Genomic DNA, 63,130 nt, shown 5'->3' with positions numbered 1-63,130 from the left:
TTTTGGTTAATTCCAGCATTTTCAATATTTTGAATATTTTTGTTGATATCAATTTTTTTTGCCCCATAGAGATCTTAACTTCCATATTTTTGTCACTATTTGTTCTTTTGTGTCAGCAAGCGTATTACTTTAACTAAAAGACAAACTAAAATACATGTTTTTCCCAATTAATACCCGGGATTTGTGTTCCCAAAAAAAAGTCTGATAGGGATATGTGTAGAACCGAAACTTGGTAACTTTCTTCCTAAATTTCAGTTACTAGAGTTTACCAAAAAAAAAGGTTCAGTTACTAGACTACATACATTTGTGACCAATAGAAGCATGGACTTTTGATGTTCAAAGAAAAAAAAAGAAGCATGGACTTTCTTTAGTCTTTAGCTTAACCCAAAAACCGGCTTTCCTTGACTGCTTGTACCCATTTCGCACGTTATTTGAACTGTTTGCGCGGAAATAGGTAGAAGCCTCTCCTCCACTACTTTTAGACTTGAAGGACTTGAGTCAAAATAAAAAATAATAATAATATGCAAGGTCGCACAACAAATGTCAACAAGAAACTTCAAAATGTAGCCCAAAATGAGAAAAGGTCTATATCCATACCATATTTGTGTCCTCCAGTTTTGTAAGTATGATCCTTCTCAACAACACCATTTAGTCTTACCATCTTTTCACTACCAAATATTTATGTCAATATAAATTATCTCATTTGAAAGGAAAATAGTATTGTTAAAGAAGAACTCACTTTTACCCATAGATAATTTGGTATATATAGAAGGTTTAGAATGATAAACTATTTAAAAGGATAAATATGGACCTTTAAAATTAATCTTATATGCGAAAAATGAGTGTCTGATCTCTTTTAATGCAAATGAGATGGCACCTCCCATTTCACAAGAGCATAGTGGTGAGGAATTCTAAGTCATAGATTTGGAGAATATTTATATGGTGGATGATTCATAAGCTTCTACAGCGCAGTTCAGTGGTTGTGGTTGGGTTTGAAAGGATAACATGGGAAAAACTTATTTATAGGGACATGGAATTTAAGAAGGCGAGAGACTGCTTTATATTTGGAAGCGAAAGCATTGCGATGGGAAATGAAGAGTATGCTACAACATTCGTCGTGTCAGAGTTTTGAGACAGATTGCAAAAATATGATTGTGATGATAAAGGAGTCTCAAGCTTGGTCAAGTTTTGCAATAGAAATAGAGATAATCAAGACACTGCATATATGTTTTCGGACTTCAAGATATCTCACATCCCGAGAGCACAAAATGGAATTTCGGTCTTTTTAACTTAGATTGTGATATTTTCTTTATAAGAATTGTTGTCACATTAGTTGTTCTACTCCGATCTAATTATCTAGAGTACTTTAAATTTGAATAATAGAATAGTTGTTCAATATAAAAAGAACTTCAAAATGGAATGCTACTCTGAATCGACAGAGAGAATATCTCCTGTAATGAATTAATTAAGATGAATAAAAATACAACTTTGCAATCTTATCAATTTGAGTAAATGGGAAATATATTCCTTTAGGCCAAATGCAGTGTGGTTTAAATATCGCATAGGTAACTATAACTATGTAAACATTTAAAACTTAATTTATTTTGACAAACATCTTCTGTTTAATTCTCTTAAACAATCTCTAGAACACTTTCTAAAACATCTCTAAAACATTTTACATTTACATTTTAGAATGGAGGAAGTATACTTTCCTTTTATTAATTTAGTAGTTGAAAACCTGGTATCATCAATATTTTTGCTAAAATTATATCATCTTAACTTTGGATGGCCCCCAACAAAGAAAAAGAACGAAAATAAATGAGAGAGACGTAAAGCTCTAAAATCCTACATCCAATGATCCCATGCTTAAAATATTATCCATTCAACCCCTAAATACATTATTTTCTAATAAATTTAATAAATATAAAATTTAATAATGTATGGTCAACTAAAATTTATTTATGAAATTTAATATTGAAAAATATTTAAATAGAACTAAATCAATTCTGTATTCAAAAAATATTATATAAAAAAATATTTAAAATAACATTCACTATAATATAAAAATATATTTCTATATTTGAATTTATGCTTCAGTGATTAGACTTTTAGTATTAATGAAGTGGATTCTGGTTAGAGTTTTGGATGTAAGATAATTTAATATTTTATTGATTAATAAATTTTATTTTGAAGATTTTTCTTTTTAAGTGCTATTTGGTAACAAAATTAAAAATGTTATTAATGAGTTTTTCCCTTGAATATTTTAGTTATTTATTTAGTTTTAAAATTATCATTTCAAGTTCTAATTTGGAACTTTGTATATTTTTTCTTTTTTTTTACGTCCTTTTGTATATTTATTCTGGTCTAGTTTGAACAACTTTTTAGTTTTTTTTTGGGAATTATACAGAGGTATTCTGGCTCCACAGAAGTGCTCTAGACTAGTCACGTATTGCCACATATCGGTCTTCTATCCCTAGCGATGCCGAAATGTTAATTCTCTAGTGGCCGGGATTCGAACCCAGGTGGCGGAAGATACAAGATCCGTTTGTAATTTTATAGATTGAATCAAATTTGAATTGTTTTATATATGAGTTCAATCAAAAACGTCTATACCTAAGTTCCATGCTGAATTATTCATGATAAATAAATAATATCTGAAAAAACTTTCTCAATAATATCTGCCAATTACGACCCACAAATAAGCAATATTCATCCTATAAATATAGCCTATTTCTTGGCAATGACAATAAGAAATTAAAGAAGAAAAACTACAACCAGAATGAGAAAATTGTGTGCTATTATTCTCTTCTCTTGCTTTCTTCTCCTTCTAACTTTTATAGACGTTGAAGCAGATTGTGAAGGCAGCTTTTTCGCCGATAACAGCACTTACAGCAAAAACCTTAACTCTCTTTTCTTTTCTCTTGCAAGTAACGTCATCTCTAATGACGGCTTCTACAACACTTCAACCGGAGAAGGCATCAACAAAGTTTACGGTCTTGCCCTTTGTGGGAGAGGCTACGAAAAGCAAGCTTGTGTGAACTGCGTGGAGAGAGGGATTCAAGATTTACAAGAGATATGTCCAAATCGAATTAAATCCTTTAAGTGGACCACAAGAGGCGGGGACAATGCTTCTTGCCTTGTAAGGTATGCTAATCACTCTGTTTCCAAGAAACTCGAGCTTTCCCCACCTGATTTGTCAAAAAGTCGTATAGACATAGAGGAAACTAAAAACCTTAAGCTTTTTCGACGAGAATGGGAAGCTCTGGTTAACCTAACGGTGCTGTCTGCTACTTCACCTCCTGAAAATGCCTCAGTTGTGCTCAAGTTTTATAGCGTCATAAGAGCAGAGTTCACAGAGTTTGCAGATGTTTACATGATGATGCAATGCACTCCTGACATTTTATCTAGTGAGTGCAACCAATGTCTTCGCCAGTGTGTCTTGAACTTTCTAAACATTTACTGGGGAAGCCAGGGAGGTCGGTGTCAGCTTCCTAGCTGCTTTTTCCGGTGGGATCTTTTTTCTATTCCTGGATCTTCAGAGAATATGACAAAAGTGTCTATGATTAGTCGTGCTTCGACTCTTCCTCAAGGAGATACTGAGTTAAAACTTGGATATGACAAGAAAGGTATATTATATGTTAGGTGATCTTGTTAGTCACATAGTCTTCTTTTGTTGGTTGCACATTGATGAATTTTTGTTTTTTTCTGCTTAATTTCAGGAAAAAGGATTCGGAATGGAACTATCGTGATTATTGTTGTTCCTACGGTTATTAACCTCTTCGTGTTTGTTGGTCTTTTCATCATCTTCGATCAGAGGAGAAAGGCCTATAATAAAAACATCAACGGTGGTAAGTTGTTTGTTTGCTGCAGTGAAACTTAGTTATTTTGTAGAATAAAGGTTTGATATTTTGTGTTGGTATGTTTCAGAATGCCCTGATTCTGATGGACAATCTAAGTTACGGTTTGGTCTTGCCATGATACTCTCTGCGACCGATGACTTTTCGCCTGAAAATATGGTTGGTCAAGGTGGATCTGGAACTGTCTACAAGGTTAAAGCACACATAAACTAATAAGTCTTGTCAAATCTTGATATGGGTCAATAATTTTTTTGAGAGATGTCCGGTTTCAGGGGATTTTACCTAACGGGCAAGAGATAGCAGTGAAGAGATTAATAAAAGGTTCAGGGCAAGGAGATATGGAGTTCAAGAATGAGGTCTCGTTCTTGGCTAGACTCCAGCATAAGAATTTGGTTAAGCTTCTTGGGTTCTGTCATGAAGGAGACGAAGAGATTCTTGTCTACGAGCTTTTGCCGAATTCTAGTCTTGATCATTTTATCTTTGGTGAGTCTTTTTGAGTCGCTGCATTTCGGTTACAATACATCTGGAATATTTTTGTTTAGCAAGAGTTTTTTCTTTGAAATCTGCAGATGAAGAGAGGCGTTTGCTTCTTACATGGGAGGTGAGGTTCAAAATTATAGAAGGTGTTGCTCGAGGTCTTCTTTATCTCCATGAAGATTCGCAGCTGAAGGTTATTCACCGAGATTTGAAGGCAAGCAACATCCTTTTAGGTGCCGAGATGAACCCTAAAGTTGCAGACTTTGGGACAGCTAGATTGTTCAATACAGACGAGACTCGAGCTGAAACAAGACGGATAGCTGGAACCTGGTAAGAACTTATCAATCAAACCCGAAGAATAATATAAGAACATCAATATTGGTTAAGAAAATCATTGAGTTTCTCAATTTAAATTTTAAGATTTAAATAAAATTAATTATAGAAAACTTGAAAAATGTGAAAAAAATCTCTAAAACATAGTATAGTCTCTCATATTTCACTTTCTCTTCTTTATTATTTATCTTTATGTGTGAGAAATTCACTAAAAGATTGACCAATCTTGATGTTCGAAATGCTTTGTGATTAGTTTAACATAACGTTTCCAACATTAATTGGTTCAAACATTCACCAATTAATGTATGCAGTGGATATATGGCTCCAGAATACGTGAATCATGGGCAAATCTCAGCTAAATCTGACGTTTTCAGCTATGGTGTTATGCTTCTAGAGATGATTAGTGGTCAAAGAAACAATAGCTTCGAAGAAGGACTTGCAGCTTTTGTAAGCTTCAGTTCACATATCTCTCTTGGTTCATTTCTTTTACTTATAGATACTAGAAAGTAAGAACATATATTTACTGGTTCAGGCATGGAAGAGTTGGGTTAAAGGAAAGCCTGAGACTGTAATTGATCCTTTACTGATGGAGAATCCAAGAAACGAAATCATAAAGTTGATCCAGATTGGTTTATTGTGCGTTCAGGAGAATGCAGCAAAGAGACCCACCATGAGCTCTGTAATAGTTTGGCTTGGTAGTGAAACTATCACTATTCCTTTTCCTATGTCTCCTGCTTTCACTAGGGAACAATCCCAATCTGAAAATAGTAAAATCTCAATGAGCAAAGACATCTTCACGGAGTTGAACTATCGTTGAGTTATAAATAAGTTGATGATCAATATGTGTCTTAAACTGTATTACTACTAGGGAAAATTGTTGTTTAAGCCAAAAAAAGATAATTATGTCCTATTTTGTACTATTTTTGTCTTTAATACTTTTTTGTATTTTTTCCAGTTCTAAAAATATTTAAATCATAAGTTTATATTTTGTTCTACAGAAAATAGAACTCTAATGAGAAAGTATTCCGGATTCCGCTGTGAATCAATTTTTATTAACTAAGTCTGATATCTCAGATGTCGCTTGCTGATATGGATCGAACGTCGATTGATGTTAAAGTATGAGCGTCGATCGATGTTCTCTTAGGTAAGTTTTAAGAGTTGATCGATATGTTAACTAGTCTTAACTAAATCAGCTGCCACTTATTTTTGGGAATTAATTTCAGGTAACAAACCATGCTAGCGGGTGCGTTAATTATCCTAAGTTCATGGTTTAGTTAGCTAACTCTAGAACACTAAGCACTAAGAACAATTTCTTGAAGGATATATATCACCTTAGCAATTATATAGTTTTGGCTAATCCTTCATATTCCTAATAAACCTTAAATCTAACAAGAGAATTATTCAGACATAGAAAAAGCAAATCATATCAATAATCTAAATAAACTGCATAAATATAATAAGTTAGAAAAACTGGAGTTCCAATACAAAACTCTAAATGAGTTTTGGATCTTTTCTTCAAACTATTAAAAACCTAGGAATGTTTACTGTGAACATATGAAAGTATGAAAAAAGCATGTTTTGCCTAATACAATGATAGAGCACTTGACTATTAGGGCTATAAGTCGGCTGAAAACCAAGTCGGTCTTTGCACCCTTTGTCGTCGATCAACGACAGATGATGTCCATTGATCAACAACAGACATAGTCCATCGATCGATGGTTTACTCTGAATGTCGACTCTGGACTGGTTTGATGGTCACCTACGAGTCTCTTCTAACTTTATCTTCGAAATGCTCCAAAATCACCACTTTCCTCCAAAACATACCCGAATCTGTAAATATTGTAAAAAGACTCCAAAACAAGATAAATAGATCCTAAAACAATTGTATACCATGGCTAAAAATGGGTAAAATCCATGGTATATCAACTCCCCAGACTTACCATTTTTCTAGTCCTTAAGCAAAACAAGAGTAGTCTTTTAATTTAAAACCACTACCCTCGCTTCTGCAAATATGATAGTTGGAAGTGAATCATTACTAACCTTAGAATGTTTCAATGTACTACACACTAACTTAGTCACAATACCATACATCACACAACTCCATTGATAGCGCCTGACATACCTCTCTACTGACCTCATTTCTGCATAAAATAGATGTGTATACTACATCTAGGGAGTATCAATCACTGAACATATGGAATCAACTCAAGCAAGTACATGGACCAACATGTAGTCTTTTCTGACTATTTTCCTCTCTCTTCTCTCTTCTCTTCTCTCTTCTCTCTTCTCTCTTCTTTAAATCCTGTCTATCTCAATGCCAATGAACAGTGATGCTAATGTGGACATCTTGGTCATCTTATTGAATTTGTAACTTTCTCTCCTTTTTGACAAAGTGTAGGCGAATAATCAGGTCACAGGAAATTTACCTATCCCTTGCTTCCAACGATGTGTGATCATTCCCTTCTGAATTAGAATAATGGGGTCAAAGGTAATTTACTTATCCCTCTGCATCTTCCAGGAAATCCTCTCAATCTTTTATACTTATGGATGCTGAAGAGAGGTGAAAAGAGGAATCAGAAACACATAGACTCTAATAACTTCTTGACTCGCAGAAGGACTCCGATCCAAGGTATACCAAGCCCGAAAACAATTGAGTTAATTTGATTAAGGTGAGAAGTCAGCTTTTATTTCTCTAGACATTCTCAGCATGTGTGGATGTGAATATTACGCGATACACCGCGGTGTTTCCATCTAATACATCATGCAATCAATAAATCTAGATGGTGCTAGAGAGTGATTAGAGTAGCAATCAAATTATATTTGATCATAATCCTTTTCTGACTCAATAACCTTTTTTAGTAATAACAATTTATAAGACTCAAAAATAAACTCAATATATGTAAACCTCCCTCCAGACTTAAACAACACTATCCCCAGCGTTTATTTAGGCAAAGTTTGGTGAGAACATAAATAATAAAGACACAAATTAACAAGGAAGAATGATATACATGCTCGCTGACATCATCTACAACTTAAGCCGCGGCTGTAGTGGTATCAGGATCTATATCAGGGATTGCAGTTTCCTGATCATATATTCTCTGACCTGCTGCTTTACGCATATGACTATCCTGGTCATGCAGGTTTCTATTCTCGTCCTGAATAAGAACTAGAGTTGCAACCATGTCTCGCGGTTGAGCATCGATCGATGTTCGGTGAGAAGTGTCCGATCGATGTCGGTTGAGCAGTGTCGGTCGATGGATGAGTAGTATCGGTCGATAGTTTTTGGCGAGTATCAGTCGACGAACTGAGGTTATTATCGATCGATGGGTGCATTTCTCTTTGCTGATTGAGCGTTCCAAACGTGCTGGATCTGAGAAGAGTAGTGGTTGTTCCTTGTTGCTTCTGGTACGCTGGACATGCACCTGAAAAGAAAAGAAAAAAAATTATGAGAAAATTGAAGTAGAAAAATAACCTAGACTAAATTGAACTAGATAAAATCTAATGGCGATCAAAGCTCTCCGGCAACGGCGCCAAATTTGATATCACTCAAATTACCCTATGGAATGACTTTACTCTCTCAAATGTTTCGGGATGACTCGCAAGCTGTCTCAGACTAGCTTTGATTTCTTTCTGCATCCTCTCCATGCATGAGTATAATCCACTGATGATGTTGTTGAAAGGGAAATAGGTCTCATCATATCTCTTGTAGGATCTATCCTCTACCTTCTGCTTGAAAATCAAGTTGCCTCTAAATGGTATCAACTTCCTGCTGTAATGCATCCAAACGTGAAGTAAAACCATCCATGTTATCATTGAGCGGATAGTAAACTCCATCAAGTTTGTAATCGAATTACTTCAACGAATCTTTTAGTACTGTGAGTTTCACGTCGATCGATGGTGATGAGTACCTATCGATCGATGTTGATTCCTTCTGTCGAGACTCATTCTTTTTGTGAAGCATATCCAATGCTACTTGCATCATTGATTTACCAGTTGTTGTTGAGTGGATGGTATAGATGTCATCAAGCTTCTTCTTGAGGGCTTCTTCTTCCCACTGTTGAGATCCTTTGATGTCTGAGATCATCTCACCGATTTCATCCTTATTGTACAGCTCTGGTTCTGCTTGGCGATGAGTGAGTAGCTCAGCATGTTCTGGAAGACAGATATATGTGTACTCTTCAAGTGTAGCTCTTTCCAGAATGTCTCTGATGTTTTCTCTGGATGCAGAAATGATTTTTCAATCAGTAGCTCGTGCATATCCATGCTCATCTCTATAGATACCATACTCATCTCTTGCTTCCCATCGGAATTGTATGTTTCCATACATGTCATAAGCTCTGGTTCCAAATTCGATGTGTGTGTCGAACGATGGTTGAACCTTCTTATCGATCGATGTCTTGATGGTATTGGTGATCGATGGCTGGTTGCTAATATAGATGGCCTTGTGTTGCTGTCGATCGATGGCTGTGTTCTTGGTTTCTTCGGACGATATAATCGTGTACCAACTCCATAAGCCTCTGCGAATAGTTGTGTTGTTTCTGCTATGTAATCTTCGTCTTGTGTGGCATTGAAGGGACCATAACGTCGCTTAGAGATAGCAATATTAATTGTATCTTTCAGATCATAGTAGTCATTCTTCCAGCTGTCTATCAACTCAATTGAATCACTTTCGATCGATGTGGCTTGGTGTATGTCGATCGATTGTCGAGAACGTTCTTGATGATGTTGTCTGGACTTAGTGCCATCTATCATCTCTTTGTTTCCTGAAAGTACACAATTTATCTGGAATTAGATAACCATACTCTGATTCATATTGTGTTTCACCTTGGATATTGATGCTTGAAGAACGTTGATCGATGCTTTGTTGCTTGTGATCGATCCCGTATTGTTTGTGTCGATCGGTTTCATGTTACTGACGTCGTCCGCTTTGCTTCCTTGTGATGTGTGGGAATGATGGTTGATTCTAGCTTACTTCATGCGAAGACATTGATGCACAATGGCTTCCTCTCTTCTGTAATCTTCATCATACTCATCACATCTGGTTTCTACGGCAAAGCATTCTCTGTAGTGATCATCTGCCCAACTACCAATTGAGTAATTACCACTCAACCTTCACCAACAGTCTCATCATTCTGATAATTGACTGTTGGTGAAGGTTGAGTGTTGAGGGCGAAACTCGGATAGCAGTAGCTCGGTAGGACGAAGTTGCGACCAGTGTGGGTACTATCAATCGGTACTATTAGAGTTGGATCGATCGATGGCTTGACTGATGTATCGATCAGTGGAGGATATGGTTATTATCGATTGATGCCGTGTTGCCAGTGTCGATCGATTGTTGATAATTGAGTAGATCCTCGTATTCAATCTCCTCTCCAAAATAGCATGCTGCTATCAATCTTGGATTGTCTTTCCCTTCATAGACCGGGGTACTGTCGATCGATGTTGAATGCATGCTATCGATCGTGCCTGGTAGGTTGAGATCGATAGATTCCCGGGATGGGGTATCGATCGATGAGAGGTCGTGATCGTTGATAGATTCTTCTGAATCGTCGTCCACTCCGCAGGCTGCTACCAATCATGGGTGACTTTCGATCTCCATATGGGGTATCTTTGGCTTGACAACTTTGACTTGATCATAGTAGATGTTAGGATCGATGAGTGTCAGGCATAGCTTGTTGGTCTTCATATCACAGAAAACTTTTACGGTAGCTAAGAATGCTCTCCTAAGTAGTACAGAAGATTACATGGAAGTTTTCTGACGAAAGACTTCCATATAAATCGTCTAGAAAAAGTCAAATTTCTGACACAATACAGTCAATTGCAAAACTAACATGTTTATCCTAAACGACTTACCAGGAAGTCATCTATGTTATTTTTGAGATTTTTTTGTTAACAAAGAAAAGTTGGAAGACTTCTAGAGAAGTTGTCTCTGAAAAACAAATATAAAGTCAAATTGCAAAAGTAACATCTGCATTGATCAAAAGACTTCCGTATAAGTATTTTATGACCATGGAAATCTTCTGACAAATAGATCTAGAAAAAAATCAAAAAATTATTGTTAGATTCATGTTTAGCTTCTCCAATCACACATCACTTCTTAATGAATGTTACTAACTCGTTCTTGACCAAGAATCATGACTATAACCGTATTTATAATCGATCACCTCCATAATCACTGTAAGTGCAAAGACGACACAAACAATAGTAATGCAGAAGGTAAATCAGAGAGACAAAATACACAAGCACACACCAACAGCTTTATTAGAATCGCCTTGTAAACCCTATTACAAGTTCTGCTTAATCAGCTTTACACGTCTAGTGTTATACCCTAACACACGCCACTGAACAATTCCTAAGCTACCCGCTTATGTCTCTCCACCGTCAAGTACTTCAGCCCCTGCTTCAGCACGACCCAGAACACTTCCAAGCGCTTTTCTCTCTCTATAAGATCAGCCTCTGTGTCTCTGTCTCAATATAGACGACCACATAGCTATTTTATACTAGTCTCCACGTTCCCGAAACCCTAGTCTCTAAGGAACCACAATATGGACATCTTCCATATCAATAAGTGCAACTTTCCTTTTCTTGGAATGCACTTATTCATCTTCCTTTAAGTCATAAACTTGCTCCCCAAGTTTATTCCTCTTTGCCTTTTCTCCAAGATACTCCCTTGCTCTCCAAGTCTACACGACTCCAGCTCAGCACCTTGACTCCACATGGTCTTCACCACTCACCACGACGTCTGCTTCAGCAACTACGTCAGCGACTACTTCAGGGCGGACATCTTTACATCAACAATCTCCCCCTTTTAGCTTTGTGTGCCGATCAAGCACAACCTTCTTCTGATTCAACAACCACGTTCCCCACCTGGAAACTTCCACACTTAATGTGCTCTTCTCCCCCACGAGATGTGCACCACACCATGCTTTTCTCCCCCATGAGACAAGCATCATCTACTTCAAGACGTCCATCACTATGCTCTTCTCCCCATGAGATATGCACTCTTTGGACCAGAACGTCACCATTCTCCCCCTGCTTGATTGCATACTAACCTAAAACATATGCTTAGAATGTCAAGCTTTACAGACACACCTGTCTGCTACTGCATCACGATCTGATGCACTTGTCGAGCTACCTCTCGACCCACTTCTGTTGAGGACCAGGCTTCCTTCATGCGTCGTCTCCTTGACCATGAACCCTTCCTCAACCACCCTGAGTGCCCTCTGCACTCGTTGCTACTGTCTTAGAGTGATTTTGCTATCACCCTCTGAAGATCCTCTCGCATCACTTCCTGACGCACTTCGATCTCCTTCCTCTTTGTGCCACGAACAACTCCTTGTTCTGACTCCACACTTGATGCATCTTGATCTTCCTCAAGATCACTCCTACCAGAGCTGCATTCATCTTCTGATGTCTCATCCTTGATCTCATCAAGTAAGCCACTCTTGGCTAGAGACACCTCTTCAACCTTCTTGGCTTTAGTGAACATCTTGTTCACCCTCTTGGTCATGTTTCTGCTCTTCTCACGAGCAAAACACTCCACCTTCTTATGTCCAACCTTCCCACAGAACCAACAGCACATCCGATGTTGCTTCTTGCTTGGCCTGACACAGTTGCTGATGCACCTATAAGCCTCCTTCCTCGTACCAGCTGCACACCCATGCTTCAGACCCTCCTGTCTGGACTTCATGTTGCTGCACTGATGTACCACTTTCGGCTTGTTACTCACAGCCACGCGCTGTAGAACTTCCTGCCGTACTTCTTGTCGTACGTCCCGACGCACTTCCTGACAAGTCTCTTTGGCTCCACCTTTTGATGTGCTTCCACACACAAAGTGACAGCCCCTTCTGTACTTCCTTAGTACCCTCAGCTCCTCGATATCCCAGACCCCAGTTCACCTTGGCTGGTTGTCCCATCGAGAGTATCTTATCCAACTTCTTGGATCCACTGTTGAGCATCCTGATTTATTTGTGATTGTCAGCCAAATCACGTTCCAGCATCCTTGCTCTCTCTCGTTCCCCAGTAACAACTTCCTTCAACTCGCTCATCTTCTGCTCAAGAGACTCATTCTTCTCATTCACAGCCGCAAGTTCTTCACGAAGTTCTTCAAGCAGCTCGTTCTGCTTCTGAGCCATATCCTCCAATCTCAGATTCTGATCCTTGACCCTCAACCACTTGTTAAGCAGCACGTGATACTCCTCATCATCTGTGCTGAGATCTGAACCAGAGGATTCACTAGATCCCTCCTTGTGTGCACTAAATGCAACAAGATTCACCTTTCCATCTTCTTCAGACTCTGAATCATCAGACGACTGCAATGGACTACCTTTACCCTTCCTTGAGTTTGGACATTCACGCCGTGTGTGTCCAACACCTCTACACTCAGAGCACTTAAGCTCTCTTCGTTGTACCAACAGACAGTTAGCCCTTATATGACCAACTCCTTCACACTCGTAGCACTTGAGACCTTCTCTTTTTCTGCTACTGTCACGATCACCTCCCTGGCGACCAACCTGATTTCTCCCACCTGAAAAATTCATCCTCTTGCCAAAATTCCTAGCCAACATGCCCACGGCATCTTCAAACTCCTGAATTTTCTCTGCTTCCTTGTCAACTACAAGGGTTATACTCCCTGGCGTACCTCCTGATGTAGACACCGAGCCACTGCCTGTCTCCATCTCTTCCGCCTTCAGCATACCCACAACCTTGTCAAACTTGAGCTCATCCGTGTTTGCAGTCATATTTAGGACCGCCTTCTGAGCTTCAAACCTTGCTGGAAGACAGCGTAGCAACTTCTTCACCAGCTTCTTCTCCTTGTACTTCTTTCCAAGTACACATGCTTCATGCGCCATAGCACTGAGTTTGGCACTGAAGCTCGCCACCGTATCCGCATCTGACCACTTCAGATTCTCAAACTGCGACCCAAGATGATCCAGACGTGTCCTCTTGACACTGTCATCTCCTTCAAACGAATTCAGCAGGATCTCCCACGCCTCTTTAGCTGAAGAACTCCCCTGAATCAGCTGGAACTGCTCTACTTCAACAGCTCCGAAAATCGTCGAAAGCGCATTTGCATTAAATTTTGATGCATTGCGCTCTGCCTCTGACCAATCCTCCTTTGGTTTAGGCTTCTTCCCATCTGTTGTGACTATGGTGGGCTCCTCCCAACCAGTCTCCACAGCTGTCCACGCATCTTCATTGATTTCTCGAATCAACTGCTTCATGCGAGCCTTCCAATGACCATACTGGTCCGCTTTCAACACGATTGCCTTCTGCACAGAAATAACCGTGTCAATCTTCACCTCTAGGATCACACCAGTAACTTAGGTGACCCGCTCTGATACCACTTGTAAGTGCAAAGACGACACAAACAATAGTAATGCAGAAGGTAAATCAGAGAGACAAAATACACAAGCACACACCAATAGCTTTATTAGAATCGTCTTATCAACCCTATTACAAGTTCTGCTTAATCAGCTTTACACGTCTAGTGTTACACCCTAACACACGCCACTCAACAATTCCTAAGCTACCCGCTTATGTCTCTCCACCGTCAAGTACTTCAGCCCCTGCTTCAGCACGACCAGAACACTTCCAAGCGCTTCTCTCTCTCTATAAGATCAGCCTCTGTGTCTCTGTCTCAATATAGACGACCACATAGCTATCTTATACTAGTCTCCACGTTCCCGAAACCCTAGTCTCCAAGGAACCACAATATAGACATCTTCCATATCAATAAGTGCAACTTTTCTTTTCTTGGAATGCACTTATTCCTCTTCCTTTAAATCAAGTTTTTGCTCCCCAAGTTTATTCATCTTTGCATTTTTCCAAGATACTCCCTTACTCTCCAAGTCTACACGACTCCAGCTCAGCACCTTGACTCCACATGGTCTTCACCACTCACCACGACGTCTACTTCAGCAACTACGTCAGCGACTACTTCAGGACGGACATCTTTACATCAACAATCACCACTAAATAAATCGATGACTAGAAACTATATCAGTTTCTGAAATTCAACCACCTCCAATTTTCTCACCAGTTCCTTTGCTTCCATTTTCTCACAGGTTCCTTTGCTTCCACTTTCCTTGCCATAAACTAACCCCTTTTACCCGAGCTTTTTTTCATCATTCTTTACATTTAACCTGTTAAAGAAATAAAACTTCCAGTTATGTCCAGTACCAATGGTTAAGAAATAAATCATATTCCAAATAGTGCTCGGTCTTATTTCTCTATCTCTTACCAACTAATTATGATAACATATAAAAACTCCACCAATACATTAGCACCACGAAATTTTAAACTCTCCAACAAAGACAATGCGTATGCTAAAAGATGCCAGCGTACGTAATCATACTATCACTCAACCTTAAACTACTGCAATGCTTAGCCATATAAAGTACAAAAGGTGCAAAACCTTCGTCATTCCTCAAATCTCAGGTTTAACTAATCTCAGATGAACCGAGCTAGATATGTATATATCTAGATTTACAATATGTTTTAACTATATAAGAGTTGATAATATAGTTCTATGTGTATATAGTTAAACAAACTCCTATCCAAAATAATATATCAACCTACATCAAATTTTGTTATCCTTTTCCAAACCAACAGAAATTCACGTTATAATTATCCCATTTAGTCTAATAACATTGGTTTTTTTTTTTTTAAATCTCCGAAATTTGGATATTCTCACTATATCCCAATATAGTTATAAGTATTGATCATTTATTTATAACACTAAACTAGACCTTGACCCGCCCGACCGGGCGGGTATTTATTTTTTGTTTTTAAATTTTGTGTTTATATTAAATGATGAATTTGTAATATTTGCACATAAATTCCGATTGAAAATTAATTTTTGCAGTTATAATAAAACTTAAGATTAAAAGCTTAATAAAATATTTTGATACATAATTTAAATTTCTTAATAAAAATAATATAGAGGTGGGTCATATTTTTTTCCAATTTCAAAATCTTAGCATCCCAATAAAATAAATTTATAAATACATAAAATATATAAACCATATTTGGAACAATATTTCTATCAAAATAAATTTGTTAAAGAAAAATAATTTAGCGATGTTGTTGTTTAATTCTAGAGTTTGACCCGTGACCGTATAAATATTTGCTTTCATTTTAAATTTTTATTTGTACTAATGGTATAATATATATATATATATATTTAAATTAAAATGTATTACATAATTATTAATAAAACATTTTAAAACATAACAATTTTATTTATTATTATATTTTGTGATTTTGATCGTCTGTTATATCACAGTGTATCATATAAACAAATCCAACATTTATAACTTATTATATTTATATTATGAAACCATTATACTAATAATATATGAATAAATTATTTTATATTTTATTTATATATTATATAAATTGATTATGATGTGTGATTTTTATTTTATTATTTATACCAATAAATATTAAAAATATTTAACATGTTAAAACGAAGTATATTGGGAAATCTATTTTCGTAAATATTTGATTAAGAAAATCTATTATTTTAATTAAGAAAATACATTAAATGCTTAAATCTATTATTTAAATTAGGAAAAGATAAGCATACTTAAATATAGGTTCAATAAAGACAAGTATACTTAAATATAAGAAAAGACAAGCATACTTAAATATAGGTTCAATAAAGACAACTATAATTAAGGAAAATGCATTTACAAATCAGAAAAGACAACTATAATTAAGGAAAATTAATTTATTACTTCAGTGGCATTCTAATGTAAATAACTTCAAAAACTTAGGGGCATTTTCAAAGTGTACTTCTATTTTAATAATATAGATAAAAACTCTGGCCCGCGTTATCCGACGATAAGATATCAATTATATTCTACCATTTCAAAATAAGAACATAGTTAGCGTATCTATAAGATCTCATTCTTTCCATTAAATGATAACAATAATATTAGATTAAGGTAGAAGATACATTCTGGTTATGAAATTAAGAGTGGGAGGATCCATGGATTCTAATGACACCGGCGAGGCCAGCTATACCTATAGCACCAGTTATGAATACAAATATGAGGATTAGTGATCTGATCAATCAAGATTCAAAGACACGGGATGTTGGCTTGCTAAATTACTATGTCAATCAGGATGATATACCTCTCATAAGGAGTCTAACCATAAGCACGACTCATAGGAGTGACACATTATGTTGGAATTACACAAAGAATGGGCAATATATGGTCAAGTCCGGATATTGGGTAGCCCAGAACTTTCTAAAAGAGAAGAACGAAACAGAAGTGTTAGAGCCAAGTGTCACTAAGCTTCAAGCCTTTACTTGAAAGTTAAAAGCGCCAAAGAAAATTTGTCATCTTATATGGCAATTGTTAACTGGACATGTGGCAGTGACGAGGAATCTAGTCAGGCGTAATATGAGATGTGATAACTACTGTCCAAGGTGTGGTGAACCAGAAGAATCAGTAACACATGCAATATTTGAATGTCCACCTGCTCTACAGGTTTGCGCTCTATCATCAACTCCAACGAATTCAGATATATTTCCAGTGCAAAGCATCTATACGAATATGGACTATCTTTTCTGGAGAAAGAGCAGTATAATGATACCTGAACAAGATAGAGACCCTTATCCTTGGATAATCTGGTATATTTGGAAGGTTAGGAATGACAAATTCTTTAGAGGGATAGATAGGGATCCACTGGAACTAGTACGATATGCTAAGAGTGAATGTCAGGCTTGGTTTGATGCAAATGAGGTGGCACCATCAGTGACACAGGAGAACAATGTTGAAGAACCACAAGTCATAAACTTGGGTAACATTTGCTTGTTAGATGGATCTTGGACAGCCAATGATCAATTTAGTGGATGTGGATGGGTCTGGATGGATAGTGGCGGGAATACTCAACTCATGGGAACAAGAAATTTACCTAGACAAGAATCACCTTTGCACTTGGAACTCGAAGCACTGCGATAGGCGATGAAGAATATGTTACAACACTCGACATGCCAGAACTTTGGAACAGACTGTAAGGATCTGATTGCTATGATCAAGGAGCCTCATGCTTGGCCAAGCTTTGCCACGGAATTGGAGAGGATAGAAACACTACTAATATACTTCCCAGACTTCAAAATCTCTTAAGTTCCTCAAGCCCGCATCAGTTTTCAGACTTTTTAGCTAAGACAATTAGATACTTCCATAGGGAGTTACTTTTTATTGGTTGTTCTATTCCGGTCTGGTTACCTAGACCACCTCAAGTTTGAGTAATAGAATAGCCGTTTTCCGTCAAAAAAAAAGATAACAATAATATTAGACAATCTAGTGATTTCCTTAAACTAAAACTTAGCCAACAAGGTCGATTTCTTAAACTAAAACTTGGCCAACAAGGTCGACTTCGTAATATATAACTCATCCACGTTTATTGTCTAATATTAACCTAAAACGTCTCACTAGGGATGGTAATCAAGGACCTGGACCGCGGGCCTGACCCGTAAAGGTTTGCTGTGGGGCGGGATTGGGCCTCCATTTGATAAGCCCGCAAAATTGCGGGCCTCGCGGGACGGGCTCAAAGCGGGACGGGCTCAAAGCGGGACATGTTCAAAGCGGGATGGGTTAAACCGCGGGATTTTGAAGACCCGCAATCCTAAGTCTCCATTTCTGTTTTCACGAGAGAGAGAGAGAGAGAGAGAGAGAGAGAGAGAGAGAGAGAGAGAGAGAGAGAGAGAGAGAGAGAGAGAGAGATATTAGACATTGTGGAACTCCGTTGATGGTGGTTTCAGGGTCGATGATGCTTCCGGTCTTCCAAGCGCCCTTGGTTTGCACCAGTGGAGCTTCTTCAAGCCATCATAAATGATTATAAAAATATTTGTTTTGTAAAAGCTTAATGTACTGATCTTATAAGAGTATGCTTGATCATGTTCAAGCTGAAACTAAATTCTTGTCTATGTTTGTTTGTGCATGTAGAAACAAGCAATGTAATATTCGATGTCCCGCAGAACGGCCCGCGAAGGCCTGAATATTTGGCGGTACGGGATTAGGCAACTAGTTTGAAGACCGCATCCCGTGCGGGACAGACCCGCCGTATACCACCAAAAACCGAATCCACAGCGGTTCAGGACAGGACGGGACGGGAAAGCCCAACTGCCATCCCTACATCTCACCTATATCAAATCCAAAATGGCACCTCCTAAGAAACTGAGTACACTAAGTGGGATCAAACCTTTCAAAATAGGCTGGTGGATTCAAGCAAAAATCATCCGTACATGGAAACAGTTTATTGCTCAGTATGGAGAAACTTTAGAGACTTTTTAAAGATTAGAATGTAAGACATGTTTTAGTATAGTTTATAAGTGTAATTCAAAGTTGTGGTCTTTATTATATTGTATTCGTTTATGCAGGGTGTCAAGATACTCGCAACATGTAGAAAGAGCAATCTTGAACGTTTAGGAGGAGTTTGTGGAGTGGGAAAGTGGAAACATAGAGAATTTCTCTTTGAGTCCAGTTTTTGGACTCTACGGGTCAACAAATCACTAAGCCAGAGTCGTAGGAAAATTAAAAACTGTTCTTTGTCTTGGCAAAGAGAGGGCACAAATCTGAGTTTTCTCTTAGAGAATCAAGTAAGTTTTGTCAACAAAACCGATTTTAATACACTTACTCGTGAACATTTAGAATTAAATATGTATATACTAACAAGTAATTTTGTTGATTTTAGCCATGAACGTCTATCATGTCGTTTGTGGACTGAAGAAGAACAGTTCATATCATTGAACATTCCGGAGCACCTATCCAGATTATGGCAACAACAAGGCTACACCCATCTCCACTTCGGTGTAGTAAGAATTGGTTTAACCTTACACGCCAAATTATTTTGAATAGCTCATCATTATTTTAGATGTGGTGCAAGTCAAATTATTTTGATGCATCTGAAATATGCATTAACCCAAAAATAAAAGAAGCAAATGAGTGTCGTCGCTGTTTCTGTAAAACATGTGTGTTCTTCGTTGATCTTCCTTCGGCGGCGACGGTGACGATCGAGTGTCGTCGCTGTTTCTGTAACAGTTCGCGTTATTGTTTCTATGTGTTTAATCTCATTAATTCAGACGTCCACTACAGATTCTTCAATGCGTTGTTTTCTTCGGCTAGATCTATGATATCGGGTATAAATAGGTTACTATTTCTCTTCCGAAAATCGCGATCTCTTCATCTCTCTTCTCTTGCACAACTTATCCAACCATTTAGTCTCTGTGAGGAAAGCTTATTGTTTACTCATCGATTCATCAATTGAAAAACACATTGTTTCCTCTACGCCTTTTTCTGATGCGAAGGTTTTTGTTTTTGATATCTACATTTTAACTTACAAAATGACTTTCTTATCTTTGTATTTTAGCATACCGAGAAGAAGTACAAGTATGTTGGTGTGAAAACGAAGAGACTATAAAGAGAAAGGATGAGGAAAATAGAATGAAGACATGGAGAAATCAAAGAAATCACTTTTAGTAAAAGGTATAAAACACTTCCTTTGTTTTTTTTTGGACAAAAACGCTTCCTTTGTAAGTTTCAGAACCTATAGGTTCGGACTGTTGCAGTGTTTTTCTACCACTAAATATTCACTGCTTATCCTCACATTGTATGTAGACTGTTGGAGTTTTGTCAGATGATGTTTCTAAGTTTTTGATCGTGCTCACCACTACTCAGTTTTGGGCAAGCATGGCTTATCTCAGCCGAGAATATTGAAAAAGGTAATGCTTTTTATTTCTTCATTGAGATGAATAACTCTCTACCTTTATCAGTTATCATATACTTTTGTAACCAAGAAAAACGTATATTGAGTTTGCAAGCTTTGTGAGGAGATGCTGGACCATCACGAAATGTATGGAGAATGAGATAGTAGTTGAAGCTTTCATGATCTTCAGAACCCATACAAGGCAATGATTGTGGTTCATCATTTGTATCGGTGCATCAAGGTCCTCCATCTTTGATCTCCCTAGCTGTTTCCATTGGGTAAGTCTTGCTATAAGTTTGTCTTTTTTTTTCTTTTTTCATTTACATGGGAATAGTCGAGTTTGAGAGTTGATTCTTTTGATGATTGCACTTAAAAGGACTTAAACAAGCCACTAATTATGGCTGACAAAGAGTTGGAAGCAAGGGGGTAGGACTAGGAAGTGCTGCAGCTCCTTATGTTATTGTGGCATAGGCAAAGTTGTTGACATGAGCTGTTTCGGAAATAAGGCTACACTGTTGTTAGAGCCATAATCTGGAGTAGAAACCCTTCCCAGAATTTAAGAACACCGATAAAGCATTGAAGCTTGCTCTACTATTCAGCTGCTGCATCAATAGCTTTTTGCTCAATTGTTAAATCCTGGAAAGATATTGAAGAATGTAGAATCCTAGACAGATATTGAAAAGAGTAGAAGTTTGTGTTGGAAGAGAGTGCAAGAAGTAAGGAAGAGTTGTATTATTGGATGAGTTTCAGAGATCAATGACGGTCATTGAAGGGTCTGCTGTGGCTTGCAAGTGCTTGGGGAAGAGATGAGATTGTCAAAGTGTTAAAGTAGTAACGAGTCTGATCTGTGATGACTTTCTGTTAAGGCCGTTTGTATTGAAGTTGTGTTGCAAGATGTGGAAATTATTGTGGTTAAAAGATACTTTGTTTTTCTGTATAACACGTCCTGTAGTAGAAACCCTTCATATGATGTAAGAACACCCACAAAGCGTTGAAGCTTTCTCTATATAATACGTTGAAGCTTTCTCTATATAATACGTTCTCCTCTTTCCCTCTGCACTGTCAACATCTGTACCAATTTTTTTCTTTGTTGCTCATGATAGAATTCAAAGCAAAATGAAATTAAGATGGTATTACAAAATGTAGAACCTAAACCGATCAGGGTTAACCGGAATCGGTATAGCGTAGTGTTATGTTCTACACTAATGTGATGTACTCTTTTTTTATTGGTAGTTTGCCCATATTTCAATGCTAATATCTGATGGTTTACTTTAGGTTTCGTCATTACTCTTCCTAATAAAACACATACAATAAAAGTAAAAATAAATATGGAAAAGAAATGACAGACCGAATATGATAAAATGTTAATCGAACATAGCTATCAAAAGAAAATAAAAAATTAAAAGATGTAGTTAACTGTATTGGGTAAAAAAAACATAGTAATGACATTCTCCAACGATACAGTCCCTTTGCATTCCAATACTAGATCATCTCAATAGCAAGATTTATCTTATAAAAGCATAACCAATTATTCAGACAATATGATTTATTTAGTTTTCAAATCCAATATCATATAAAATTAACAAATATATATTTTTAATCCTGATTACTTGAATTATTTATTGATATACTTCCCGCCCGTAGGACGGGCTTTTCTTAGTAATATATAATATATTGTTACTGGTTTATAAAAAATCAAAATTTATTCAAATCATTTGTTATTTAACAAGTTTAGTTATTGTTGATTCTAAAATTCTAACAAAATCTTATGTTATTCAGAGATAAATTTTACTCATTTTTACTCATACGATTCAACTTTTAAAGTATTGTATATAGTCATGAGATTTTCAAAATCCATGTGATAAAACTAGAAAACAAAATAATTATAAACAAATTCTCTGGTTTGATATAATACAGACTTTGAAACATAATAATGGAAATTCTCAAAATAGTAATTCATAAGAAAAATTCATTTATAATCCAAAGAAACTGAACAAGAGCTCAAAATTTAGTATTAGTTTAAAAGGCAATTCTTTTAAATAGATAATTTTCAAGTTTTTGTCACAAAAAAATATTCTAAGAAGAAAATGACCAAAATGTTTTATTTAATATTTAATAGGTAAAAAAACTCTAATACCCCTAGATATATAAAACTAAATAAATAAATCTTTTTAATATTTTCAGATTATATATTTTTAAATTTGAACTTTTTTATAATTTTTTGAATTTTTCTCGAAATTCCTTTTTCAATTTTTTTTTTGTAATTCGAAAAATACTTTTTGAAACTATTTTTCAAAATTTTAGTATTTATTTTTATTTTATAAAATTTTAAACCTTAATCCCAAATTTCCACCTCTTAAGTCTAAACCCTAAGGTTTACATTAGTTAACCCTAAGATTATAAGTGTATATTTACCTTTTTAATAAAACATTTTGATTATTTTGATCCTTAAAATCTATATTTGTAAGTCTATATTTGTGACCAAAAAAAATTAATGTTATCATAAGATATTTCTGTAGTTTAAATGTTTTTTTTAAACAAGTTCTAAATGCTAGGTTCAGTTTTTGGTGAGAAATGCCAAAACCAATCGGATTTATATTATCTTTTGTAAAAGTTAAATAAAATTGTTGATACAAATAGATCAAAGAATGGAAGTTATCTCTATAAAAACCTAGAAAAGTTTGCTTGCGAATTCATTAGCCTTAACCTGACAGATTTTAGATTTCTTTGCGAGATCTCTCAGTTCAGACAAGCTTCTCCCTAGCTTCAACGCAACTTTTGTCTCAAACACTTGTCCATGCTCTCTCTTCTCTGTCGAGTTCAACGTTTCTTCTAACAGAGAGAAGAATCCCGCAGAGTTTCTATACATCTCAAACACCATTCCCACTTGACCACCATGCTCCAAAGTGTTGACAACCGCAGCCAAAGAAGCACAAGTGATAGCCACAACTCCAGCTAAACCGGAATCTTGACCGATAAAAACAGAGCTCACTGCAGAAATTCCGGTTAAAACTGGTCCAGAGATAGCCAAGAACCGGTTTAGCTTCAACGCCACGTTACCTAATTTATCATACTCTTCTGCGTCTCTGGTCTTAACCACATGAGCTACTTCTCTCATCTCCATCTCCAGCTCTTGACTCCACCCGTTCGCAAGACCGGTCTTAGGGTTTCTCTGTTTGTTTTCAGGCCACCAAGTCGCCGGTTTAAACTCTTCAGGAAACTTCTCGAGCATTGTGCCGATTAGAGGAAGAGGGTAGGCTTTGTCTAGAGCCAACACTCTCTGTATCGCTTCCTTCACATCTTCTTCGTAGATTGCCTCGTTTTCTCTCAGAAACATTTCGAGTTCCGTTCTCAGCTTCTTGAACAGCCTCGTCGCGTTCCTCTGTTCTTCAGCGAGCTGCGAAGGTTGAATCTTGCTCATCAAGGCACCGATACTTGTTGCAGAAGTTAACAACACAGTCGAAGCTATCTTCACGGCCGTTACAGAATCTCCTCCGTGACCGTTAACAGAAGCTAGTCCAGCCATCAAAGCGGCGGTGAGGGTGATCATGTTGACGGAGTTGAGCAACAAAGAGTTCCAATTGTTCCGCTGATCACCGATGTTCTTGTGCATCTCAATCCTATCCATGACTGCTTCAAGAACCGCATTGAGGCGTGCCCTTTGGATAGAATCAGAGTCTCTCCTCTGTTTCAAGGAAAGAGGAAGGCTTTCTTTGAACCCGTTTAGCTCAAAGCTTGGTTCTTTAACCGATAAAGTCTGCTTCTTTGTTGGTATTTTCGGAACAGAGACGTTAAATTTCGGCAGTTTTGGAATGGAGACCGCGGCTTTAGGTCTCATGCATGAAGATGACGAAAGAACTAATCTTGAAACCTGTAATGAAGCCATTGATGATGTATACAAGAACAAAACCGGTTCTTGTTTTTTTCTTCTGAAGTTTTGTAATTGTGTTTGATGAAGAAGATAATGATGCTAAGATGTATATATATAGTATTTTGCTGATAGGCAGAAACAGCATAAAATAAGGAATAGAAAACTAAATGAATTGAATTGACCAAACCAAGAATGAGAATTGAATTTTGACCAAAGACCAATTATTCTCAGGCGTTGATAGATTCTCCTGTGGCGGTTTCGGTCTAAACCGGAAGCCTCCCAATTTTACCCGCCATCCTTCCACATAGAACGAGTCTTTTAACACTCTTTAACCGGTTTAATTCGGTTTGATCGATTTGCATCAGTTTGTCAGGACTGAACCGGTTCGTCTTTTTGTGTTATTAACCAGATACTACTTACTACTATAGAAGACTAAAGAGAATCAAAAAGAGAAGAATCCAAGAAATGGGATCTCCAGCGAAGAAGACGACTCTGCAACGTTACTTGTCTCAACTTCAGCAACATCCTCTTAGAACAAAGGTTCCATCTTTGTTCCCTTATTCTTAATTCTTCTTTTCTTCTTCTGATTTAAAAATGATTACTTTTCTTTGAAATTTGGGTTTTAGTTTGATCGATTGAGTTACGTTTTCGATTGAAAGTTTGTATCTTTGATTCTTTGAACCAGACCCAGTTCAAAATCCCATTCATTATCTGAGCGAATTCAGTAGGTCGTTGACTTTTTTTTCTCTAATGAATTTAAGTTGTCTTATGTAGTTATATATGTGTGTGTGTACTTTGCAGGCTATTACAGCTGGAGTTTTGTCTGGTGTTAGTGATGTTGTTTCGCAGAAACTCTCTGGGATACAGAAGATTCAGCTGAGAAGGGTTCTTCTCAAAATGGTAAAGCTTGGAATCTTTCTCTCTATTTTCAAAACCAATCCTTGAGTTCTGTCGGCTTCTCCAACAGATATTTGCGGGTGGATTTCTCGGACCAGTAGGGCATTTCTTTCATACAACTCTAGATAAGATTTTTCAAGGGAAGAAGGACACAAAGACTGTTGCAAAGAAGGTAAAATCTTCAATCATTTTTGTATGTTAAAGATTCGTTTATGCTAAATGTAAAAAACGTTTGGTTTGGTAGGTAATCGTGGAACAACTGACACTGTCACCATTGAACCATTTGCTTTTCATGATCTATTATGGAGTAGTCATTGAAAGTAAGTTCCTTTCCTATCACACTCCAGTTGTAAACCCAGATACGTCGTGTGATGGTATTAAGAGTTGTGATATACGCATCTTCAATGTTGAATGAAACAGGAACTCCTTGGAATCTTGTTAGAGACAGGATCAAGAAGACTTACCCTACAGTCCAGCTTACAGCATGGACGGTAAGTGATAGAAAGTGTTTGTGTCTGTTATCAATGTATTGGCATTGGTAAGGGTGACATATATTATATCTACTGATATGCTTATGTGTGTTGTGAACTGAATTTAATCACAGTTTTTCCCCATTGTGGGATGGGTAAATTACAAGTATGTGCCACTGCACTTCCGGGTCATCTTGCACAGCCTCGTTGCATTCTTCTGGTAAGACAATGACTCATATTTGCTGCAGCTTCTTCTACAAACCAAAACATGATTAAAACTTCACATTCTTTTTGTTTTGTTTTTTTTCAGGGGAATCTTCCTGACCCTGCGAGCAAGGTCAATGACACTAGCTTTGGCAAAGGCTAAGTGATCAGGGAAACACATCAAGCAAGTACTAGCTATATGATCTTTGTTTTTTTTCTGTAAGTTAAAAAGCATGTCTAAAAAGTAAATGAAAAAGGGTGAAACCGAATAAGAATATGTATTAAGATGATAATAACAATGGTTTCAAGTTATTACAAACATTTGTTCAAAACACATTCACAAACTTATAAGAAATGGGTAATAAAGAAGAGATCCTTGTTTTAAGCAGCTTTGGCGAATCCAACTCTTGTTTTCCCATAATCAAACACAGTATGGTATGGTCGCATGAAGAGGTCACCCAAGATCCTGCAAAATTACAAATATTCTAAGAGTTAATACATGTGTATAGTAGATTAGATTTTGGAAATGAGAATTACCAGAGAGGTCCAAGAGGTGGAGGAATATCCATGGCGGTGAAACCACTGCTGCACTGAGCCAGAACTCCATCACCAGTCTTGACTATATACTGATCCAAGAAAAGAACAAATACTTTTAGTTTAAACTCCTTCCTTGTGGTTATACTGGTAAGTAGAAAGTGATGATGATAAGTAGTTAAATCTTGAGGTGAGAGATCGAAGGGTTGGAAACCAATTGTGAATGTGACTATAGGCATGGATGGAACCTTTTCACAGTCCACTGCTGATTGTTGGTTCGGATTTATTATATTGTTACAAAGCTTAAAAAAAAAGTTAAAAGAGAGATTAGAGTTTTTCTTTAACATGTTTTAATGTCCAAAACAAGTCTTCAGAACTCACTTCAGTAGCATAAGCGAGTATGCCTTCATGTGTTTGATTCTGAAACAATTCACTCTGTATCCATACAGATGCCATTTGACAGGCGCTGCACACCGTTTCGTTTACAAGACCCGTGACTATCTCTACAATACTGCAGAGTCCTATTTGTGAGCATACCTTCGTCGGATCCCCCTGATTTTTCACGATTGTGTTTGGTTTATAAATAAAGCAGGTGTGAGGGAATGTGTTTGGTATTAGAAGTAACTTCAACCTGATGAGAAACAAGGTAGTCCAGTATGGTTTGTCCATATTGACCTATTACAGTTTTGCACTCTTCGTTTGGGTCTCCTACTACTCCAATGGCATGATTGATCATTGTGATGACACTCTATATATAACCTAAAAACCAAAAAAAAAGAAACTATTCATCATGCTTCACAGTGAACAATCTACAAAAAAAATCTTTCTCTTACCGATGGACCGCTGAGAAGAATAGTTCCGGTATTAGCAATGGCAGAACAACCTTTAGCACAATATCCTGAATGACATATGTTGATACACAGATTATGTCAACTTATACCTAAAAAACTCAAATTAAATTCTGAGACTTAAAACATTTCAAAAAGCTATTTTAGCAAAAAAAAAAAAAAAAAAAAAAAAAAAACATTTCAAAAGGCTTAACTTACCTGTTGGTTTTCCAGCAATGCTGATATCACCCATGTCGAATTGCCAGTAACCTTTATGTGTCACAGGAACATAAGTATGTTCTCCTTTGAAGTGGTTAGGGTCAACTCCGCCAAAAACAATCTGACCACCTTCTGGTTCTTCTGGGTTACGGTTAAGCCAATATGAAAAAATGGGCTCGTTAAGCATAAATCTTTCCACCATGTTATACCTATGTGTGATATATAACATATTCACATCATATAATATAATCATTCATAATCAAATGAATAAAGAAAAGAAGGTCGTGTCTTTTCTTACAAAACTGGAGTCGTGTCTTCTTCAGCGATCTCTTTGAAACCCAACCCTAGGATACCATCATACTTGGCTGCCAAGATTGTAATACCAGGCACACTAGTAGCCTCTATGAACTCCTGTGGTAAAGAAAAAAAGTAGCAGTAAAGATATGCAAACAAAAAACAAAATAGTAAAACTTGCAAGATTATTCCGAGATATGAAAGCTGTTGCGTTTTACCTGATCGTGGATAACAAGACCACCAACGTTAACACTATCGTTGCTAAAGTAACCAGAAATAGCACCAGTTTCGTAGCTGATTGACGCAGCTACGAAAACTAAATTATCAAACTAACATTATAGTTAAAAAGCTCAAGAATCAAATAACAAACCGTTAGGTTTGTAAGTGGATGATTCTCTAGCGTTGTATTTTGAATGTAAAACACAAGCAGCCTGAAAATAAATGTTTTGTTTTTATTTGTTGACAAAGAAGACTATAGGGTATAACATTTACTAGGCATTTCTAAGAACAAGCTATAAGCTTACCGAGTGGCAGTTACTAGATGGTATCCAGAGATTGGAGCTTCCGGTATCAAAAATTACTGTAAAATTCTGAGGTGGAGTGCCAATGGTAATCTCACCATAGTATTGAGCGTCTATATACTTTTTCAGGGTAACAGTGCCCGTATTTGCAACGCTCAGGCGGAAATAATTTTTGGCCCGGTCTAGTTTCCTCTTCTTCAATCCTATTCTAAGCGTTCCATCGCCTTGTTGCTCAGATGCTGAGGCCGCGGATATAAAGACTAAAAATGAAAGCAACAACACGAGCAAGGAGTGGAACCGAGTTCCCATCTTAAACTGTCATCAATTAACGATACCACATCAAGGTTGAAGAACATCCACATAAAACTTTTTTTGTTGCTGTTTTAATGATGAAAAAGAATAAATGTGCAACAGCAAAAGCATACTTCTTGTAAATAATACCATTACGAGTCTTATTCAGACGAGCTTGTACACCTTAAACCTTCTACCAATCCAACTTTCTCAACAAAAGATCAAAGATTCAAGATTGGTGAAGTACAGGACTAAAACACAGACCATTGGACTTCTAACATATTACAAAATAAGGCAAAAACAGAAAACATTGAAAGATGTTGATAGAGTAGCGGAAGCCTAGTAACGAGATCCGACAAGAACTCAGAAGAGAACTCGAAGAATCAGTGGTTCCTTGGTGATGTTGATACTCTCAACAAGACAAGGAGATCCTTGAAAGTGACGATACTCTCGACAGATTCGAAGCAAAGAAAGGTTTAGAGTACTCCTCTAGTGCTGTAAAAGCTCTGTTGCAATTGCAATATGATTTCAATAAAACTTATCTTTACAAGTAGTTGAGAGTCGTCTATATAAAGACTCATAATAAAATCTATGCTAATCTATATGGATTCTGTATTATCCCTTTAAAACCGAAACACAAAATATAAGAGATAAATATGAAAACCATTGGGCCTAAAGAAGGCTTCGTATGCTACATCAGGTTCCTCCGGGTTGAGAAGGAATCGTCCACGAATCCGGATGATCTGGTTCACCATGAAAAGGAGACAAATGCTTCACGTTGAACACGTCCGAAGTTCGCAAATGAGAAGGAAGCTGCACACGATATGCATTCGGGTTGATGCGTTCCAGAACCTTGACTGGTCCAATCTTCTTCGACTTGAGCTTGTTCTATTCACGCAAAGGCAGTCTGTCACGGGTCAAATACACCCACACAAGGTCCCCTGGTGAGAATATAACCTCACGCCTCTTAGTATCAGCTGCCGCTTTATACTTCTCTGCTGATAATGTCAAATTTTCCTGAGCCTGACGATGCACCTGTTGCAGGTCTTCAAGGAAATCGATAGCTTCACCATGATGTCGTGTGCGATCCGGTGTTGTAGCCAAGTCAAGAGGGCACCGTGGGATGACACCATACACGACACGAAACGGACAGAAACCCAAGCTCCTATTGAGAGCGTGATTATGCGCAAACTCGGCTTGTCCTAGCTTTAAGTCCCATGAACGAATGTTGTCACCCACAAGGCAACGAAGGAGATTCCCAAGCGATCTGTTAACAACCTCTGTCTGGCCATCCGTTTGCGGGTGATATGCAGTACTCATATCCAACGAAGTACCGAGTAACTTCCACAACGAGCGCCAAAAATGGCTAAGGAAACGGGTATCTCTGTCTGATACAATCGAAGTAGGAAGACCATGCAATATGTATACCTCACGAAAGAACAGAGTAGCAACGCTAACCTACATCAGATGTTAAAGGAGGTAATAAAATGAAACTGTTTTGTTTCATTACTGCAGCATAATTGTTACCACAACACATGTCAAAGAAAAAAAATTATACTACACTAAGAATCAAGAAGATTTTCACCAAATTTCTGACTTACCAACTTTAGTTCTTATATTATTTTTCCGTAAATATATGTTTAGTGTAATATTGTTGATTAAGTTATCTCTCAAATTTCAAGCCAATCAAAATATAAAAATATTTGAAGTTTTTTTTTTACTTTTCACGAACATAAATTGATGAATAATCTGATAGGCCCTAAAACTTTCTGACAAAGAAAAGAAATCTGGAAAATAGAGAAGAAGTGAAACAACACTTACCGAGAAAATGACAGTAGATTCTGAAACCTTAAGAGGATGAAGAAGAAAACTCGGGTGACAAGAAGAATGGTGGAGAGATTTATATTTATAACGTAAATAGACAATTTGCTAAGTATTCATGAGGGAAGAAATTAAAAATATTTCCATGTTACAGTTGTTCTCGGGAGATGAGACAATTTGCAGACAAATATGACTTAGCAATATCTTTAACAGATTTCGTGATAATCTATACAGCTTTGGTTTATCTCTCCTTATAGCTAGTTGGCTCTCTCTCTCTCTCTTTCTGTTTTCTCTATTATCTTTTCTCTCTTGCTCTCTCTCCTTGGCGTTTTCTAGTCTCCTTTGTTGTTCTTTCTTTTTCCAAATAAGTTGTGTCTCTTCACAACAATGTAAAAACTCTGAAAATGGTTATAAAATTTTAACATTTTGACCAAAAAAAAAATCTATACAACTATTTGATAAACAATTAAAATCATTTTTAATTTAGTCTACTAATTATTTTTTAAAAACAATCAAAAATCTTTTTAAATCACAAATCAATAACAATCCCTAACTCTGTTATAGGAACAGAGTTTGGAGTCATGCATGAAAAAGTACTTGAAGTCAAGTAACTTTTTAGTCAGTAGCAGATCTAGAAAATAAATGTAGCGAAGGCAAAATATAAAATACAATTAAATTAAATTAAAATAATATTGTATAAGAAATCCAGCAAATAAAAAAACAACTCTATGCTCATTCATTATCTGGTATTTTTTAATCACTTTCTCATTTGAAACTGAGTCAAATAACTTTTTTTCAATAAAGTAAACCCCAGAATCACTTAAAAACTAATTTCCAATTCGGTTACATGTAGCTGTTTTCACTAGTTTTATTACTCACAAACATCTTTCAACACTTGTGGTAGCAACTGACAAAGTTAAAACCAACTTTAAAGATTTATAGACCAAGGGATGTGCTAGATGCCTTTGAGTTTTCACCATCAAACAAGAAAAATCTCTAAGATGGTCTACACTCTTAAACCTTCGTCTCTACGTATATTGTCGATGTAGATATCAAGTTATTACTCTAGAGATAAAATCTCAAAATAGCTAAAATCATCTGGATATAACTTAGCTAATCACAACAATTTCTCTTTGTTAAATCCATGGAATGAATCAATAGAGTTTAAAGCAGCTATACAGATAAGCAGTTCAGTAGTTATATTTGTAAATCGATCATTGAACTCTTGAATTTCCAAAATTTCCAAAGTTAGAACTGTACAAAAGCAGTTGACCTTATAATGATGCAGTAAACAATTGTTAGGCAACTGTTTACTGCGTACGAAATGTCAAAATTCTGCTCAGCCTTGCTGAATACATCTTTCTTGATCCTAAAGGGAAATTAGCACGGCAACTTATAATGAAGCTACAGCAGCATAAACGAAGTTCCCGCCATCACTCCGTAAACTGGGCTGTAGCAACAGGTTCACTTAAATTCGGAAAATAGATAATGGCAAAGATGAAATCAAATGTATGTTTCAAAAAAAGAAGATAATTACAGAAAATGAGAATTTACAAATACCAATAACACTTAAAGATTCATGAACTAACAAGCCTCTAAATAAGAGAAAGAATAAACTATGAAACAAGATAAAGAAAAATGTTTTTGCGAAAAATTGAGGATAATAATATCTCATGGAGAAGAACAAGATCGTAGATATTGGCTCTAATTGGTGACTATTTTTTTTTTTTCCCAAATTGAAATTCATTCATAAACAAACTGCGATTGTTTCATACATAAAGCTGGCGGATAAAAATCCCCAGAGACAAAGAACCCAAAGAACATGCAGCTGAAACCCACACCGGGGCACCTTTCGTACAAAGAACCCAAAGAACAGGCAGCTGAAACCCACACCGGAGCACCTTTTGAACATAACTTTAACAAGACAAGGAAACTAAACCACACACTAGGATTCAATAAACTAAAAAAAACCGCACAAAAGAACACGACAAACCAATGCAAAAGACTTCCCAAGTAGCAGGTATCAATGATCTGGATACATCGTTGCTGCACTCTCGGCACGCCAAACGATACAATCCACTTGTAGAACCCGAAGACACCGATGCACCTTCTCAACCCGGATTTATCGTTGCCGCCTATGGCCTGCCAAACGATACCATCCCACACTCGAAAACAAGAAACAAGGCTTCATAACCCGACAAGATAGATCGCTTCACGATCCTCGGAACTTTTGGATAAGGATTGAACGCACTCTTTGACGTCCACTTCACACCTAGATAGAAGCCCACCATAAACCTTCACACAAACAAGCCTCGACGATCGAACCCCAATACAAATACAACCATTGACCACCAAACCGACGAGAGATCACTGCTACCGCCACAAAAAGAGGAGAAAAATGCATCTGAAACTGTCAAACACTACGCAAGAGACTGAGGCCACAATACGCCAAGCATACCGCAAAACTACTATCTAAATTCCGATAACAAGACACAGCAAGAGGATCGAATAAGTACACCAAAGCCAAGGTACACCATCAAACCGTCCATACTGTAAGACAGGCACCGAACATCACCGTCCGGATCGAAAGGGCGGGTCTCGACTTTGGAAACGAAGCAAGGCACACCAAGTCGCAGCTACCAAGAGAGCCGAGTATATGTTACCGGAGTAATTGGTGACTATATTTTAGGAAAAATAATTGATGAATTCTTTGTTCTTTTAATTTTATACCAATCATGTTGAACTTTTTGTCAATTTTAGTACATGTGGGTCCTACTGAATTCATTTCTTTTCCTCATGTTTAGATGAATTAGTGAAGAAATTTATTCCTTTTAAATTTTGATGAGGAACAAATGGAATTTTTTTTAAAAGATTATTCATTGTCGTTCCTCTTTTTATATTTATTCATTTCCTCAAATGGAGCCATTGTTTTTTCAAAAATTAAAAAAATTTAAGAAATATTAAAAGAATATTTTGTAGATATTTTAAAGATTTATTTTTTCAAAAGTATTATTCTTGTTGAACTGTTACTTTAAATATAAAAAGTTAGCATGAAAAATAATTGAGAAATATTTATACTGGACAATTTAGTAAATTTGTATATACAAAAGTGTATGTTTTCAAAAAAAATAAGGAATATTGTAGTTTTCAAATTTAAATTTTATCTAAGTGTATTCTTTTAAGTTTTCCCAAAATTAATAATTAATTTTATAATTTGTTTAATAAAAAATATAATATAATTTAATGGATCATATTTTTCTAGAGACTTTGAAAGGAATTATAGTGATAACACTTGTCATAGCTAAAATGTTATAATGTTTCTCTTTTAATATATAAGAGTTTAGTTTAATAAAATCTATAATATAAATTTAATAGACCATATTTCTCTCGAAATTTTGAAAAAGATTGTATTGAAGACACATGTTATAGATAAAATATTGTAATGCTTTTTTAATATATAAGAGATTTGGTATTAATATAGTTGAGATCTTCTTGGTTTAAAAATAGATAGAAATCTGGTTTAAATATCCAACAGAAATTCTCCCACTAAAATCAACATATAAAGGTCAAACTGGTAACCATCTCGGGAATATTAGGAACAAATAGAAAAAAAATGTATGAAAAAAAATTATAGGAATGATGAGAAACGATTATTCCATATCAAATTTACTGAAAAACAAATTTGTTTTTTTAGTTCTCTACAATAAAATGAATGAGAAAGAATAACAATAAATGAAAAGGAATGAATATTCCTTATGAATGGTAAAATTTATTACGAACATTAATGAATGCATTATTTCTCTTTATTTTTTGGTCACCAGTTAGACCGTGTAATTTAAAAGAAACTATTTAAAAACAGAGCACGTATCAAACACATATATTGCCAGATCTACGTTAATATTTATTTCCATTAATTAGTATTAGTATGGCAACATTGGCAAGACTTTTAGCATTAATATTTAACCCAACAAACAATAAGTAAACAAATATATTCCAAAACATATTCTTCCAGTTGGCAAAAAAAAATACAATTGCTCCATGTTAAACAATTGCCAGCTTTAAATTATGGGCGTATACGTATAGTGTTAACCTATTAATTTTTTTTTATCTGTTCAATCCTATCAATGTATTGGTAAGGGTTTACATATATAGTGTCTGTTTTGATTTTGTGTGTTGTGAACTAAATTAAATCATAGTTTTGCCCCATTGTGGGATGGGTAAACTACAAGTATGTGCGACTGCACTTTCAGGTCATCTTGACAGCCTCGTTGCATTCTTCTGGTAAAACAATGACTCATATTTACTGCAGCTTGTTTCACAAACCTAAACTTAAAATTTACATTCTTCTTTTTTTTTCAGGGGAATTTACCTTACCCTGCGAGCAAGGTCAATGGCAGACACTAGCTTTGGCAAGGGCTAAGTGATCAGGGAAACACATCAAGCACGAACTAGCTATGATCTTTGTTTTTCTTTAAAGCATGTCTAAAAAGTAAATGAAAAAGGGTGAAACCGAATAAGAATCTGTAATAAGATGATAACAACAGTTTCAAGTTATTACAAACATTTGTTCAAAACACATTCACAAACTTATAAGAAATGGTAGTAAAGAAGAGATCCTCGTTTTAAGCAGCTTTGGCGAATCCAACTCTTGTTTTCCCATAATCAAACACAGTATGATATGGTCCCATGAAGATGTCACCCAAGATCCTGCATTTTTGCATGATCACAAAAAAATTTAAGAGTTATCACATTATAGTAGATTGGATTTTGAAAATGAGAATTACCAGAGAGGTCCACGAGGTGGAGGTATATCCATGGCGGTGAAACCACTGGTGCACTGAGCCTGAACCCCATCCCCAATCTTGAATATATACTGATCCAAGGAAAAATGGAAAAAATATTAGTTTACTCCTTGTCCTGATGTTGGTAAGCTGAAATGTTAGGAGAAAGTGATGATAAATAGTTACATCTTGAGGTGAAAGATCAAAGGGTTTGCCACCAATTGTGAATGTGACTATAGGCATTGAAGAAACCTTCTCACAGTCCACTGCTGATTGTTGGTTTGGGTTCGGTATATGATCACAAAGCTAAAGAGAATGACATAGATTAGATTTTTTATCAAACATGTTTTATGTCCAAAACAAGTGTGCAAAACTCACCTCAGAAGCATAAGCGAGTATGCGTTCTTGTGTTTGATTCTGAGATAATTCACTCTGCATCCACACAGATGCCATTTCACAGGCGCTGCACATGGCTTCGCTTAGAAGACTCGATACTCCATCTTCTACAACTGACTTAATCCCCATACTGCATACAGAACATGAATCAGTTTTTAGTTTGATAACCAATGTTCTTGAGACATCTTTTTGTTTTTCTTTCTCCTGGATTATGTATGTACTGACCTCACACTATGTGTACCATCAAAACCGCAGAGTCCTATCTGTGAGCATACGTTCCTCGGATCCACCTATATCTCAAAGTACTGATTTTCACAATTGTGTTTGTTTATAAATAAGCAAGTGTGAGTGAATGTGTTGGTATGAGAGGTAACTTCAACCTGAGAGACAAGGGAGTCCAACATGGTTTGTCCGTATTGACCTATTACAGTTTTGCACTCTTGGCTTGCGACTCCTACTGATCCAATGGCATGATTGATCATTGTGATGACAGTCTACACATCACAACAAAAAATAAAATATATTCAGCATCTAACAATCTACACAAATCTTTCAGAAAAATCTCTCTTACCGATGGACCGGTGAGAAGAGAAGTTCCGGAATCAGCAATGGCAGAACAACCTTTAGAACAATATCCTGAACGACAGATTGATACAGAGATTATGTCAACTTATATCTTAAGACTCAATTCATTTTGTGAGACTGAAAGCTTAGCTTACCTGTTGGTTTTCCAGCAATGCTGATATCACCCATGTCGAATTGCCAGTAACCTTTATGTGTGACAGGAACATAAGTATGTTCTCCTTTGAAGTGCTTAGGATCAACTCCGCCAAAAACAATCTGACCACCTTCTGGATCTTCTGGGTTACGGTTAAGCCAAAACGAAAAAATGGGTTCCTTAACCAGACCTTTTTCTACCATGTTATACCTATGTGTCACATTCATTCAGTATGCAGCAAAGTCTTCTATCAAATAAATATAAGAAAGAAAGTGTTTTCATACCAAACTGGAGTTGAGTTTCCTACAGAAATCTCTTTGAATCCCAACCCTAAGATACCATCAAACTTGGCTACTAAGAATGTAATACCAGGCTCACTAGTAGCCTCTATGAACTCCTGTGGTAATATAAGAAAGTAACAGTAAAGATATGAGAAACAAAAACAAAACAGTAAAACTTGCAAGATCATTCTGAGATATGAAAGCTGTTGAAAAGGGTTTACCTGATCCTTGATAACAAGACCACCAACTTTAACATCATCGTTGCTAAAGTAACCAGAAATAGCCCCTGTCCCATAGCGGATTGACGCAGGTTTTCCTGTTAACGTCAAATGAATTTAGTGTCGAAAACTCAATATTATCAAATGAACATTATAGTTAAAAAGCTCAAGGATCAAGTAACCAACCGTTCCTTTTGTATGTTGATGACTCGCTAGCCTTGTACTTTGAATGAAAATAACAAGCCACCTGAAACAAAAATGTTTTGTTTTTATATATTGAGATAAAGACGACAACAGGATATAACATTTAATTAGCATGCATTCCTAAGAACAAGTTAATAGCGTACCGAGAAGTAGCAGTTACTAGATGGTATCCAGAGATTGGAGCTTCCGGTATCAAAGATTGCTGTAAACTTCTGAGGTGGAGTGCCAATGGTAAACTCGCCATAGTATTGAGCATCCAAATAGTTTTTCAGGGGAACATTGTCCGCATTTGCATCGTTCAGGCGAAAATAATCTTTGGGAGACCAAGAACCTCGGTTTTTTAAGAAAAGCTGAGAAGCTAGCCTGTTAGCCCGGTCTAGTTTCCTCTTCTTCAATCCAATTCTGAGTGTTCCATCACCTTCTTGCTCAGATGATGAGGCCGCGGATATAAAGATCAAACATGAAAGCAAGAACACAAGCAAGAACTTGAACCCAGTTCCCATTTTAACCTGCCATCAAATAAGAATATCACATCAGGCTATAGAACAGCCACATAAAAGATGTTAACGAGTTAATAACTGAAACTTTTTTTGTCCGTTACTGCAGCATAATTGTTACCAAACACATGTTAAAGAAAAAAAAGTTGTTACTACACACCAAGAATCAAGAAGATTTTCACTAAGTTTCTGGTTTACCAACTTTAGTTCTTATATTATTTTTCTTTTCAGTGAAAACTAAAGACATGTTAAGTGTAATATTGTTGACTTAACATGTCTTTAGTTTTCACTAAAAAGAAAAATTTCAAGCCAATAAAAATGTAAAAATTATGTATAAGCTTTTTTACTTTTCTTTTTCTTTGTAACAAAGTTTTTTCCCTTTTCATAAACAGAAATTGATGAATAATCTGATAGTCCCTGAAAATTTCTGACAAAGATAGAAATCTGGAAAATAGAGAGGAAGTGAAACAACACTTACCGAGAAAATGACTGTAGAGATTCTGAAACCTTAAGAGGATGAAGAAGAAAACTCGAGCGACAAAGAAGAATGGTGGAGAGATTTATATTTATAATAACGTAAATGACTTAAGAATGAAACTAGAGAAACATGAATGCAGGATTTACTATCAATTAATTGATAGTGTACTTGGTGCTTCCAAATGTGAGGATATGAAGAAATTGATTAAAACTAAAATTAATTGTGTATCTTTTATAAGCAAGCGTCACGTTTATCAAACCATATTTGGGTTGCGTGGGCCTAAGACAGATCAGCAAAATTTGTTTTTTTTCCTTTGAGAAAATGATCAGCAAAATTTGTTTCTTTTAAACTTAACTACATTTAGACCCGTCCAATAGCAATTTTTATTAACTATTTTGATGAAGATGTGGAATTGTTTTTTTACTGACCAAATTGATAAATTATGTTTAAATTTATTTGAAATTTAATTTGACAACGCAGAATACAGAAGTCTTATACTATAATGCTTTGTATAAATTTTGGAATTAATTATTTTACTTATTTTTCTCAATAGATTTTCTTGGCAGTATAATTTTTTTTAATTGTGCCACACATAATACAATTATATTATAAGGTTTGCAGAAAAAGTTGTAATAAGTTTTAGATGAATTATATCTATATATTATATTTTTGAATTTGCATATTTTCTTTAGCAACATACATAATGTATATATAATTATGTAAATATAGTCACTATATGGTATCTGACATGTATAATTTTCGACTAAAATATAGAGTTTAAAATGATTATAGTTGTGCCAAAAATTTATGATGTTAATTTTAAATTTCTCCGTGCATCTCTTTGTTTTTCTAATGTATACGTAATCACCTATCTCTTTGATTAAAAAAAACTAAATACGTCAAATTATTCTGAAGTGCTTAAGTTAGGTCCATAATTTCGTAAAATTATGTTAGTTAGAATTCTCTGTATTTATGAACTTCTAAGTGTATACTGAAACTCACATATTCCCAAATATACATAGATATTGATAATCTGAAACATATAAATTTTCTTGCTATGTTTTGGAAAATATTTAATAAATATTTAATAATTTTAAGATTTAGAACATAGAATTTAAGGTATAGAGTATAGAGTTATAATTGATACTGGATTACAAACTTTAACAATATATCATAAATATTTTAATCAACAATATTATACGATGTTTTCATATAATCATAATTATAAACGACGGTTAACGATCTCTATATATCATCTAGATAAACAATGTTGAATGGGCTAAGATTATAACTGGCCGACATTACTAAAGTTGCAAAAAGATTGTAATAAGTATTACTCATGGTTCATGGTATATATATCATCTAGGTACAGATGTAAAAAGGGATAATTTATAATCAATAGACAATAATAGAGTTCTTATAAAAATTGAAAAATAATTACTAATGTTATTTTTAGAATGCCATATAATATCTTTTTGATTTGAAAAAAAATAATATAGAGAAGAAAGTGAATATATGGGCCTATCCATATAACGTAAATACTAAATATCATAAACTGTGTTTAACATAAATAAAATAAATTGGTCAAAAACTTAAATAAAAACATTTATCAGTAGATAAAAATAAGATTCTAAATCTTCTCTATTAAAGAAAAGGTACTATTTTTATCTACCATATAAATATTACAATAGGTCCATTTCCTTACTACATATATTTGATTATCTATATTAATCTATTGAATATATAAGATTTCTAAAATGTTAATAATTATAATATATTAAATTACAAATCTGTTGAGAAAGAATCTAACAAAATCTTACCAAAATTTTAAATATTTTTTTTAATTAATAAATTGAATATTTCGTAATTAGTAATATGATATTATTATAATTACTTTTAAATAAAAACTTTTAATAAAATAAAATATGCTATTTTTTAAATTTTATTAATATTGTCTATATTGTATTAATATAAGTAATCTATGAATTAAATATGAAATGATATTAAATTGATAAATTAACATATTTTTAAAAACATACTTTCATTTAAATAGATAAATAAAATAGTATTCACCATTAAAATATTTAAAATATTATTCACCGCTTAAAAGGAATAAATTTTTAAACTATGTAATATTTTTATATAATACATAATATTTTTTTTTAATAAATTTTAAACTTTTATATCTACAACTATATATTATCTATTTATTTCTTTTAAAGTTACAATAATATGTTATCTAAAAGTCATTATATTCAAAATATAATAGAATATAGCTAATTACTTTAAGTTCTATTTACCAATATATGCTACTCGAAAACTTTAACTTTTTAATTCATTTAAAATACTAAAATATAATTGTAATAATAAATTTAATGTCTATTTTCTAATTATGACAAAATATTTTGAAATTTATAAATAATCTCATCAATTTTCTGCATTTTATATAAAATAATACATTAGTTTAGTATATAAAAAACAAAAATCATATAATTTTAAGTTCAAAAGTTATTAAAATGAAAAATTACTCGCACGGATGTGCGGATCAAAATCTAGTTTTTTTTTTTTTTTTGACAAAGGATATAATCAAGGGAGAATTACCAATTGTGACTCAAAACTTGGAGTCAAACCCAAAAGAGTACCCCAACTTGGGTCAAAGGCAAAAGTAACTTAAAAGGCTATTGAAATTACAACTATCTCCTTGTGAACAAACAAAAAAACGGATTTTTTTTTACGTTTCTACCCCTCGCAAGTCGTCTGTAAACAGACGACTTGAAAATAAGTCGTCCAGACGACTTTAAGTTAAGTCGTCTGGACAGCTATTCTTAAACATAATTTAAAAATTTTGTAAAAAATATTTTGATAAGTGAAAATTGGAATTATGTAATTAACATATGTCTTAAGAGATATAAATTAATATATAACAAATTTCAATTGTTTTCAGCCCAGATGAGTGAAAGTAGTGAGTCATGATATTCTTTAGTTTATGTTTCATCAACATATGTTGTAGTATTGTATGTGTTCTTAGGGTTAGATTTTGGAAAGCATTAAAACCGTTTTTGAAATTTTTAAAATTACCTAGGCGTGTTCGTTTCTGTGTATAGTAAACACTATTGAAGTATAATTTGATTTTATAACGTGGTTAGTAAGTTAATTTAGTCATTTTAGTTTAGGGGTTCATTTTAGGGTATTGGACGACTTAATATTTAGTCTTCTGTTCCCAGACGACTAAATATTAGGTCGTCTGATGTACATTATCAGCCAGAATAAGTCGTCTAAACCGGACCAAACCTTAAAGTTTACCAATGTACTTTTAAAGCTAACCGGATTATTTACCCAATATATAAGGTGATTTTTTTTTTTTTTTTCATTTTCCGCGAACAGAAACCCTAACAGTTCTCTCTCACCGGCGATATCAAGGCGATTCGAATTCCCACTATTTCCGAACAACCATCGTTCTCAACGTCGGCTATCTATCTCACTTCATTCTCACCGTTGTCGCCGCAGCTTCTTCTAACCCTAGCGCCGCCGATTCCTCTAAACCCTAGCGCCCCCGCTTCCACTATTTCCGAACAAACCGTCGCCCTCGCCACCGTGCTCACCAACGTTCTCACCGCCGCTTACTCTAAACACTAGCTAGCACCGCCGTTTCTTCTAAACCCTAGCGCCGCCGCTTCTTCTAAACCCTAGCGCCGCCGCTTCTTCTCTGTAAACCGTAGCGCCGTTTCTCTGTAAACCCTAACGCCGGTAAGTCATCAAACTCGTGGAAAAGATGAACATAAAACGTTGTCTCTTTCAATTTACTCATTCTCACCGTTTCACGTTTATTTTTTCAGATCTATAACCACAATGACGAGTACTCGAACTCCTTCTGCGACTAATCAGGTCCGCTTGAAATTTTTCTACTGGAAGACTTGTAAGTAAGTCGTCTGGAAAGTCTTCAACCTGGACGACTTAGTACGTCCATTTGGAAGACTTTCCAGACGACTTAATATAAGTCGTCAACTAAGTCGTCCAGTTGGACGACTTTCTAGACGACTTATATTTAAGTCGTCTACTAAGTCGTCTGGAGTAACAATTAAGGCGTGATTGATTTAGCTTGTGTTCTGACTTCTATTGTTGTCTTTGATTATTTTGCAGACAAAAGGATGGATATTCCAGAACTCCCCCGTAGGTTATACACATTAGGGGAAGAGCCAGAACCCCACAATAGCATTTCGTATCATACGGATAACACGAAGTTGCATACTGCTCTTAGGGAAGCTCTCACTGATGCTGAATTTGAAGAGCTCAAGGAGTCGAGATTGGAGTTTTCATCAAGTTCAAGGAGCAGGGATTTGGTTGGGCTTCAAGGCTGGTTCACCACTTGCTCGGTTTAAAGCTGGACATTAAGAAGAAGTACGAGATGTGGTGTCTCGTTGGTCCAGAACCTGCGAGGTTTTCACTGTTAGAGTTTGAAAACATCACTGGTCTAAACTGCGACTACATCGAGGACCTTGAGACACCAGAATGTGAAGTTACCCCACAGATGGTTTCTTTCTGGGAGATGATGGGAGTTCATCGGGAAGCTGGGCCAAGTACTGATCAGATAATAGCAGCACTGAAGAGATGCGGGGATTGGTCCAGGGAAGATCGCAAGCGACTCGCGTACCTTTCCATCTTCACTGGATTCATTGAAGGGAAAAAGTTCTCAAGCGCTACACGAGCTACTCTCGCAAGGCTAGTGATGGATTTAGAAAGGTTTGAGATTATCCATGGGGGAGAGTCGCGTTTAAGGTGCTGATGGACTCTTTGTGGAACAAAGATATTACTGGCTGTTACACCGTGGATGGCTTTATACAAGTTCTTCAGGTCTGGGCGTACGAAGCTATTCCGGGATTGGGTGCTAGTATTGGTCTACCAGAGCAAACAGTCCGTCTCCACCGATTCTGGCTTACGACGGCAGCAGAGGCCGCAGATTCATGAAAGCTGCTATCTTGAGTCAGGTACCTTTCCATCTTCACTTAATTAAGTCGTCCGGAAGGTCTTCCAGCTGGACGACTTAGTAGACGACTTATTATAAGTCGTCTGGAAGGTCTTCCAGCTGGACGACTTAGTAGACGACTTATTATAAGTCGTCTGGAAGGTCTTCCAGCTGGACGACTTAGTAGACGACTTATTATAAGTCGTCTGGAAGGTCTTCCAGCTGGACGACTTAGTAGACGACTTATTATAAGTCGTCTGGAAGGTCTTCCAGCTGGACGACTTAGTAGACGACTTATTATAAGTCGTCTGGAAGGTCGTCCAGCTGGACGACTTAGTAGACGACTTATAATAAGTCGTCTGGAAGGTCGTCCAGCTGGACGACTTAGTTGACGACTTATAATTAAGTCGTCTATTTAGTATTTTGTTTCAAATATCTAACTCGATTCTTCTTCTATTTACTGCAGACCCGCGTGATCAACTTTGTTGAGAAGGACATTAGTGAAATGTGGCCAAAATGGGACTCTGAGGTTGATGACGTGCCCGCGGAGAACATCATTAAAGTGATGTATGATCGGAGACCGTGGAAGTGGACCATGGATTGCTGGGAAGTCACTGGTACAAAACCCAAGTTTGTGACTCCATCGAAAAGAGCCAAAGAGATGGTTGTGGAGGAGGTGGAGGAAGACAATCAGAGACCTCGGAAGAAAGCTCGTAAAGAGGCTCCTAAAGAGGCTCCTAAAGAGGCTAGAGAAGAGGCTCCTACAGAGGCTACAGAAGAGGCTACAGAAGAGGCTAGAGAAGAGGCTAGTTGGGTGACCAGAGAGGAGTTAGAAAACATGTTCAAGGACTTAGGTGACATGATGAAAGAGGGGTTTAAGAAGTGCATCAGGGAGATTAGGAAGATCTCCGATAGATTGGAAGCTGTGGAGAAGAAGGTTGGTGTCACCAATCAGGCTACCCCTCAAGCCCCAGAAACCGGGGTTAGTAAAAAACACCCTACCCCACAAGCCCCAGAAACCGGGGCTAGTAACAAACAGACTACTCCTCAAAAGGATCAGCCTCCACTTCAAACCAATCATCCTACTCCTCCCACCAGACAGCCTGCTCCTCAAAAGGCAAAGCCTACTCCTCAAAAGGCGAAACAGCCTGCTCCTCAAACTAAACAGCCTGCTCCTCAAACTAAACAGCCTGCTCCTCAAACGAAACAGCCTGCTCCTCAAACTAAACAGCCTGCTCCTCAGACGAAACAGCCTGCTCCTCAAACGAAAAAGCCTTCTCCACAAAAGAAACAGCCTTCTCCTCTGCCCAAAAGGTTATATCAAATCTTTAAGTCGTCTGGTCTTTGTATAGATTTGTAAATATATAAGTCGTCTGGAAGGTTTTCCAGCTGGACGACTTACAAATAAGTCGTCTGGAAGGTTTTCCAGCTGGAAAACCTTCCAGACGACTTATTTGTAAGTCGTCCAGCTGGAAACCTTCCAGAAGACTTACAAATAAGTCGTCTGAACTCCAGCAGGAACCAAATCCTCTCCCAACTTTTATTTAAGTCGTCCAGGGTTAACTTGTTCTCTTTTATTGCAGAGATTGTTGCCGGAGGATACAGCAGATGAGGCGATCTCGGTATATAAGATCTTGCCGGAGGATAAAGCAGATGGTGTCACCTCCAAAGAGATTGTTCCTCTCACTTCCACTGACCAACCGAGCTTCGCTTCCAACGATCAACAACCGAGCTTCGCTTCCACCGATCCAGCTTCAGCTTCAGAACCGAGCCTGGTTGTATTGGACCAAACAGCTCCCACTGCTTCTGTGCGTGCAAGGAGTGAACAAACGAAGAAACCTGCTCCCACGCAGATATCTCCTTATACGGCAGAGAGAAGGAAACTCCTTAGAGTGGGAAAGTATAATCCATTTCCCACACTAAACAGACCTAAGATGAAGGAGCTCGCTGATTGGTTGAAAACTGATCCGTAAGTGATTGCTTTACCCATAATAGCTTGATTTAGTCTACCAAAACTGATTGCTTTTTTGTTTGCAGTGATTATTTCACTAAGGAAGAGGACAAACCACGTACATCACCAACTTGGTGGTATCAAAAACTCCGGACATCCAAAGCATGGCTGGAAGACGTAGTAAGTCTTCTGCTTATCTTTAAGTCGTCTGGTAACTTGTCTTTGTATAGATTTGTAAATATATAAGTCGTCTGGAAGGTTTTCCAGCTGGACGACTTATTTGTAAGTCGTCCAGCTGGAAAACCTTCCAGAAGACTTACAAATAAGTCGTCTGGTAACTTGTCTTTGTATAGATTTGTAAATATATAAGTCGTCTGGAAGGTTTTCCAGCTGGACGACTTACAAATAAGTCGTCTGGAAGGTTTTCGAGCTGGAAAACCTTCCAGACGACTTATTTGTAAGTCGTCCAGCTGGAAAACCTTCCAGACGACTTATTTGTAAGTCGTCTGGAAGGTTCTAACTTGTATTATTTTATATGCAGCATATAGATGCTTGGATGAATGTGCTGAGGCAGGAGGTATAAGGAGAACCCACAATGTTTCCGGAGCGAGCGAATGTGCTTCCTGGATCACAACTTTACCCAGTCTTGGAGAGAACAGTATCTGGTCTTCAAAACATCGTCGTCTGATCACAATGGTTTAGGAAAAATGCTACCTAGTGGGGCGGCGAGTTTGTATGACGGATCAATGCCTTCATTTTGCCAATCAAACAAGAAGTGGGGAGGACATTGATGATATCTATGCGCCACTGAACTTGGACAACAAACATTGGGTGGCTATTTGGATATCGATCCCTAAGAGGCACATAGTTGTCTGGGACAGCATACCTTCAACTACCATACCAGAAAGATGGGATGAGATAATGGAGCCTTTTCTCGAGATGGTCCCTTATCTGATTGTGGAGTGCGGAGACCAGATGCATGGGTTGGAGCGATACACTTATGAGAGACTCCTCAAAGATGTACCCACGGCCAACAATGGTGATTGTGGCGTGTACGCTGCAAAGTACATTGAATGTCATGCTCTTGGGGTCCCCTTTAGCCCTAAAGACTTTGCTAGGTCCAATGCGAAGACTATGAGGGATACTATGGCTTTGGCTATATGGACGGAGCTTGTTGATCAGCATCTGAAAGATAATGAGGATGGTGGTATGTTTGTAGGCATGTATGATTAGATACACAAATCAATTTGTATAGATTTTTTAACTTGTATAGATTTTTTTAACTTGTATAGATTTTTTAACTTGTATAGATACACAAATCAATTTGTATATTTGAACTATTTGTATACACAAATCTATTTCAACAGACTCATTATCACCAACATCTTCAAAACATTCATCAGCCTCATCATTATCACCAACATCTTCTTCCCATTCACCAGCTTCATCATTATCACCAACATCTTCTTCCCATTCACCAGCTTCATCATTATCACCAGCTTCTTCTCTTTTCTCTGAAACCGTTTCCACCTTGCTGCGGCTTGATACACAAAGACATACTCTATGCGTTTTGAGTATCTCGAGCAAGTTTCGAACTTGTCTATCACTTGTAACATGAATGGGAGGACTGCTTGGAGTCATCATCATTTCTGCTGGTAATGAGTAGCTAATCTCCACAGTCACTGATCTCATGTCCAGGTTATAATCTTCTTGAGCCATTGCAACAAGTTCAGCATGTGTTGAATCTTCATTCAATAAAAACAATCTTGCTCCTTTGAGATCATCAACCACAAAATCCCAACGGAAATCTCTCAACAACCATTCTCCATACACTGCATGTAACTTAAAAATCATCTGCAAATATTCAAAATAAAACACATTAGTAAACATAGAGAAAATGAAGAAGTTCAACAAACATTATCGCAGACGACTTAGATTTAAGTCGTCCAGAAGACTTAAAGGTAAGTCGTCTAAAGAGGTCACTTTTGCAATTGAAAATTAAAAGGGACGACTTAATTCTAAGTCGTCCGGCTTTGTTTGTTAAAAAAAAAAATTCAGACGACTTATATATAAGTCGTCTACGAAAAACGGGCTAGTTTTGCATTTGACCGAATCGTGTCAGATCTTTGACTATTTCTGGACGACTTATAAATCAGTCGTCTCTGGAAAGTAAAATTTCAATATTTTATTCAAACTAGACGACTTACACGTAAGTCGTCCCAGGTTAGTTTTGTAATTGAAAAATAAAACTTGAAATTTAACTTTCTCCAGACGACTTAACTAAAAGTCGTCCAGCTAGACGACTTAATTTAAGGTCGTCCGGGATAAGCAAGGTTTGGACGACTTAATGGGAAAAATTCTGGACGACTTTTGCTTTCCCGGACGACTTTAAATTAAGTCTTCTGACGGGACGACTTTATATTATGTCGTCTGGTAAAAATTAAATTATGAAGTTTTATTTTTCAACTACAAAACTAACCTAAGACGACTTACACGTAAGTCGTCTAGTTTAATAAAATATTGAAATTTTAACTTTCCGAGAGACGACTGAATTATAAGTCGTCCAGAAATAGTCAAAGATCTGACACGATTCGGTCAAATGCAAAACTAGCCTGTTTCTCGTAGACGACTTATATATAAGTCGTCTGGACTGTTTTTTTTTCACCCAAACAAAGCTGGACGACTTAGTTTAAGTCGTCCGTTTGACCAGAAGACTCATCAGTAAGTCTTCTACATACAGATGACTTACTTGTAAGTCTTCTACGCGAACAGATTTTGAAAAAAATTCAAATTCGTACCTTCAACTAGGTGAGATGACTTTGTTTTGCACACAGGGTCTTCTCCAACCACCCAGAACCTCAAACGAAAGCAACCGTAAGTCAAAACGAAGAAATATGGCTCCAAACAATTTTGAATCAAAAGCTTCAGTTTTTTGGATGAATATGGAGAGAAAGTGAAAGAAATGTTGTTTTTAGTTCATAACAATTGAAACAGAGAGAGTGTAAAGAGATTTACGTGCATTAAAGGGCATTAAAAGCTCCAAACAGTTCGTACAAGGTTGTTCCCACTATTCATGGCAGTGGCAATATTGTAAATACTTGAAGAAAATGAGGTTGAGACAGTAAAGAAGCCATTTTCGAAAAAAAAAAAAAAAAAAGGGTTAATGGCATTTTCGTAGATAAAATGCAGATGTGGGGTTAAAAACTCAAAAAAAAAATGAGTCAAAAGAAAAGGTTAGTTTTCTGTTTGAATTCAAGTTTTGAGTCACTTTTGCAATAAGCCCTATAATCAAAGTCTAGTTAATAGATTAGAAGTGCATTTTCACTTTAGTATGTCCACCGTTTTTGCTAAGATAGTATGTCCACCGTTGTACTGTCTTATTTTCATTTTGGATCGCAAATGTTGCCCTGAATTATGTAAAGTAAAAGCTTATAGCATTTTGCATAAACTTTTGTAAAGCGATTTTTGCATAATATATGGATGCTTCAAGTAATGTTTGTCATCTTCTAGGGTTTATGTTTGTTACGTATATTTTCCAAAGTCATTGTGTTTTAAGTGTGCAAGGAAGAACTTTATAGCGTGCATTATTATCTTTTACTCAAGTACACTTTGATTTCCATTCTTTTCAGAATATGTAGCGAGTGATAATTTGATTTGAAAGAAATTTCAGAGAAGACTGAAACAAATAATAATAAAAGAGTAAAAATCATCATATGGAAACTATTTTGTTTCTCCAACTTAAAAAAGAGTATAAGATATATTCAACAAATACATAAGAAACTAGAAAAATATAATGAAAAAGACTAGAATGAATTATTTTAGAATCTTATTAATTTGTTGTTAACTTATTTTCTATCCAAAATAAATACCGATGGTATTTTTTATAAATACTACTGTTAATAATTTGTTAATTTACTACATGGAATTTTGTAGGGGTGATTTTTTTATAAATTCATGTTTATTTTTATGTTGTTAATAACTTGTTAATATAAACTGTTTTTGGTTTGTCTCGCATTAGGTACGCTTGACGTTGATGAAACCATGGGTGTCTACAGCTAAGCATATCACTCTGTTACAGTAACGTCTATAAATCAATTTCTTCGCTCTAATTAATTATACTATACATCATAGAATAACAATTAGTGATTAAAAATATAAATACTGTATACATACATAATATATGTATATATATATATATATTCATTTGAATATTAAGTTTTGGAATTTTCACAAGAACAATGTTAAAAGATTAAACAGGGTTTGTTTAAGAAAAAGAATGAAAAAATAAATAGATGGGTTGTGTGACTGGTGTTTGCTGCAAATGGAAAATATGAGGTTGCTTTGATTTGTGGCACAAGCAAAACCACCTTCACGTTGTTGACACTTCATGGGACCCTATAAACGCAAATAACGTTTCGTTAAAGCTTCATTTTTCATATTTATCCATTTAACCCCTTTAGGTTTCATTAGTTTCACTTTGACCCTGAACAATGTATTGCCAAATCATGGAACCAACTAAAGAAGTCTTTTTTTTATCAACTTAAGAAGTCCATCACCATATTAGCTTAATAAATTAGGTTTAATTAGGTTAGTCATTGGTTTAGTTTTAAAATACAGAATACTAATCCTACTTTAAACCGGGACTTGTCGGTATTAGTTCGGCTTTCAAATTTCAGGTGGAGTCAGGTTTCGAATTTTCAATTTAAAGAGAAATAGGCTTACATACTTAAATTGTGTGGAATTGGGAGGATATTTAAAATTTGTGTTGGATCTGTTATTATACAATAGTTCCGGTGTAGAAATAGGTCGTTTACCTTCAATTGAGCTGATAAACTACCAACCATCATGTCATTGGGTCAGATTCTGTGTTGGGCTTTACTTACTCCATACACCATTTATAATCGGCCGTTGAAGAAAATACTAAACTGTTGAATATAATGAAACGAAAAGTTGAATAAAAAGAAAATATGGACTCATTCATATTGAAAAGATTTAACTAATTGAATCAATAAAAATATTAGAAAATGACATGTGACACATATATATTGTTTTTTATTGGTTTCAATATTATTTTCACCCCAACTTTTTCAATCAAATATCTGGTAGCAATTTTTGTTTATTTTGTTAATATATACAAAAGTTATCATTTTAAAACTGTACAAATAGAAAGTTGTTTGAAATAGTACAAAATCTATCTTTGTGAAAAATGAAATAAACTATTGTAAGTAAAAATTAAATCTATGTCAAATTAATAGGTGTAAAAAAGCAGATGTTGAATATTCAAAGTAAAAATAGGATATTAAATGATTTATTATTTGAAGGATATGAACCCCACCGGAGTCTCTTACCAATTATATTATTATTTTAATTCAAATTTATCATATAATTATTTTTTTTCTTTTTAAAATGTTACAACTATTAAAACATAGCACATACTAGCATCTGTAAGAGTTTTAAAAGAGTCTTTAATGAGAAACGAGTTCTTTTTTTCAGATTTCTTTATTTTTAATTATTATTTGTTAGATACTGTTTTTTTCTTCTGGAGGCATTCTTAAAATATAGGGAAAATTGTTTTTTTAAGACAAAAAATGATAACTATATTTCATTAAGATCATTTTTATTTTGTACCATTTTCATCTTTAATATTTTTTAGTATTTTTGTAAACAAATCAAATGAATAGTTTTACAAACATAATAAAATTCAAAAAATAGTAACTACTGATGAAATATCTATATCAATTTATTGGTATTTTTTACAGTTCTAAAAATGTTTAAATCATAATTTCATATTTTATTCTACGGAAAGTGGAATTGACATTCGACGCAGTGAAAAATGTAATTTACTTTTATCATTGAATCTACTATGTTTAGAATATATGATCTATGTAAATAATAGTACTGTAAAAAAATTTGGAATACACATTCTACATTTAACATATCGCTCTAAAATCTATAGAAATCGTAATCTACGCATTACTATAAATCTAAAACATGTAAAAATTGAAATTTGCACATTACTATAAATTTAAAACCAGTAGAAATTGATTTCAAACATGTTTATTGTATTTTACATTAGAATATAGATTCTACGGGTAAGGATAATCAGAACCGAAAATATGAGAAGAAAGTATTTGAAAATATTCAGTTTCCATATATTAAAAAAAATCATTTTTCACAAAAATTACTTTAGTTAAAAACTACTACGTTTAATTTTTTATTCGGGGATTTTTAATGTCTTTTTATTTTCAATAATTTAATTAAAGTTATATTTTAATAATTAACAATTAATTGTAATTTCGAATTTATAATTGAAATTAAGGTCAGTATTATCATTTTGAAAATAATTGGCCTAATAGAACATCCCCTATATATTATTTTAGGAGCAGTAAAAGAAAATAACCTCAAGTTGATGTATTATTTACACAATGCCATTTTCTAGGTGGCATTCTCACATTCACTCTTACCTACTTCTTTTAAAAAACCCTTTCATTACTAGAAAAATTACATTGTTTTGCTATTGTCAAATCTGTCCAAATTGTGTTATAACACATGATAAATTGCTATAATCATTAAACATAATAATAGATGATTAGTTTTTCAATCAATCATTTATGTTATGATATTGTTTTTCATATATAACAAAGTCACAAATTAGTTAAGTAGTTTCCATAATAATTCATTTCGTTTAATGGTCTGAGAATTTGGATTGACCAAATTAACTTGCATAAGTCTCATTGGCGATGACCATAATATATTGTCAATGTTATGTTTTTTTTGTAAGCAATCGATTAATATTTTTGGTTTTGTCCATGACAAAAGTCAAATAGAAAAAATCATACGTAATAACATTATATATTATATTTCATTAAATTATATATGACTTTTATCTGATTAATAACTTATAGTATATATGACGTTAAATACTGTATATTGATCCACTTCTTTATATATATTAAAAAAAGAAGCTACCATATACATTACTAAATTTTTTGTAAGTTTTTTTAATATATTGAGAATCTAAATTAGAAGATATATTTGACGAGATCTCTTGAATCCCTTAACTCAAACACCAATTTTTTTTGACTAAACAATCAACATAAATGTTGATAGACCAAATTATGATTCAATAAAAATTTGTCGCTTCTTTAATATTGTCAAATCTCATAGTCAATATTATATTTTATTTGTTTCTTCCTTAATTGTAAGACTTTCCAAATTTTTTAAAATTTTTAATAAAAGTTAAGGATTGTTAGTATTAAATTTAAGAGAGGATTTTTGTTTTGTTTTGAAATTAAGTAGAACTAAACCCTAACTGTAGGGTATACTATATATGAATCAAGTGAACTTTACTCTACAGTTTCACAACCTACAAGGATTAAGATTAGAAAAATAAAATGCTACGAATTTCATCTCTCACTTGAAGTCAAAGAAATCAATGTTGTAGATTAAAGTGAAAATCATTAAACTTTGAAAGTCATACTCGACTGCTGGTGGAGAGACCATTGAAATAGATTTCGTAGATGCAAAAATTAGTTGTTGTTAGTCTTTATATTTTTTTCTCAACTACTATTATGTGTTTCAGCTAATGCTATAGTTTTTTTAATTTTATTTTTCATGGAGATAAAATACATGTAATTATTAAGAAAGATTTAGTTTCACAATTTGATCATTTACTGAAACATGGGTGTTCTAAGCTTTTGTTTAACTTTTCTTTTACACTCTCTTACGGCACTATTGACAACAGCTTTTTAGCAATTTTTAATCAAATTATGTTTGTTATATTTTGTTATATTTTGTTTCTGCATGGTTTTATTTGTCTATTTCATATGTTTCGTTTCATCTTTTATTTACGATTTTTAATGATAACAATTATATATCATATATCTGTGTTTTATTATATTTTAAATCATAATTTATCTTTTATTAATATCCACTTACTCTTATTGATTCACTTCCACGACATATGTTCCAAGTAAACTTTTAAAACAAATACACAAGTTTAAAAATAAAATTCACATACAGTGTAATTTGTTTTTATGATTTTACATGTATAATGTCTATTTGATTCAATTTGATCATCTCTTAAAATCTATTCATTCCGCGCAGGGCGCGGGTTATCACCTAGTAAAGTATATATGATTAGTCAAATGAGACATATTTATCATTTTTCGGTCCAAAAAACATTTTTCCCTAAAATATAATCACTTAGTATGTTAACCATTAAAAATAATTAGGAGAGAGATTATATAGTATCTCAAAAGTTTTACTTTTAGAAACTCACAAGAACTTCTTATGCCACAACTGGGTCAATTTTTATAAAATTATAAAAACAAAATTCAATAATTCAGTTACATTTGATCTATAACATTAAGCCATGATACACCTCCGTTTTATCCACTAAATGTCCCTAACTTTTAGCTTATTTGTGTCTTTCATTATTGGTAATTTAGAAAATGTAAAACATTAAATAACCTAATATATATTTCCATATTTACTTGTTATTTGTTTCCTTGTTTCCTTATTTTCTTGAGATTTTAGAAAATAATTTATACACAAATTATCTATAAGCATTAAATATATTTGTGATATTTATATATATGAAGTTTAATGTCTCAAATTGAAATTTTGTGAATCTCATCAACAAAAATGATTACTATAAATATAGCATGTTATTTAGCTTGAGTAAAATAAATTGGGTCGCAATATGTCAAAAGCATATCTTTTTTATTGGGTTTAAACAAATTTATTATTATTAATATTTGATAATTAATCGAGTAATAGTGTTTAGTTATGTTGAGTCGACCGTTTAAATCTTTACTGATTTAGTTATGTTGAAACGACCGTTTATATATCCTCAAGAGTTTTGGAAATAATTTATGCAGGAAATCTCTATAAGCATTAAATAAAGGGATATTTTGAAAAATACCCCATTTATCTTTCAAATTTTGAAAATTACATTCTATTTATTATTTTTGAAAACTATATCTTCTCTGTTGTGAAAAGACCATTATATCCTAAATAAAAATTGAAAGAATATATATATATATATATATATATATATATATATATATATTTATTCTATTGTTCTGATTAACAAATGGTAGAAATATATATCGCATACTCTTTATAAAAATCCTACTAAACAACATTGAATGATTGAAATATCACATAAAACAAATCAAATTTGGGGTTCGCAAGCGTTGGAGTTTTACTTTCATCTTGGCCAATAACTTTATTTAAAAAACTCACATATAATGTAGAACAATCATTTAACAAATTACCTACAATACTCGAATCATAAGCATTGAGGTTGAGGATCTAAAATAATATATCCGAAACAGAATAATGACTTGAACGGTAGAGCATAATTTCACACGACTGATTGGGTGACTACTGGCTGGGCTCAATATTTCATTTGCTTTAATTGCTTGATGACACACGTAACTTGGTTCTTTCAAAAACAGACATTTTTTATGTATTCGGGTGGATCATAGAAAACTTTATGGCATAATAATATTTGTATAATCTTAGAATACATGATCCCAAAAATAAAAATAAACTAAACTTGTTTGATTTCATGCTGCTACTTTTTGTATCTTTGTTTCGTTTTCTCTTATATGTGCAGCCTGGTTAATTGAAAATGGAAGACAATGGTAGCATTAAAAAAAACATTCAACAACAACATTTAAAATGCCTCCACCATTACAAAATAAAAAAAGAAAAAACCAAATTGTTAATGTACCAAATTATTAAAGAACAGAATTAAAATAAGATCAGTTGAATGATAGCATATTGAAGGTTGAAGCCTAATTGGACATGATCGGAAACTATTTAATTTAAATAGTGAGATAACTATTTATAGACATAAGTAATAGGGGTAGTTTAGTATTTTAGTCTAAGATAAAGTGTAATTTTCAAAAATCAAAAGTATAAGTGTAGTTTTCAAATTATATTCTCAGATCATGCTAATTTTCCAAATTTTCCCTTAAATATATTTGAGATATCTATATATATATGAAGTATAAATGTTACACATAGAAATTTTGTGAAACTCATCAACAAAAATGATTACTATAAATATAGCATTTTTCGTTTGTTTGAGTAAAATCAAATGGGCCATAGTAAACTCAAAGTCTAACTTTTTATTTGGTTTAAACAAAAAAAAAACTTTATCTCTATTTTCTTGCTATTTGTTACATTATTAATATTTAAAAATTAAATTGGGCTTGACAAAATTTTATTGAACTAACAAGATTTAGAATATTATATATCCTCAATATTTTAGTAAATAATTTATGCAGGAAATCTCTATAATAAAGATTTGAGATATTTATATATATGAAGGATAAATGTTTCAGATCAAAACTTTGTGAAACTCAACAACAAGAATGATTACTGTAAATATAGCATGTTTTTTTGCTTGAGTAAAATCAAATGGGCCGTATAAACCCAAAACCTATCTTTTTGGTTAGGTTTAAACAAAAAAAAATATTACTACTCAGCAATTAATATGAGTAATAGTATTTAGTTAGTTAAATATACTATTTAAATATTTACTGATTTATTGAGTGGAGTAGCCAAAATCCCGGTAGATTGTCTCCATTAGCGTTTTTCCAGCTGCAAAAATTTGGCCATATTTTTGAATTCAACAAGGAGAATATTGTCACCATGTGAAAAACACGAACAACTCTCTAAACATTGAACTCAAATGATTTCTCTCATTTTGAACTAAGTTTAATAAAAGACTTGAATCTAAAAATATTTCACACATTTATATGAAACATTTAAAGAAAAATATAATGTCATTCACTAAAGGTAATTTGAACATTTTAAAACATCAGACCACCTAACACATTTTCTATTTTCTTGCTATTTGTTTCATTATTAATATTTTTAAAAATAAAATATAATATAAAGCGTGCTTAACAAGATTTTATTAACCTAACAAAATTTAGAATATTATGTAGGGGAAATTTGGAAAAATACACTTAAATAAGATTTTAATTTGAAGATTACACTATTATTTAAGTTTTTAGAAAAATACACTTTGATATATATAAATTTACTAAATTGTCCAATCTTAATATTCTTAATTATTTATTATAATATACTTTATATTAGTAACGGCTTTAACAAAATAAGATTTAAAAGGAAAAAGAAATCTCTACTGAATTATACGTCCATTAATCGTCTGATCCCTGTTTTGTTTCTTATACGACTGACCTGTCACCAAAAACTTCATGAGTTTCTTTAATTTCTCTTTGGTAGAGATTCATGATCAAGTAAGTACCTGCCACCGCATCTGTAGGACCGAAGATCCTGTGTGGGTTTACGGGTTTGTTCCCGGCATTGACTTTTGCAGATTTTGTGCTCTGCAACTTGGTCATCCACTTGGCTCGATGGATTTTATTCATTTTCTAACCTTCATTTGGTTCATCGTGATTAAAATTGCAGGAGTTGGTTTTTTCTTTTTTTCTCTTAGCCTTATTTCATTATTTTTGCTGTAATGTTTGTATAATGGTACCATGAAGATGCACAGATAAGACACTGTTTTTTGCTTCCTCCACAAGACACTATTTTTTTTTCTCCTATCCAAACAAATAACACAGAAACGGCTACATCTTGTTATTTTCTTATGTTGCTATGGAAATTACTCTTTCTCTCTTGTCCTATCTATTTCTGAACAACAAGTGATATCAGTTACAAATAAAAATAAAAAAATAACAAGTGATATAATAGTTACAATAATATTATATTTATTAATTTCTAATTTCTATTTTAATTATTAAAATATTTAATTTGGATAAAATGGTCAATTTACATTTAAGAAAGTGTAGTTTTCAAAAAATAAAATAGAAAGTGTAGTTTTCAAATTTCAAACTGTTTGTAGAGTAATTTACAAAATATCCCTATTATGTATCCTCGAGACTTTAGTAAATAATTTATGCAGGAAATCTCTATAATCATTAAATATATTTGAGATCTTTATATATATGAAGTGTAAATATTCCATATGTAACTTTGTGAAACTCGTCAATAAGAATGATTACTATAAATATAGCTGAAATATAGTCACCATGTAAAACACATCTTCGTTTGAGTAAAATCAAATGAGCTGAATAAAGCCAAAGCCTATCATTTTATTGGGTGTAAACAAATCTTTTTATTACTATTTGGCAATTAATCCAGTAATAGTGTTTAATTATAATAAATCAACTATTTAAATTTTTACTGATTTAATGTGCCGAGTAGCCAAAATTGTAGTAGGTTAGTTCAATTAGCATTCCTCCTGCTGCAGAACCGGTAATTCGGTCAAAATTTTGAATTTAACAAGGAAAATATAGTCACCATGTAAAACACATGAAAAACTCTCTAAAACTTTGAACTTCAAATGATTTTCCACATTTTGAATAAAATTTTAATAATATATAAAAAACATAAACTTACAAATATTTGACATATTTATGTGAAACTTGCAAAGACAAAAATCGTGTCATTCATTAAGAGTATTTGGACATTTACGAACATAAGTCACCTAACATACAGTATAACCTCTTTAAATTAATACTCAATAAATTAATATACACTAAAAATCTCTATAAATTAATATAACTTTATGGTCCGAAATTGAGTTTTTGGTTCAATTAATATATCGATAAATTAATAATCTCTATAAATTAATAAAAATTATAGTTTTGGTGTAGTCTGAACATTATTAAATTTATGGAGGTTTCACTGTATTTCTATTTTCTTGATATTGTTTCCTTATTAATATTTTTAAAATAAACAATATAATATAAATTGTGGTTAACAAGATTTTGTGGACCTAACTATAATACGGTATAATTTAAAATATTATATATCCTCGAGATATTAAGAAATAATTTATACAGCAATCTCTATAAATGTTAACGTATTAAATATATTAGAGATATATTTATAAAGTGTAAATTTCCTACATCGAAACTTTGTGAAACTCATTAACAAAATAATTACTATAAATATAACATAATTTTCGCTTGAGTAAAATCAAATGAGATGTAATAAACCAAAAACCATCTTTTTATTGACTCAAACAACATCCACGTTTTGACACATTTATATAAAATTTGCAGATAAAAAAATATTTGCTTTTTGAAAGTGCACCTCTTCGCTTGCAAGGAACCCCTATTTGAGATACTCACCAAATAAGGATGCTTTTTACTTCAATAGTTTAATGTAATGAAATCCTGTCTTATGTTCGTTAACCCACAACATCTTAAGAGATTGTTTCTCTAAAGGCAGATTCTATTCCAGAACAAAATTTTCTATCAAGCAACTAAAAAAATTGCTATCAAGACTCTTATTTATAGGAAAAAAAGAAGACGCTAAAAGCCAAACTAGAATCCAAAATGTAAAAAAAGGACAGAACAATTCAAAATCGGTCGATAAATAAACAAACCTAAAACTTATTTTTTAAAATGTCAAACCTAAAACTTGTTTTTAAAAATGTCATTGCCTGTCACCGCTGCTCGTCGTAACGTTATTATTACTGCTGTTACTGCTCCCATTCTGGTGATTATTGGAACCATTGATAATAGACGTGATGGCTGCGGCTAGAGCCGCTGCAAAGTTCGGATTGGCGGGCATAGCGGCGCTGACGCTCTCACCAGCGTTCAGAGACTCAGATGGTATCTTCAAACCGGAGAACTTGGACTGTTGTTGGTTATAGAACAAAGCCTGGCCCATCATCTGAGGCAAGCCCGATTGGTTCAACTCCGCTAAACCAGACCGTTGAGAGAATTGCATCAATGGGTTGTTATTAGCTGGACCGTTAACGTTGGACGCTGATTCTGTGAGGTCTAGTGTAATGGTTGGAAATGGTGCAGAGGCTGAGATCGTGGCCATGCTTGAGGAGCAAGGCAACATGGTTCGAGCAAAGAGGTTTGTTGGGTTCATTAAACCGTCTTGGTTCGACATCGTGGAGCCTGAGAGGAGCATGCTTGCGGCTGCGGTTGTGGTTGAAGCCATGTTCATAGCTGCCGGAGGTAATGGATGGTTATGGTTTCCTTCGTAGGTTGTTATGAGAATAGATCTATCGTCTGCGCAACGTTGCACCTGTTGGGTTATTAATAACCAGTTAAAAAATACTTCGATTGTATATGTGCATTTGATTAAACCCCAAAACATATGTTTGAAATGTATAAATATGATTCAGTAGGGATGGATGTTGTTGCCATGAGATCATTAAAATTGTCCCTCTCAAACTTGTGGTAAACATTAAAATGAAAAGATGGGAATGAATGGATAAAATAAAATAAGATGAATAAAATATAAATAAATGAAAAAAATATTTCATTCATCATTCATCAAAATTTGAAATACAATATTAGTATATTAAAACTATTTTGTTTATTTTGTGGAATTTTTCATTTCAAAGTAAATGATAATTTTTATGTAGAATTAATAAAATAAGCTTTTCCTTCGTCAATAAATTGACAATCCAGTTTCAACCGAGAGATCTCTAAAAGTGTAAGATTTTTTTACAACATGAGCTCTCGAGCCAAAATTTTACTTATCACACCATAATATGAGCAACATGTAATATTATTCATTTAAGGCATCTTTACTGTGTTTTTTTATCAAAGACATCTATACTGGTTAAAATCATGAGTTTTCACAGTTTCAGTCTAATGGTTTACAGTTTTCTATGAACCCTTTAACAAAAAAAAATGGTTTACAGTTTTCTATGTTTTTTTATGAATAGGGATCGCACACTGAATTTCCATTAATGTAGAAAGAAAATGTTAAATAACTTACTTGCTTGCGAACGGGACATCCAACGGCCATCGTGCAGCGGTAATAAGCTCGAGGGCATGGGTTTCCTTTTGCCATTTTCTGTCCGTATTTTCTCCATTGACATCCATCGCTTAACTGTATAAAATTATCATTGAGGTTAACGTTAGACCTCCAAAACATTTGAGAGGCCAGTCTTTAAACCTAGAGAGACTGCCTTTTGTTACCATGGGAGCTTCGGACCTAGCACGGACCGAGACACGGGCTTTACGCATGGTGGCTTCAGCGGCCGATTGATCCATAGCATTTCCATTGAAATTACTAGAAGAGGCATTGTGTTTCGGAACTTTGCTAGGGTTTCCCCAACCGTTAGATTCGTTCTCTGGGCTTTCTTCTATCTCAAGTACTCTTTTTGGGCGCTGACGTGAGCTAGAGTTCTCCAGAAGCGATGGGGAAGATTTTGACCTAACCGTTGCCCTCTCATCGGATGATACTTCAGCAGATGGTATTCCCAAATCGATGAACTGTCTTGGAACCATCTCAGGAGCTTCATGTCGGTTAGTGTCCTTGTCTTTACTCTCGATCGTAGCCTGGTGAAAACAAGAGTTCAAAACCTTAAATAAAATTGGGAGGAGCTTTAAAATTGTTTGAAATGATGATTAAATTAAGTATTAAGATGGATATATTAGAGTATTAGTTACCAAGTGATGATGATCTTCTTGTTGCCTCATGACAGCAACAAGTTGCATCTGCAAGGAGTTGAAATTGTTGGTTGTTTGACTTAGCATTTCCTTTAGTCTTTGATTCTCTTTATTCGACTTCTTTAGCTCTTCTCGAAGCTGTGCATTCTTCATTTGTTGAATACCGCCATAATAATAGTTTAGACTAATTTAATATTTTATATTGATTTTACCATATATATATTGAAAAGGGTAAATCTTTCTTGAAAGACAGTGAACTAATATATAACAATGTCTACTATACAAATCATATATGAAAATAGATGGTCAGTTAAAACAAATATATAATTTAAATTTTAAAATCTTTAATATATTTATATGTCGCTTTCATTAATTTCGACATTCTATTTTCATTTCTTGTTCGTATTGGCTGGGAATTAGGTAGAAATTATAGTGCTCAAAATTAGGTCCCCGTAACTAAACTTGATGAGTTATCTTGAATTTTGGTTTCGTAGTAACTATGAAAAAAATAGACTAAAACCAGTTAAATATTTTTTTCTAATATTCTATCTTTTTCTAAGAAAATGAGCTACTAGTTTGATAAGTGTACCTCAATCTTTGTCCGTTTCTCCTCCATATCAACAGACAATCCATCATCCACCAATGACTCGTCGCTTCCCGTATTCGCAGTGAGAAGATTAAGTCCAGTCTATTTACAATAAATATATAAAAGATTAAGGCACAAACTTTCCATCTATAACGAATTTATTGTTTATAATATATTGCTAAACTCTAGACACAAAAAAAAAAAAACTTATGGGGTAGTAAGAAAAATATATAAGTAAGACTAATAGAGTATTTCATTACTTACATTGATACCCGTGGAACGATCATCATCACCGTCAACACGTGAATTTTCCCTTTTGACATGAAGCCTATGAGTCTCCTCGGTGATGACATTCTGATCATCTCTCTTCTCCGACCTGAAAAAGTCAACCTCATCCATCATCGGCCGATGATGCTGCTCATCCAATGGTTGTGTCTGCTTCAAATTGTCACCTTGACCTCCAAGACTCACTGGAAAATGAAACATCTCTTTCTCTCTCTCTATTTATATATAATTCTAAGTTCTTGATAGACAAATTTGAGTGTGTGTTTGGCTATAATAGTATGATCAGTAAGTACGGATTGTTTGATTCGTTATCTGAAACCCTAGTAAGTAAAGAGGATATGGAACATGCGTATCATATCCAATCCTCCATATATAGAGAGGTGAAGAAGAAGATATCATAGAAGAAAGAGAAAAAGAGATACTTTGTCGAGTATGTGGTTAGAGACGAAAATAAGAGACCAAATGCTTCGGCTACAAATACGGTATTCACGGTCGACTCAGATATATAACATTTTAATCTTTTTTTTTTTGAACTTAACATTTTAATCTTTCTTTCAGAATATATTATTAAGGAATTGTTGTGTCTATATTTGTTTTACGTATTTATATATTATTAATTAGTAATATAGATTTTAATTTGGATTCTCCTGGAAAGATATTTGTGGAGACTTGTTTGGCTCATTTTCGTCAGTATGAACGTCATTTGTCTACCATCTAGCATTGACTTATATCAATTATTAACAAGCATATCATGCCATCCAAGCATTTGAGTTTTATAATAGAGACGTGTTATTGCTGCTTTTTTGGGTCAAACAAATCAAAATGAGAAAACCATACTGTAGCTTACAAGATGAGCTATGGTTCATGAACGACTTTCATCAATTCATCTGTTTTGTTTATTGAAAAAAGTTGAAATACCATAAATTAAATACTACTTTTAAAAAATAATATTTATCAAAAATAGTTTAACATTTGAGTTTAACTTTAATGATCATTACTTAAGGTTTACTATTTGGGAGATGAAATTGAGTTTATAATCTTTTATAGATAATTTTACATTTACAAATTATTTAGGAAGATTAGTTTGCATTTTTCATCACTAACTTAAAGTCTTCATGATGATTATTTTTATAGATAAACTTGAAAATTGGTATCAATTTGTGTTAAAATCAAATTTACCTTTATTTATATATATTATCATTTGTTGCTGTTGTATGCCTTTTATATAAAAATTGCGTTCATTCTTCTAGTACAGAAGTTTTATACTTATAAGTTTGTCCCAGTTCTGATGCACTATCTTATGTTACGATAGACGAATGTTGAGTGTTCTACATCTAAAACGAGATGGAATTTAAATAAAATTTCTGAAAATAATATACATAGATATATGGTTTCACTTCACTATCAATTAATTTTAAATTAAAATTTTATAAGACTAAATATATTAGTTTATCTTAAGTAGAAATTTTAAATTAAGTTTATCATATATATGAGTTCACTTATCGTTTACCAAAAATAGATATATTAGTTTATCATAAGTAGAATAACACAAATAATATATTATCATTCCTTTGTTTTTGGCTATAATAAATGAATTGAAAATTCATTCTCGATAAAACATGTCAAAAATACATATTTAATTTATATTTTATTATAAAATTCAGTGTTATATATATTATTTTTAACATCATCTTATATGTATTTTAAATTGAAAATATTAATCATATTAGTATATTGATTTTTTTGAAATAACGGTTAGATATATTTGGATTACATTTTTTTCTCAATTTGGATTACATTTGTATATGTATTATAAATAGAGTAATCTGCTCAACTGAATGATATCACCTATGTATATTAATTTTGTTCAAAGAATTTGTCCTAATTATTAAAACTCTGAAGCATTGTTTGATCAAGTCAATTTAGAGAAGAAATCTATTTTTAGGGAAGAAGTTTTTTC

The 63,130-nt window shown here is 34.3% G+C and overlaps 5 protein-coding genes, 1 long non-coding RNA gene and 1 pseudogene across 12 annotated transcripts; 3 read left to right on the top strand and 4 right to left on the bottom strand.

Annotated features, from left to right (window-relative positions):
• The first annotated feature begins 2,715 nt into the window (after nucleotides 1-2,715).
• On the top strand, nucleotides 2,716-5,653 carry LOC108826999 (putative cysteine-rich receptor-like protein kinase 39). The gene is made up of 7 exons (XM_018600337.2): nucleotides 2,716-3,626; nucleotides 3,720-3,848; nucleotides 3,928-4,049; nucleotides 4,130-4,340; nucleotides 4,427-4,664; nucleotides 4,979-5,114; nucleotides 5,200-5,653. The coding sequence occupies exons 1-7, from the start codon at nucleotides 2,780-2,782 to the stop codon at nucleotides 5,482-5,484; spliced, it is 1,968 nt and encodes a 655-aa protein (XP_018455839.1). The 5' UTR covers nucleotides 2,716-2,779; the 3' UTR covers nucleotides 5,485-5,653.
• A 13,943-nt stretch (nucleotides 5,654-19,596) lies between these two features.
• On the top strand, nucleotides 19,597-21,397 carry LOC108825929 (uncharacterized). Of its 4 annotated transcripts, none has more exons than XR_001945323.2 (4): nucleotides 19,597-19,821; nucleotides 20,052-20,167; nucleotides 20,300-20,665; nucleotides 20,764-21,397. It is a non-coding gene; the product is annotated as an uncharacterized LOC108825929 (long non-coding RNA). The 4 variants fall into 4 exon arrangements; XR_001945324.2 differs by having other exon boundaries at nucleotides 19,597-19,831; XR_008938984.1 differs by having other exon boundaries at nucleotides 19,598-19,831; nucleotides 20,319-20,665.
• A 1,661-nt stretch (nucleotides 21,398-23,058) lies between these two features.
• On the bottom strand, nucleotides 23,059-24,273 carry LOC108826860 (probable F-box protein At4g22030). The gene has a single exon (XM_018600208.1). The coding sequence runs from the start codon at nucleotides 24,271-24,273 to the stop codon at nucleotides 23,059-23,061; it is 1,215 nt and encodes a 404-aa protein (XP_018455710.1).
• Nucleotides 24,274-24,669: 396 nt separating this feature from the next.
• On the top strand, nucleotides 24,670-34,760 carry LOC108825728 (peroxisomal membrane protein PMP22). 2 transcript variants are annotated; one of them, XM_018599075.2, is made up of 7 exons: nucleotides 24,691-24,798; nucleotides 25,060-25,158; nucleotides 25,226-25,327; nucleotides 25,400-25,475; nucleotides 25,576-25,646; nucleotides 25,760-25,845; nucleotides 25,936-26,163. In XM_018599075.2, the coding sequence occupies exons 1-7, from the start codon at nucleotides 24,724-24,726 to the stop codon at nucleotides 25,994-25,996; spliced, it is 570 nt and encodes a 189-aa protein (XP_018454577.1). In that variant the 5' UTR covers nucleotides 24,691-24,723; the 3' UTR covers nucleotides 25,997-26,163. The 2 variants fall into 2 exon arrangements, with proteins under 2 accessions (XP_056850463.1, XP_018454577.1); XM_056994483.1 differs by lacking the exons at nucleotides 25,760-25,845; nucleotides 25,936-26,163 and adding an exon at nucleotides 34,533-34,760 and having other exon boundaries at nucleotides 24,670-24,798.
• On the bottom strand, nucleotides 26,075-28,533 carry LOC108824958 (aspartic proteinase A3-like; annotated as a pseudogene).
• Nucleotides 34,761-34,840: 80 nt separating the features above from the next.
• Nucleotides 34,841-38,112, bottom strand: LOC108824165 (aspartic proteinase A3). The gene is made up of 13 exons (XM_018597538.2): nucleotides 37,910-38,112; nucleotides 37,078-37,443; nucleotides 36,917-36,977; nucleotides 36,734-36,828; nucleotides 36,516-36,628; nucleotides 36,233-36,441; nucleotides 36,085-36,149; nucleotides 35,894-36,007; nucleotides 35,739-35,803; nucleotides 35,496-35,643; nucleotides 35,304-35,423; nucleotides 35,121-35,209; nucleotides 34,841-35,043 (listed from the first exon to the last, which is right to left on the bottom strand). Exons 2-13 carry the CDS (start codon nucleotides 37,435-37,437, stop codon nucleotides 34,959-34,961), a joined length of 1,524 nt encoding a protein of 507 aa, XP_018453040.1. The 5' UTR covers nucleotides 37,438-37,443; nucleotides 37,910-38,112; the 3' UTR covers nucleotides 34,841-34,958.
• Nucleotides 38,113-58,000: 19,888 nt separating this feature from the next.
• On the bottom strand, nucleotides 58,001-61,685 carry LOC108833451 (WRKY transcription factor 42). 3 transcript variants are annotated; one of them, XM_056993988.1, is made up of 6 exons: nucleotides 61,150-61,685; nucleotides 60,889-60,987; nucleotides 60,300-60,347; nucleotides 59,826-60,188; nucleotides 59,623-59,736; nucleotides 58,001-58,920 (listed from the first exon to the last, which is right to left on the bottom strand). In XM_056993988.1, the coding sequence occupies exons 1-6, from the start codon at nucleotides 61,369-61,371 to the stop codon at nucleotides 58,315-58,317; spliced, it is 1,452 nt and encodes a 483-aa protein (XP_056849968.1). In that variant the 5' UTR covers nucleotides 61,372-61,685; the 3' UTR covers nucleotides 58,001-58,314. The 3 variants fall into 3 exon arrangements, with proteins under 3 accessions (XP_056849968.1, XP_056849967.1, XP_056849966.1); XM_056993987.1 differs by having other exon boundaries at nucleotides 60,300-60,437; nucleotides 61,150-61,684; XM_056993986.1 differs by having other exon boundaries at nucleotides 60,300-60,446; nucleotides 61,150-61,683.
• Between the last annotated feature and the right edge of the window lie 1,445 nt (nucleotides 61,686-63,130).

This window comes from Raphanus sativus, chromosome 9, assembly GCF_000801105.2.
Source record: "Raphanus sativus cultivar WK10039 chromosome 9, ASM80110v3, whole genome shotgun sequence".
Taxonomy (NCBI): Eukaryota; Viridiplantae; Streptophyta; class Magnoliopsida; order Brassicales; family Brassicaceae; genus Raphanus; species Raphanus sativus.
This window is presented reverse-complemented; position numbering and strand designations above follow the sequence as displayed.

Coding starts and splice junctions, on each gene's coding strand:
- LOC108826999 (XM_018600337.2), top strand. CDS start 2,780: ATGAGAAAATTGTGTGCTATTATTCTCTTCTCTTGCTTTCTTCTCCTT. Junction 3,627..3,719: donor ACTTGGATATGACAAGAAAG/GTATATTATATG, acceptor GCTTAATTTCAG/GAAAAAGGATTCGGAATGGA. Junction 3,849..3,927: donor TAATAAAAACATCAACGGTG/GTAAGTTGTTTG, acceptor GGTATGTTTCAG/AATGCCCTGATTCTGATGGA.
- LOC108826860 (XM_018600208.1), bottom strand. CDS start 24,273: ATGGCTTCATTACAGGTTTCAAGATTAGTTCTTTCGTCATCTTCATGC.
- LOC108825728 (XM_056994483.1), top strand. CDS start 24,724: ATGGGATCTCCAGCGAAGAAGACGACTCTGCAACGTTACTTGTCTCAA. Junction 25,159..25,225: donor GAAGGGTTCTTCTCAAAATG/GTAAAGCTTGGA, acceptor CTTCTCCAACAG/ATATTTGCGGGTGGATTTCT. Junction 25,647..34,532: donor TCCAGCTTACAGCATGGACG/GTAAGTGATAGA, acceptor ATTAAATCATAG/TTTTGCCCCATTGTGGGATG.
- LOC108824165 (XM_018597538.2), bottom strand. CDS start 37,437: ATGGGAACTGGGTTCAAGTTCTTGCTTGTGTTCTTGCTTTCATGTTTG. Junction 36,150..36,232: donor CATTGCTGGAAAACCAACAG/GTAAGCTAAGCT, acceptor TCTGTCGTTCAG/GATATTGTTCTAAAGGTTGT. Junction 35,044..35,120: donor CCACCTCGTGGACCTCTCTG/GTAATTCTCATT, acceptor GCAAAAATGCAG/GATCTTGGGTGACATCTTCA.
- LOC108833451 (XM_056993986.1), bottom strand. CDS start 61,371: ATGTTTCATTTTCCAGTGAGTCTTGGAGGTCAAGGTGACAATTTGAAG. Junction 60,988..61,149: donor ATCGTTCCACGGGTATCAAT/GTAAGTAATGAA, acceptor TATTGTAAATAG/ACTGGACTTAATCTTCTCAC. Junction 60,447..60,888: donor AGAAACGGACAAAGATTGAG/GTACACTTATCA, acceptor CAACAAATGAAG/AATGCACAGCTTCGAGAAGA.